Source organism: Brassica rapa, chromosome A01 (genome assembly GCF_000309985.2).
Source record: "Brassica rapa cultivar Chiifu-401-42 chromosome A01, CAAS_Brap_v3.01, whole genome shotgun sequence".
NCBI lineage: Eukaryota > Viridiplantae > Streptophyta > Magnoliopsida > Brassicales > Brassicaceae > Brassica > Brassica rapa.
The window spans coordinates 14,489,727-14,560,877 of record NC_024795.2 but is presented as its reverse complement, the minus strand read 5'-3'; the positions used below and the strand labels follow the sequence as shown (position 1 = coordinate 14,560,877).

Genomic DNA, 71,151 nt, shown 5'->3' with positions numbered 1-71,151 from the left:
CTGGTCATGCACCTGGAACATTAGCTGAAACAAAAAGGATAAGGAAAGTTAGAGGTCTTAGACTAAATAAATAACCGAAAAATAAAGGTAAAAAGATGGTCCCCGGCAACGGCGCCAATTTGATATTACGTGTATACACACACCAAATAACCTAATGTGCACACTACCACAATCGAATGGTATGTCGATGTAGCACTTTAGGATCGAATCCACAGAGACCAACTATTACACTTTATCTTTATGAGATCAATATCAAGCTAAAACAATATGGGGGTTTTAAAGTTGAGGAATCGTAACAAGAAAGTAATAGATTGAATTAAAGTTTTCAGATGATTAAAAATGCTAGCCTAGGGTGGTTTGATCGGGTGTTAAACAAGTGTGAGCCAAACAATTATTCAAGTTTGATTAAAGACCAGTCTAGAACTCGGATCACTCAAGTAGAACAGCCCACTGTCGTGGAACTGCCCACTATGCTGATCGATCTTGATACCTAAACTCTCGTTTGGATCAAGATGAGACAGCAAGCAATAGAGATCAAGTCCGATATGTTCACAAAACACCCTAATATCTACTTTCGCTGATTAGGGATGCAATGCTCATTCAAGTTATGTCTAGCAACCTATAACACTTTTGATGAATAGATTAAACCTAAAATCAGGCACTAAGTGGTTAACTTGATGCAAGCCTTAAGAACAACAGTGAATGAAGACAATCGATTTATAACTTATTTATGTCAAGCTCACAGATCTAACACCCTAACACCCTAGACTAAGTAAGCTGACTACTCAGCCATGGAGCAAGAAAACACAGAGATAATAGATGAAGAAAACATGCTGAATCACTAAAATAAAAGAGATAGGGTTCAGGATTCTTCTCAAGAGTGTAGAGATCCTTCTCCCTTTACAATAAGCAAATCCAACAATGGAGTTTTTGGGTCTGGTTCCTCTCTGTAAACTAGCGTAGCATGATAAAGAGAAACAGAAAATATGATATATCAAAGCCACAGGCGGCTGGGAGAGAAAATAGGGATAATTAGGGCAAATCCTGTAATGATTGTAGTTTCCTTAAAAATCTCTGCCGCTGGAACACTCACTCGGAACAATCACTCGGGTTGCTCCGCTATCCGGAACAGTCATCAATACTGTTCTACGTGAAAACCACCAAATTGCACTGTTTGCTGCCTCTTTTGTTCCAGCTGGTCCATCTCCCATCCAATGCAACTCCAGACCTGTAATGACTCGAAAAGGACTAGAAAGACACGATAAAGACTTGAAAACCAATTTAAAAGCATATATACAAGATGTATAAAACATCATATATCAAGAAGGTATCTCTAAATTGTCGTTCGAAGCTAGGATGATGAATATTAAAACTAATCACAATCTACCTGAAAATTGCATGGATGTATAGGCAGACTTGTTTAAAGAGTATTTGCCGGAAGGCAACATGTCAGCTGATTCTTGTTATGAGATTCAAAAATTGGTTTATAGTCTTGAGTTTTCTTCGGAGATGATATATGTTTTCATCGACAGTTGCATGATCTACTGGGGAGATGATGAGAAGTTAGAAGAATGTCGATTCTGCAAGAATCTACGATTCAAGATGGAAGGACGAGGGCATAATAAGATACCGTATCAAAAGATGTGGTACCTACAAATTACAGACAGGTTGAAAAGATTGTACCAATATGAGAAGACTGTTGGAGGGATGAGATTGCATGCCGAACATACTCAGACGGATGGTGAAATCACTCATCCACCATATGCAAGAGCTTAGAAATTTTTTAATACGGTACATCCATATTTCGCTAGAAATATTCAGAATATGTATCTTGGATTATGCATATATGAATTTAGTCCATTTGGAATGTCAGGGAGACAAAATTCATCGCGGCCAGTCATTCTTACGCCATTTAATCTGCCACCGGATTTGTGCATGCAACGGGAGTTTCTATTCTCGACCATATTAATCCCTGGTCCAAAGCATCAAAAAATTCTCTAGATGTTTTTCTACAACCACTGATAAAAGAGTTGAAAGATTTGTAGTCAACAGGGGTGAGGACGTATGATTGTTCGACAAAAACAAATTTTACGATGCGAGTAATGCTGTTGTGGACCATAAGTGACTTTAATGCTTATGGGATATTGTCTAGATGGACTACATATGAGAGATTATCTTGTCCACATTGTAATGGAATGATATATGCATTTCAATTGAAGAATGGTAGGAAGACATGTTGGGTATTCAAACTAGTGAGATAGACAAAAGGAAATATCAACATTTTATTAAGTGCTTGAGGAGTCAGGTAGTCACCCAAATTTTTATGGCATATATACATCTATTCTAGATTAATATGAATAATTTTAACGTTGTTTTATTTTTGTAGGTTGAATATGATGATTCATCTTACCCTCCTCCCCATGGTTTCACGAATTAGTTCAACATCCAGTTGCAAAGGTCACCACATCACCAATGTATTTTACACGAAGCTTTACTTTTCATGCATATGAATATGGTAGACGGTGGGCGAAAATTAATTATGGAATATGTAAGAAAGGCTCAACAGATTTATACAGGATCTTGTAGGAGATTATTGAAGTGGAATTCTCAGGGCTATTGTAGCTGAAATGCTTCATCTTCAACTGTGAATGGTTCGACCCGTCGTCAACAGAGGTGTTCGGTTTAACAAATTTGGTGTTGTTGATGTCAAATCTGGAATAAGGTACAACATATTCGAGTTTTTCATATTAGCTTTGTAAGAAGACTAAGTTAGCTTAATTCCATACCCTCGGCTGAAAGACTCTGGAATCAAATGGTTAGCAGTTATCAAAGTTACACCTCACGGACGAATAATCAGTGGAAAAGAACCACTTTTGCAAGAAGAACACATCAATGAACTCGAGGTGTAAAATCGAGATACAGCGAAAACACAATGCACAAAGTAATTCCAAGAACTCTTATATCTTTTATTAGAAATCCTTTACACAATCTCTTACAGATTTGTTTGATCCGAATTACACAACTCGACACAGATCGATTTCTAACACACCCAACTTGCTTGACTCAACACCTATTGATCAAGTCTACCAATTCACTCAGCTATGAAACCCCAAAACCCTTTGTGTTTCTCTCTGAGAATTACAACGTGAAAGCTATATCCCTAATCTTAGGTAAAGCCACAATATATATTAAATAATCTTTTCCTATTATCTAATATAATATTTCCTATATTTTAGCATCACCAAATCCTCCAATTTGTGATCTAATAACATTCATTTAATGATTAATTCGTCAACCAAACATATTGAAATATCACACACCTCATCTTGACGTTTCCTTTTAATTCCCCGGAGCATGTGTCACACATTACTCTCCATGTGTAACAAATGTACACGAACCAAAACTCCACCACTGCAGCAAGCTATCAAGCTCCAAGTTCTTGAGCTTACATTCTCCCTCTTTTTCATTGATTTTGACAACTCAAGCTCAATAACCTCTAAGCACAATATGCATCATACATCCAATCAAAGTATTAACTAAAACTCCCCCTGAATCAAGTACCATCTCCCCCTGCTTGAGTGAAAAACTCTATGAAAAACTTCATGATATTTGTTAGACCATCAAAACTCTCAATACCTCCTAGGCCATCGAACTGGTTCTTCAAGTTCAGTATATTGATCAACCATTTGAGTGTATGACACATTGGTATGGTCGTGTGACACACCATTCGTAACTTGGGATACAAATCATTCTTAGCTTTCCATACATGTCCATACCTTCTAGGTTCCACATAACAAAGGTCCATCCTCCAAGCTCTCTCAATCTGGCTTCTCCGAGAATAGCAGAAAGCAACACTATGTCTAATCTTACCACAAAAGTGACATCCATTCCTTCGCTTAACAACAACTTTATATCTTGTATCTTTGGAATCACAATCTCTGCATGAGTTTCATCTTTTCGTACAGCTGAAACAGCTGGGACTGAGCGTCTTACAAACTTGATTTCTTCATTCTCGTCATTTGTGTGAGAACTAATTCCATGATGACCTCGCTTTCTACAGAACAAGCCTCCATTCCCACAAGCTGTATTTTGATTATCTTTAGTCTTTGTCATTGATCCTGATTTTTCTTCCGCTTTTGGTTTGTCATCTGATTTTACTTCATCTTTTATGAACCTTATTCCTCCAGCCTCGTCGTAATCTTTTGAAGTCAATCCTTGATAACCCAAACCCCAATTAATTTTTGGAGACTGCCCCATTGACAAGATATGATCCAGTGTTCAACATTCTTACTTTCTTGTAGTTCTCAGTAAGTTGTCTTTCTAGAAGTTGACTCTTCTCAAGTTCTTGATTCAGCAGTTGTTTCCTCTGATGAAACTTTATTTCAGACTCTTGTTGAACTCGATTCTGCTCTGTGATAACTCTCTTAAGAGATTTAAGCTCATCTTCCTCATCATTTTCTGTCATCCTACACTTTGATTCACCCTTCGTGTCAGTCTGTTACATCTCTAGGATGTTGACTTGAGATTTTAACATAGATTTATCCTTGATGAGCTGCAAGTTTTCGTGACTGAGTTCTGCAAACTTACCAAAGAGAACCTGGTATTCAGCGACAAGATCCGCATGTAGATCACTTTCTGTATCACTGTGTGACGCATCAGAATTGGTGTGTGACACACATGACACACGAAATTCACCTTTAGTGATGTCTTTTTTAGACCCCATAACTCCATGAAGAGCCACAAAATTGAGGCATCTTCTTTTCTCTCTGGCTTCTTATCACTGCAACTTCTCTTCATCTTCATCTTCTTTGTGTTCACATACACTGATTTTATGTGCCCATAACCATTACATCCATTACACTTGATTTCATTTCTCTTGAATGATGGACAATCTGTTTTGACATGTCCAATACCATGACAATTAAAACACACCCCTCCCTGCATTTTATGTCTTTCTTCTTCTCTAGGCAGTATGTCGTTGGACATCTTATACAAGAGATTCATGGTTTCTTCAAGTTTCTGAATCATCAGGTGAATAGATTCTTCAAGTTTTTGAGCTTTTTGGATGTCTTCATCAACTGTAACTCTAGAGTCTTGAGCAGGCTTTGAAACTTAGATTCCAATTCCATCTCCTCAGCCTTTAATATCCCTACTACCTCAGCAAACTTGAGTTCATCAGTGTTCATCGTCAAGTTTATTGCCACTTTATGTGCAGCAAACTTATTAGGTAAACCTCGCAAAAGTTTCTTCACCAATTTTGCATCTTCGTATTTTTTACCTAAAACTTGTGTTTCATTGGCTATGGAGCTAAGCTTTGCACTGAATTCTCCTATCTTCTCATCATCACTCATCCTTATGTCTTCAAACTGTGATGCAAGCAAGTCCAATCTTATCCTCCTAACATTCGCAGTACCCTCAAACGCATATTGTAGTATATCCCAAGCCTCGTTAGCTGATTTACAGCCCTGTATAAGCTCAAATTGCTTTCTGTCTACCGAACTGAAGATTGTATCCAGTGCTTTCGCATTAAACTTTGAAAGTTTTTTCTCTGTTGCAGTCTACTTTGTCTTTGATTTAAGTGTCTTCAAGCCATCTTCTTGCATCACCCACTGTGACACCCCCGATCTGGTCTAAGTATAAGTTGACTCGACCAGCCGTGCAACAATCAAACAAGAACATGCACAGCCGATCACTCGTAACTGAAACCAAACCGAGAAGCCACAATGTGTACATAAACGACTAACCCGAAGTTCCCGAAATAAATCCAGGTACCTTAGGCCAACCGCCTAAGTACACATATCCTATTAGGTACAACCCGAGGCTTTACAACCTTAAGAGTAATACCCAATAGTTGGTTCGTCCGGACAAGGACTAATATCATTTGAAACCCGTACTTTAAAAACATTCTTTATACACTATATAGTTATTCATTTAAAAGAATCTTACAAAATCTTATAGATTAACATTGAGGGTTTCGGTCAACAAACCTTATACATAAAGTATATCAAAACGACTGCAAGGATAATAAAACTACCGCTGGCTAATGCCATTCTTTCCCGTCCTAGAGCAAAGGTCTCCCACCTACTGGTTACCTGCATATCAAATGAGTCATGAGTAACTAGTTTACTCAGTGAGTCTAATCCCACACCCAAACACATATCAATAGTATCCCGAGCAAGCGACACCATTTGAATGCAGTGGAATTATATTCCATAATTAATATAATTATAAGGCCTCTCAATCCATCCATGTGAATCTATCTTAAACATCACCTCCACGATACCCGCCAATCACTCACTCTTAATATATATATATGCAAAACCCGGAAAACCACCAAGGCTAACCGAGCTTAACGGGGAATAAATATAACCATCATCTCCATCAGATATTCCAAGATAGAACATCCAACGCTGCATGCAGTTACACTGCCTCCAGGGTGCGACCCCATCATCGTGTCTTCATGACCTTGATCCATATCGCAGGACCAATTCACGGTAATGCGGGACTTTCGGGAGAGTGAGTATACTATAAGACTTCACATGATTCACACTTATTAATAGAATACTTATAGATTAGTACTTGAGAACAAGTACTAAGGCTCGGGATAACCTCAAAGAATTATTCTTATTAATTCTTAAGTATTTAAACTAGATAAATACTTCATATATAAATATAGATCAAGGGATAATACTTAATCAATCAACCATAATTACTCCTTAATTAATACATGATTAATCCTTAATTAATCAATGATTATCCCTTAATTAATTCATGATTAATTCTTAATTAATCAACCATATTCAATATGCAATCATGCATACTCATTCATAATTCATTCATCATCTATCTAGACTCACCTTTAAATCCATGAGATTGGCTAAGGAAGACTAGACTCGAGCTCAAGCTAATCACACTTCACTTTTGGATCACTCTCGGTTCAGAACCATCACAAGGATCCGGCTGATCCGAATACTCTCCTTGGCCATCTGAATTCAAAACATAACAGTTGGAACATAAGGTTCACTAGTCTGGTTCAAGAAGAAACTCAACTCAGTTTATAACATTTCAGTTCAGTTCTCTCATATCAGTTCGGTTCAAGACAGATTGATACCATGTTCAGCTCGGTTCAAGCTTTAATAATTTAACTCGGTTCATATCATCTTAGTTCATGCTCAGCTAACTCCGGTTCTAATCAATTCCCAACAGCTTAACTCGGTTATACTCAGACGACATCAGTTCAAGACAATTTTAGACCATAGACAGCTCAGCTCAGATCAGATCAGAACATTCTCAGCTCAATTCAGTTCTAAACAAGATCAAATTAGTTCGGTTTAATTCCCATAATTCTTATCAGTTCGTCTACTGGTTCTATGAGACTGATTAAATCATAAACCAATCAAGACTGAAGAGAAAAAGACCTTAGACAACTGATCCTGAGAGGTTAACCAACATACAGCAATTGGTTCTCATCAAAACATTGCTGAATCAAGAAGCTGAAGCTTACCGGTTTTACTCAACTAATTAAACTTGACTAGTTGTCTCTCTTCAAGCTAACTACGAATTAACCTGATCAACACCACAAGAATCCATGGTTGGATTTATTCAGAATTTATCTCCAGTGTAGGCAAACCAACAAAACTTCTCACAGAAACTGATCCACAACCATCTTACCGATCCAAATCAAAGGCTGAAGAACATGGGTGATTCTAAACTCTTGGACACCAAACCTTCAGCTCTTAACCACACCAGAACACACTGGATAAAGTCACAGGATGGTGAGAAAGGTTTGTCCATGCTCAATTATCTTCTCTGAATTTTTTTCTGAATTTTTCAACTAGTTTTTCTCACAAATTTTTCTCTCTTCTTTCTCTCTTTCTCTCTGAATTTTTCTCTGGTTTTTCTTGCAGGTTATGAACGTCCAGAGGAGAGAAGATGGTGTTTTATAACATAAGAAATTGCTTCAGGTGAGGGTTTCACTCAGCACAAAGCAAGGCTGAGAAAGGACATGTGGAGAGCAGCTTCAGCACTTCCAACAGCAAGCTGCTGTCCTTTCCCTCCCAAGAAGAAAGCTGCAAGCAGCTGGTGACAATCATGTGACTGAATTAATGAGCAAGCAGGCAAGCAAGTAGGTGCAGGTCATGTGACCTAATTACTGAGGAAGCAAGTAGGCTAGAAGGTGCAAAGCATGTGACTATTCAGAAATAATTTTCAGAGTTTTGTCGATAGTTTTTCGGACTGTTTCGACTAAATATTTTTCATCATTCGAATCTCGTACTGCTCTGAATAAACTCGCCCAACATGAATAAAAATCGACAATAATAATTAACACTCGACCAGAACCATCAAGAGTGGTTTTTCGACCAAAAGACAGCCCCGTCGAGATTAATTCACCGTGTCGATTTTTATTTAAATTCTGATCGATTAATCTTCAAACTGATCTTAAAAAATTTTCTCGACCAAAATTCTATCTGCTCGTGAGGGTTATTACATTCTTCCCCCCCTCAAAAGAATTCGTCCCCGAATTCTAAAAACGTAGCTCTACACTCTTCACTGAACAGTCTCTGAAAGGAGTTCTGGATATTAGATCTGATCTTATCTTAATCTGCCCATATCAAAACAACTCATGGTCGATTCTTTGATTTCCCCCAACCGATCCTTTCTTTTCTGAGCAGCCACTTTCAAGATAACCAAATTCTTTACTCTGCACAACTCTTGTGATCTGCGGTCTGCATACTTTTTCTAACAATCTTGTCTCTGTAGACTATCACATCTCAACATTTTCTATCTGGCTTTCTCCCATAACAGCAACATGAAATTTGGGACGTTAGGTGATGTGCCATACGTGAAAGTAACATCTCTAGTCTGGTCAATGTTAACTTGATTAACCGTGCAACAATCAAACAAGAACATGCACGATCAATCACACCAACATGATTCAGACCAGGGGTGCTACTCTCAAATACGCACACTCACCCGTTCCAAGATGATTTCACTTACTATATTCTTTACACTTCTGATCTATCTGAGACGCTCTTCATAATCTTCTGACTACTACTAGAACTCGGCAAGAACCACTTGGTGAGATCCCTAGGCTATGGCAGTGAATCCAGGTTCAACAAGAATATTGAACAGCTTACTTCTAGATAGCAACAACTTTCCAATTCCTTAAGCATAACTTCAAATTCTCTAGCTATCTGATTGTTCACTATATTTTGATCCTTGTCATCTTCTCTTTTCCTAATGATCAAGATAATGGAATACACATCTTCACCTTTTCCCAAAGGGTCTTCAACTCCCAAGACTGATACGAACGATGCTCCAACACTTGGTAGAATACCATTGTAGGCCAACAATAACTGGTCCTCTTCAAAAGACTTCTTTCCTTAATATCCTACTTGATCTCGATAACTAGATAGCCAATCTCACTCTAGATAAAAACATACCGCTCTAACGGAAGTACTGAGGAATGGGGAAATGCATACCATAAATTTTAACTAGTAGCCAGTACTTCCAAGAATAAGAACGGGTACTTGAATTCACTAAAGTGAATCCTACTTACAACTATGACAATACTCGGGAACTACAACTACGTGTGGTTTCCAAATCAAACACAATATGGACGGAAAATTCCATTCATATGCAAGGTCTCTTACGACATCTTGATCCCAATTCACATTTTTTTTAATCATTCATAATTTTTTTTAAAAAAAATTCACACAACACACAATGGGATAAGAAGCAAACCTGTGATTGGACCTTTCAGGAGTTTTGACGGTCCAGTCAACTATAAAGTGTAGGCTCTACCCAAATAGCCTAACACTTGGATGTGGACTAACTGTAAGAAAAATCGAACAAGTTCAACAAGTGTTATCTTAGGTATAGGTAATGTAGATCGGGTAACTTCATGAGGAAGGGTAACCTAATATCCTAACTCTTCACAAGAACCACCAAAGCGCGAATGATGCAAACGTTCCAGGATTTCCCAAACTTTGACAATCACAACCATTCTGTCTTTGCTAGTCACAACCATAATGGCTCAAGGTCCTCAATCTTGATCTGATGAAATGTACAACCAAAATCATCCCCAATGACTTACTTAACTCACTGCTTGAAACTGACCTTTGATCTGCACCGGTTGAAAAATAAACGGTCTGCATGACTTGGTTTCAGCAATAATAACTTCTTTAATATTCACGTCATACTCTAACATCTCCTCGAAGCTTTGAAACTCCATGGTCTTTTATCTACTCCAAAATTCTTCGCTAAGTTTCCAAAGATTTTTCGTATGATCTTTTGCTTATTCTCCAAACCATAATCGATGAATGAAATTCACTCGACCACATATCTCGATGCTGAAATTGTTGTATATGATTAACTCGACATGAACCTTCTGGCGGAAACATCCCACTGTAATAACTCCATAAACTGAATCTTCAATCGGTCCCATATCTTGTTTAGAAAAGTTTACTTCTTAAACTCTTGAGATCTGTGCAACTCGATCTCACCTCTCTGAAGTAATTCTTGACTCTCGACTAACAACTCATTGCGTTCATCTCAAATAGCTTGCTACCAAATCCTTCATGTAATTCTCTGAACATTGGCCACATCAATGTTTTGCTCCGGGTGTTTCATCCCAAATCTGCCTCAAGCCAAAGTATACCTCAAACGGTTTAGTGTTTCTTCAGTATCTTATGGTCCAACTTCTTCTACTTTGAATCATAAGCTTCATGATATGTCGTTGCAAACAGAATGCTTCTGGTACTTCCATCATCTGGTAATACAGTCAAACCATCTCTTCCTCCAACGCTAAGCTTGAAACAAATGCCGAAGAAATCATGCTTGTATGGCACTGGTGCTTCTCTGTCTCAACATAAGCTTAACTTCGATAACACACGAGTCTGGAGATGTGTTCGATGTGTCAACTATGTCCCATATATCTCTCTAAACAATTGGTATCCCCACTAGAACTCAAAAGAATGCCAAGAAGGCATGACGTTACTGACTCCTAATAGGACGGTAGTGAACCCGACCATGAGAGTAGCAAAGTCGAGCCTGATGATAGTAACAACGGAAAGTACGGTCCACCCGTTCAAGCTTGTCTCGGGGGTTCTGCTATGAAAGATCACAGTTAGGTAACTACCCATGACTATCTATCCTAAGATGAAGGAACCAGCCAGCACATCCAAATTATCCTTGCGACTCATTTTGACTCGAAAAACGTTTGAAACAAGTCCTATTCAAGCATCGTATAACCATGCTCTAATACCACCTTTGTGACACACCCGATCTGGTCTAAGTATAAGTTGACTCGACCAGCCGTGCAACAATCAAACAAGAACATGCACAGCCGATCACTGGTAACTGAAACCAAACCGAGAAGCCACAATGTGCACATAAACGACTAACCCGAAGTTCCCGAAATAAATCCAGGTACCTTAGGCCAACCGCCTAAGTACACATATCCTATTAGGTACAACCCGAGGCTTTACAACCTTAAGAGTAATACCCAATAGTTGGTTCGTCCGGACAAGGACTAATATCATTTGAAACCCGTACTTTAAAAACATTCTTTATACACTATATACTTATTCATTTAAAAGAATCTTACAAAATCTTATAGATTAACCTCGAGGGTTTCGGTCAACAAACCTTATACATAAAGTATATCAAAACGACTGCAAGGATAATAAAACTACCGCTGGCTAATGCCGTTCCTTCCCGTCCTAGAGTAAAGGTCTCCCACCTACTGGTTACCTGCATATCAAATGAGTCATGAGCAAGCGACACCATTTGAATGCAGTGGAATTATATTCCATAATTAATATAATTATAAGGCCTCTCAATCCATCCATGTGAATCTATCTTAAACATCACCTCCACGATACCCGCCAATCACTCACTCTTAATATATATATATGCTAAACCCGGAAAACCACCAAGGCTAACCGAGCTTAACGGGGAATAAATATAACCATCATCTCTATCAGATATTCCAAGATAGAACATCCAACGCTGCATGCAGTTACACGGCCTCCAGGGTGCGACCCCATCATCGTGTCTTCATGACCTTGATCCATATCGCAGGACCAATTCACGGTAATGCGGGAATTTCGGGAGAGTGAGTATACAATAAGACTTCACATGATTCACACTTATTAATAGAATACTTATAGATTAGTACTTGAGAATAAGTACTAAGGCTCGGGATAACCTCAAAGAATTATTCTTATTAATTCTTAAGTATTTAAACTAGATAAATACTTCATATATAAATATAGATCAAGGGATAATACTTAATCAATCAACCATAATTACTCATTAATTAATACATGATTAATCCTTAATTAATCAATAATTATCCCTTAATTAATTCATGATTAATTCTTAATTAATCAACCATATTCAATATGCAATCATGCATACTCATTCATAATTCATTCATCATCTATCTAGACTCACCTTTAAATCCATGAGATTGGCTAAGGAAGACTAGACTCGAGCTCAAGCTAATCACACTTTACTTTTGGATCACTCTCGGTTCAGAACCATCACAAGGATCCGGCTGATCCGAATACTCTCCTTGGCCATCTGAATTCAAAACATAACAGTTGGAACATAAGGTTCACTAGTCTGGTTCAAGAAGAAACTCAACTCAGTTTATAACATTTCAGTTCAGTTCTCTCATATCAGTTCGGTTCAAGACAGATTGATACCATGTTCAGCTCGGTTCAAGCTTTAACAATTTAACTCGGTTCATATCAGCTTAATCATGCTCAGCTAACTCCGGTTCTAGTCAATTCCCAACAGCTTAACTCGGTTATACTCAGACGACATCAGTTCAAGACAATTTCAGACCATAGACAGCTCGGCTCAGATCAGAGCAGAACATACTCAGCTCAATTCAGTTCTAAACAAGATCAAATCAGTTCGGTTTAATTCCCATAATTCTTATCAGTTCGTCTACTGGTTCTATGAGACTGATTAAATCATAAACCAATCAAGACTGAAGAGAACAAGACCTTAGACAACTGATCCTGAGAGGTTAACCAACATACAGCAATTGGTTCTCATCAAAACATTGCTGAATCAAGAAGCTGAAGCTTACCAGTTTTACTCAACTAATTAAACTTGACTAGTTGTCTATCTTCAAGCTAACCACGAATTAACCTGATCAACACCACAAGAATCCATGGTTGGATTTATTCAGAATTTATCTCCAGTGTAGGCAAACCAACAAAACTTCTCACAGAAACTGATCCACAACCATCTTTCCAATCAAAATCAAAGGCTGAAGAACATGAGTGATTCTAAACTCTTGGACACCAAACCTTCAGCTCTTAACCACACCAGAACACACTGGATAAAGTCACAGGATGGTGAGAAAGGTTTGTCCATGCTCAATTATCTTCTCTGAATTTTTCAACTAGTTTTTCTCACAAATTTTTCTCTCTTCTTTCTCTCTTTCTCTCTGAATTTTTCTCTGGTTTTTCTTGCAGGTTATGAACGTCCAGAGGACAGAAGATGGTGTTTTATAACATAAGAAGTTGCTTCAGGTGAGAGTTTCACTCAGCACAAAGCAAGGCTGAGAAAGGACATGTGGAGAGCAGCTTCAGCACTTCCAACAGCAAGCTGCTGTCCTTTCCCTCCCAAGAAGAAAGTTGGAAGCAGCTGGTGACAATCATGTGACTGAATTAATGAGCAAGCAGGCAAGCAAGTAGGTGCAGGTCATGTGACCTAATTACTTAGGAAGCAAGTAGGCTAGAAGGTGCAAAGCATAAGACTGTTCAGAAATAATTTTCAGAGTTTTGTCGATAGTTTTTCGGACTGTTTCGACTAAATATTTTTCATCATTCGAATCTCGTCCTGCTCTGAATAAACTCGCCCAGCATGAATAAAAATCGACAATAATAATTAACACTCGACCAGAACCATCAAAAGATGGTTTTTCGACCAAAAGACAGCCCCGTCGAGATTAATTCACCGTGTCAATTTTTATTTAAATTCTGATCGATCAATCTTCAAACTGATCTTAAAAAAATTTCTCGACTAAAATTCTATCTGCTCGTAAGTGTTATTACACCCACGGTTCTTCCCATCCATATTGAACAACTGTCCCTATATCTTCATCAGCTCCACGTAAGTTTGCCCTAATTCTCACTTTCCAATATCCATAATTCACATCATTCAGCAGCAAAATATTGTGTGCTAAAATCGCCATATTCTCTTCTCAGGGTCTCACCTTGGTTCGAAGAACCCTCCTTCGTTTAGGTGTCCTGCTCTGATACCAATTGTAAAATTGAGATACAACGAAAGCACAAGGCACAAAGTAATTCCAAGAACTCTTCTATCTTTTATCAGAAATCCTTTACACAATCTCTTACAGATTTGTTTGATTCGAATTACACAACTCGACACGGATCGATTTCTAACACACCCAACTTGCTTGACTCAACACCTGTTGATCAAGTCTACCAATTCACTCAGCTATGAAACCCAAAAATCCTTTGTGTTTCTCTCTGAGAATTACAACGTGGAAGCTCTAACCCTAATCTTAGGTAAAACCACAATATATATTAAATAATCTTTTCCTATTATCTAATATAGCATCACCAAATCTTCCAATTTGTGATCTAATAACATTCCTTTAATGATTATTTCGTCAACTAAGTATATGGAAATATCACACACCTCCTCTTGATGTTTCGTTTTTATTCTCCGAAGCATGTGTCACGCATTACTCTCCATGTGTAACACATGTACACGAACCAAAACTCCACCACTGTAGCAACCTATCAAGCTCCAAGTTGACATCCTTCTCATTGGTCCACATCAATGAAGCTACTACCGTCTCTTAAGGAGCTTTATGAGAGGACCCACAAGAAAAAGATTAGGAAATTTGTAGATCCCATGTCTGAGTAAATCTACAACGACATGTTTGCTCGGATTGAAAAGTGCGAGACCCAACTGATCCAGAAGTTCCCCGATGAAATACCCGTCAGAATATCCACACCTGAAGTGGATAAGATTTATGAAGAGATACTAATTTACTATTATTATTATTATTATTATTATTATTATTATTATTATTATTATTATTATTATTATTATTATTATTATTATTCATTTAATCTAATATTTTATCACTAAATTAATCTTTTTTAAGGTGGTCCCTAAAAAAAGGAATGTACGTTGGGAATCGGTTCCATTAACGATGTCCCGAGGGTGACATCGTCTTATGGTCAGAGACAGGATAAATGAAACTTCTCAGCTGCGTTCTAAGTTAAGTGCGACGCCTTCTGATTTGAGCGCGACACAAGCTCAAATTGGATTCATTCGAAAGTTTTCTGAACGTTCAAGTGGATGGCAATCTGCAATTGGAGAGCATGTTGCAGGCGAGACGGGCGGGACTTGGGATTCCACAGCCACGACGCTCCGCAGAGGAGAACGGGGAGCTGGAGAGAAGGAGTCAAGAACGCAGCTGAACGCTCCGCCGAACCCCTAGCTAGTTTTTTTCCTTCTTCTTTTTATTGTATTATAAATTTGAAACTTAAATATTTATAAAATATTTTTGGATTTTTTTAATAGTTTTAGTAAAATACATTAATTTTAATATTTTATTAGTGAAAAGCCAAGAATCAAAGTAAATTCATAGCTAAGTTTACAACTATTTAACGAGAAAATACTCTTTATATCAACGTAAATTAAATGAGTAATTTACGTGGGAGTAGACCCAAGTTCCTCATAAAATATTACTTCGAAGTTACTACGACTGACACGCAAATTCGTCGTAAATTTTATGTGTCCTTTACGACAATTTCTTCCGTTTTTTTACGAGTAAATAGACGTCCTTAAATTACGTGTATATTACAACGAATATATTAATAGCCATTTTACGACGAAATGGATTCCACATAGCTTTACGACGATTTAGTGAGGAAAAATGGTTTATGGTGGACGATTAACGACGAAATGATTTTCGAGGTTATTTCGTCGTAAAGAGCCTTTTACGACGAATTAACTACGGTTTTGGTCGTCGTTAAGTATATGTTTTCTTGTAGTGTAAGTGTCTCTCTATAATTATGTGTTTTTCATCTTAAAAATAGCATTGCTTTAAAAGTTTCATTATAATACATATGTATGTATCTTTTTATCTTAATAATGTGTTTTTTCATTTTAAGAATTTTCATTGGTTTAAAAGTTGTTAAAATGTATAAGGATGAGTCTTTCCTCATAAAATTTGTAATTTTAAAAAATAAGTTGTCAAAATACCTAAAGATGTGTATTTTATCCATAGAAATTTCAAAGGTCATAACTTTTCATGATAACAAATGTCCTTTTATCTTAAAAATGACATTGTTTTAAAAATGTTGCAAAATATATAAGTATGTATATTTTCAGCTTAACAATATGTTTTTTCATTGCAATAGTTGTATTGGTTTAAAAGAAGTTAAAATATATTAGGATGTGTCTTTTTTTTTTGTCATTAACTTATACATATTGATACTGACTCTGTGAACCAAACCGGTAGATCTTGATCCATGTGAACGGTGAAAGACGGTTGCTTCCTGACACTGTGGGCTATGCTATCCGTTTTTGTATTTTACGTCCTTGGTATATAGATAATTTCTGATTAGAATGTATATTTTCATCATAAAATTAGACTGCATGCAGTCTAATAGTATAATAATAATAAACAAAGCAGATCAAATTTTTATTTACAAAAACTGTTGAATGGAGAAGCTAAGGGTGGGCCGTACGCTTGAGTGTCTCATCCGCTTTTTGTCCGCCTCCCAATCAAGCTCTAAATATGAAAGTTAGCTTGCTTATTTTAATACCTTGGTTTACGACCTTGCAAGGCACTACATAAATTCTATTTTCTCTTTCTGTTTACTGCGGCTAGACTTTTCTTTTTGCGAGTGAACTTGAATCTAGATAACTGAGAGTTTGTTATTGAACAGTATTTTTTTTTTTGCGAGTGAACTCAGTATTTAGATAACTGAGAGTTTTTTTTTTTGGTCAAATTGAGAGCTTATTATTGAACAGTATTTTGATTGATATGGGTTTGAAGGTACAAACCCAAAGACTTGGCCTTCTCTGCTTTGGGATCCACCTCTCTGCTTTACCCAAATTAGTGCCAATCCTATAATATTCATAATTAATTCTTCTTTCGGTCTACGGCAGTGAATTACTTTGTAAACTATATACGACAAAAGCAAAAAAAAAAGTTATGATGCGTGAAGAACAATTAATTGACCTTTTGAACCAGCAATCGAAGATTCGTTCCTCACTGAGGGAGGACAACAAATTTTAGGTTTATGCCAAAAATATGTCTATATTATCTGATAATATATTTTATTTTAATTGGTGTTCACGATTTGAAACATGGGACATGTGTATGCATGTGAAGGCGACAACTTACAAAATATAACGGAGACAAAAGTACAAATCTCTGGTTATTACATATTAAACGAACTCAAAATAACGAGGCGTAAGAAAGGGTTCTCTCTCCTTCTTCTCTGTTCTCTCTCACGTATCTTTTACAGAGAGAAGTGATGAGATGAAACCAGTAAAACTCTGCCCTTGATTGGGCTCTTCCGGCGAAGCACTTTCCTCAGTGGTTGGTCGGCTTTTGGCTCCGACGCTGCACCTATTCGTTGAAGGTGAACGGTCGGTATATGGCTCTGCGTTGCACTGTTCCTTCGTGCTGACGGCGACTTCTCTCCCGGAGTTATTTCCGAGAGCGTTAGTGTGGTTTAACATGGTTGGTGGGTCCGATGGTTTACGGTTCAAATCTGAAGCGATAGAAAATTCTGCCTTGTGTTTGGTGGTTCGGCTCCTGGAAAAGATCTCGATTTAGATCGATTGAAGCTCTTTGAAAAACGAGCACAAGGGTTTTGTGGTTTTGTGGATGAGATCTTGGGGTAGATTGATGATCTCCTCTGCATAGTGAGTCTGATATGGGTAAAGTTCTCCTCGTGTTTATGGCTTAGGATGATGGATGAGATCTCGAATAGGTCGATTGATTCTCTCCATGGAATAGAAATCAAGCGAGGAAAGAATTTGCGTTGAAGTTGGTTGGTGTGTTGTTAGTGAGCCTGTTTCCCGGTGTTTTCCGGAGATTGCCGTTTAGTTTCGGCGACGTCTTGGTCGGTGAAGACAGTGAAGTGCTTTCAATACGTGTCGCTCCGTTCTTGTGCGGTGAACACGTTGATGTGACCTGTTACCTTTTCTTCCTCTGTTCTTTTTTGGGTTTTAAGTGGGCCATTGTTTTGGTCTCTGATCTTTTATGTTTGCCGTATGGGCTTGTATGGTTTTTAAATGACCTTGTTTTTGGACTTGTATGTTCTTATATTTTCTACTTAATAAAATAATAGTGAAAAAAAAAAAACGAGGCGTAAGACTAATTTATGTATTATAGAAGGCACTATTGTTATCCAATGACCTTTCGACTGATGAAAGAGGCTCACATTTGAACCCCGTCCACCTCTTATATGGCCACTGCTTTTTTGGCATATTCACTTGCATCTATCATTTTAAAATTATAGAAAGCCATTCCTCCATTAATTACTACTATAATACATGTAGGTCCTTTTTCTTATTCAATTATATAATCAGTATAAATAATATCAACTGAACAAGTAGTTTGGTCGAAAAGGAAATAAAAATCCCGTCAGCATTTTAGTGGTTTTTGACGTGAGCGGCGAGATTTGCAGCGTCATTTACATGTGGAAAGAGGTTAAAGAATATAAACACAATTAGTTGGTATTGAAAAATCTAAATAAAAAGAAATGTACCAATATGTTTTTTGTACTGATTTTTTAGAACTCAGATAGATCTCAGCTAGTATTTCTTAAAACATTTTTATTCTCATTAATAGAACACTGTAGTAAATAAATAGTTTAGAGTAGTTCCAATGACAAGTGTTATATAGGGGATTCTTAATAATTAAAAAATTAAAATTAGAGAGAAAAAAAATTAATGAAATTTTTTAAAAAACCGGTCCTAAACTCTAAACGACATATGTCACTTAACTAAGCTTTTAATTGGTTTTGAAAAATTAAACATTATCAAATATTCTTATAATAATATTATTTTGTTTTATTTTAGAAACTGGTAGAGGTTGTAACTGATAATGTTGCTCTTATACAAACTTTCTTTTTCTCTTTTTTTACGTCAAAAGGCCATTCTATTACTCAAACTTGAAGTGGTTTAAGTAACCAAACCGGAATAAAACAACCAACAAAATGTAACCAAACCGGAATACAAACTTCATTTAACCAGAAAACATCGTTGATAAAAATGTAAAACTGCAATATATTAATATATATAAACTTAATTGTTCTAGTTCCATTCAATATTCGGTTGCCGTAATTTATTAATGTAAACAGTCCGTTTTATTATTTTGTGACCTCTGCATTATACAATAAATCCAACTTGTAAACTCATATATTCACATCACTAACACATATACATATATGCATAGACATGTATTTATATATTTTTTTTTTATCAAAACATATATATAGTTAAATACACAAATCTGAGTGTTTGTAAAAGTCATTGTACACTAGTGTCTCCTCTCTCTCATCCTTTTGGTATAATTAGAAAGAGGGGACATGTTTTGAGTCTTTCTTGATATATTAATTTATATCAAAAGCCTCCCAACAACCATGGCTTTGCTTCCGGTGAAGCCTCTATCTTTCCACCGCTTTCAGGTTTTCCCCCGGCATCTTATTACTCCGGCTGTTTCAACTGTTCCGGGAATGGTTTCTGCCGGTTTCAAAAGCCATCATTTCGTAGGGCTCCCTTCTTATGATCTATGTATCCATGAATCTGTAAGGCATATGAGAAGCCTAAGGTCGTGGAGTAATCGTCGCCGAGTAAGCAGAACCGTCGGCGTGTCTATGCCGGTGGCTTCGGCTGAGGATTTACCGGCGGCTTCTTGGGATTCTTGGAAGCCCGATAAGACCACGGTGGCTCCGTCACTTAGTGACGTCATTTGGCCTGCAGCAGGTTAGTTTTTCTTATAAATATAAAAAGATTGTCACAAAAAAATGAAAATAATTGTTACACAGCAATTTTCTTTTGTCCGAAGACAAGGGAGGAGAGAGACAAACAGTGAGATCGTGTCTCTTCGAGCGACCAAGTAGCTATTGAAAATAACTGTTTGAGGTTGACCAGTTCTTGAATTTAGTAAGAAATAAGAATCGTAACTATTAATAGTTATTAATTAATTCGTTTTTTGTAGGGCAATTGTCAATAATAGCACCTTTTGAAGTTTATGTCTCAAAAATAGCACTAGAAGGAGAAAGTCACAAAAATGACATTCATTAAAGAGTAAAATATCTATAATACCCTTGATTTAAAATTAAATAAACAAACTAAAATAAATAAAAATAAAAAAAAATAAAAATAAAAAAAAATAATTTTTTTTTATAGTTTCAGATTATATGTTTTCAGATTCGAAATTTTTATAATTTTTTTTAAAAAAAAAATTTCAAATTTTTTTTATTTTTTTCAGATTTTATTTTTATAATTTAAAAATACTTTTTGAAACTATTTTTAAAATTTTTATTTTTTATTTTATTATTTATTATTTATAAAATTTTAAACCCTAATTCCAAAACCCAACCCCTTAACTCTAAACCCTAAGGTTTGAATTAATTAACCCTAGGGGTATAAGTGTACATTACCTCTTTAATGAAACCTATTTTTGTGACTTTGAGCCTTGAGTGCTACTTTGGGAACAAAAACTTGGTTTGGTGCTATTCTAGTCTTTTTCTCTTTTTTGTAGTTGTCAAAAAAATCTCATTTTCTTGGTAATTCGTATAATCTGTACACATAGAAACAAGATTGTTTGTGAATTATTAAAGATTATACGTATTATAAATAGTTATCGTCTATGCAAATCTTGAGAGGAGGCATATATTATTTAGTTGGTTTATATATATATTCGAACACGCATGCAAACGAAATTACTTGATAAATTATAGGTCACATAGCCGTCATGTATGTCTAACCTTGGATCTATGATCGCGTTGATGAATCAAATATATGTATGGATGTATTGAAAAAAATTAAAATGTTTTCTATTAATATTTTCTGGTACGAGAAAAGGAGCGTTTGCGGCTATGGCAATAATGGGAAGTATAGATCAAATGTTAAACCCTAAAGGGATCTCAATGTCGGTTGCACCACTTGGTGCCGTCTCTGCCATTCTCTTCACCACTCCTTCTGTACCTGCTGCTAGGGTAATTTTCGCATTTCTTTTCTTGCGATTGAAACGCTAGTTACGATAAACGTAACATAATATGCTAGCTACTATACTATTGATCAAAACGGTGATGGGTGGTGCATGTGTATTCATTTCAGAAATACAATATATTCGTGGCTCAAATAGGTTGTGCAGCCATTGGAGTATTGACTTTCTCCATCTTTGGGCCGGGTTGGCTCTCCCGCAGCATCGCACTAGCTGCTTCCATTGCATTTATGGTCATTGCTCGTGCTAGTCATCCTCCTGGTAATTGAATTATACCTTCTTCTTTTTAAATAATTTGGTATTTTTGAAAGTATATAAAATTTCCATTACTAAAATTTTGAATTTATTTAAACATCATAGCATTAAAACTTTTGAATTAATCATCATAGCATAAAAAGCATAAAAACTTTTACTTTGTTAATTTATGTTGAAAAGGTTAGAAATATGAGAAACAGATAGCGAACGGGAAAAATGTGAAATCTGGAATATCAAATCCCTTCCATTTCCAAACGATTTTTTTTATCCCAACTAAATCAAAATCAATAAAAAGAGTGGCAGTACATAGGAGATTTTGAATAGCGAAAATTTGTTTAATAGTTCCATCTACAAATTCTTAGTATTAGCCCGTTTTCAACCTTATGCTAGAAACATTTTATTCTAGAAACTGAAATATAATTGATTATCTTCTTTTGACAAAGTATAATTGATTAATCTTTTCATATAATTTATATATCTGGAAACAGCGGCAAGTTTACCACTACTGTTCATAGACGGGGCAAAGTTACAAAAGTTAAACTTTTGGTACGTATTATTCCCCAGTGCAGCGGCTTGCATCCTCCTCTGCTTCCTCGTAAGGCTTGCCTAATTAATACATCTTCTCGTTTTCGTCTCCAATATATATATTTTAAAATTACTTTCTCATCTGTTTTCATAAACGAGTTAAGGATATTACTGTTTTCATGCTGTCAAAATATGTTACTGGATGTTTTAAACTTTGCAGCAAGAGATCGTGTGCTACTTGAAGAAAAACTTGAAATTTTGATGAATGGAAAAGGACGAAGTCAAGAGTGTTATATGCATGTATAGACACATTGGTGGAGGAGTTCATGTGCAGATTTTTTTATATATATTAGACGTTTATCGAAGATGGTCGACGTACACATACATTAAAAAAAAATATACGTACAAATTATACATACTTTCACAAAACTTGTTTTTTCTGGGGGTTTTTACGTTGAGCTCAGATATTTTAGTGAAACAATATTGCATATCAGTACTATATATCATCATACATCTTAGACACATGGCACGGTATAATTAAGATTGTTTTCTCGATCTTTACAAAGGTGTTTTATGGTTCGATGGAAAATATTGTTCTTATGACGGTGAGTACACACTCCAGATGTTCAAAGTAGAAATTCACAGTGGGGTGATTATTAGGTTTTTGTGTTTCTTTCAATACCTAGTCCACTAGTTAGTTATACAACTATATATTCGCAAAACTTTTGACGATTATATATCATTTCACTATTGGTTACAATCATAAGAATTTTTTACACTTAGAGACACTTTTCCTCATTCTAATTACACATTGTTGACATGGATGTTTTTAATTGATTAGTTCACATGTTTGGAAATTTTGAGGTATTACAGGAAAATTCCCGGTTATCATAAGAATATGAGGAGGTATTATTATATCTTCCACATTGCATTATTTTATGTGGTTACAGGGGAATATTTATATACATGGTGTTTTGATTGGTACTATCAACATTTCTTATATTTTCTACAAAGAATATACCTGAACAAGAAAGTTTTGTTTGTTGGTCGTCTTCAGTCAATAACAATTTCATATCAATCAAATAATCTTTCTCATTCGAAACTAGCCATTACCCAATCTCACCTTACAAGAATGTAAATCATTTAGTCCTAAATTAGCTTTTTGTATGACTACTGGAAGCTATTTATTTATGCATTACATGTGCCTGATTTCATATATTTGTAGCTTATTCCTCTTTTTCCGAACAAGTAGAAGAAGCAATCGAAAATATATAGTATTTAGGATTAAGTGCAAAATGATCATGATGATAAGATAGGAGTTAATACGTAAAATGACATTAGTTTTAGTAAACAATCAGATCGTCGTAAAAAAAAACCCCCATTCAGATGGATTAGGTGAGTACACAAAATACTTGAGATTGTAATAAAAGGACGGACTTTATTCTTAATTATTTGCCCTACTACCTCTATAGTTTATTCTTATTTGTCCCACCTAATAAATTATTTAATTTTCTTTTTCTTTTAATTACAGAAATATCAGTAAATACTAAACTACCCTTAATAAATTTATAAAACTACAACTAAACCTAAGCTAACCCTCTAACCTAACCAGAGTCTTTTCTTCTCTCCTCTTCCCCTTAGAACACGCGTCCCGACCACCCCGACTGCACTCATTTTCCTCTTTTCTTTTTGGCGGAAACTCTAATCGACGAAATCATCTTTTCTTCTTGTTCGAAATCAATCCGAAATCAAGTGCGACGAATCACCTCTCTCTTACAGAAAGCCTTCGATTTTGTGTGTCTCCTTCAACAGAAGCCTTCGGTTCCATCTTCCTCATTCTCGAAAATCCGGGTAAGTTTTTTCTTTCATCCTCTTTCTTTTGAGTTCTATGTTCATTTGTAATGTGGGTTCAAAAATAATTGGTAAAAATTTGTGTGTGAATGGTTAAATGATTATTGGAATGGGAAAATAGAAGCGATTTGAAAGGGAAGCAATGTGGATATTTCTAGAAATAGGGTTTGAAAGGAAAAAGATTTATATATGTTGATTGAAAGTGATTTGGTCATAGTTCTTATTATTACTAGTGTTTATGTAATTGTTTGAGTGAAACTTTGGAATGTAAGATATGAAATTGAATGTTGGATAAGTGAAACAGAAATATCCAAATTGCTTGTCTATGGTGATTGAGTGGTTGAGGGTTAATGAGATTGAATGAGTGAGTGTTTGAATTTGAACATATAGAAATGTGAAAGTGAGTTAGAGATTATATTGAGCTAGTGCTGAATGTTTGAGCATATCTACAATGAAAAAGTGATGTTTGCATTTCAACATATGCAGATTGAAAGCCGGTTTCAATTATGATTGAATGTTTTTTGTTACAGGATATCCAGAAGATCGAGATAATGACATGATGAAAGCGTGGAGGAAAGAAAAATACTAAGCAGAAGAAAGGAAAGTCTACAAAAAGAAACATTGCTCATGTAGAAGAATAACATGTAGAAGAGCTTTCAACTGGAAATGATAGTGATGATCTGTCAGCACATGGAAACGAGACTGATCATCCTGCACAGGAGAATGAGACTGATCATCTGTCAGCGACATCTCAGGTATTCATTCCCAAAATTATTTCTCTCGTTTTAGTTTTAAAAAAAAGTTATTGTTGGTGTATTACTGGTGCGACTAGTATTACTAGGAAAAAAAATTATATGACCCTTATTCCTACTGGAAAGATTAATAATTCATGCTAATATAATTTTATATGGTTTTCAGGAATGCCAACCATTACCACCTGATGTGCTATACTTCAAGAATACCGAGTTCACCAAGACATGCAAGATACAAAGCAAGTGCTATGGAAGTAACACGGTGGCTATCATCAAGAAGCTTCAGCCTGAGTTGGAGTGGTTCGAGAACCACCCTCAATTTTGTCATATTTTTCACATGCCCGATGAACCATACTTGAAGTTGCTGGTTGTGTGGATGCTTCTATTGCGAACCATTCCCTTAAAAGAGGGAGATGGCACAGCTTGGTTTGCGGTTAATGGCGTGTCCATCCGGTATTCCACCAGAGAGCATGCACTCATCAGCTTTGGACTGCGATGGATACCCGGATAAGTATGAGAATTTGGGGAGCTATGAGTCTTTAGATAGGCATTTTATGTCACACAAAGTGATAACCATGAAATCTGTCGAAGAGAAGTTGTTGAGAATGAGCGCTTGTGGGGATCGACTTAAGATGGCGGTGCTTTACTTCTTGGGCACTGCTATTAGAGGGAGGGGAAGGTATAATGCCCCCTTTGCCTCTTTCATTCTAAGAGTTGTCAACAATGTGGAGGATTGTAAAACCATTCCTTGGGGTTGCTTGACGTTTGATGATAATATCTAGTCCATTAATCACTTGATGAAGCGTCTCAGGGGGAAAGCTAAGAAGAATATCAACTTTATCTGGTTCATACTTCTTTATATGAGTTTTGTTTTGGCAAATTTATGTTTGTATGGTTGTTTTTTTATATAAAAAAAATTATATTTGTAGATGCTGGCATTTGAGTGTATTCTAGCTCTGAATGCTCAATTCAGAGAACATGTAGACGGTTGTATGAGTAACTGTCCTAGGATGTGCAAGTGACGGTTCCAAAGTAACAACATGAAGGGTTATCCACTTGAGGATTTGTACAATGCATTTGGAGAAACGAAGGTATGTGTTTGATATTGTTTCGGGTTTTTAGTTTTATTAAGTGAGTGGGATAAAATAAGCATTTTTTTGTTTTATTTTCAGGTAATTAAAAGTGTTATAGCTTCTACTATTGATGAAGAAACTCCCATGGCGCGCATAATGGAGGACGAAGCAGACTATGAAAATGAAGAAGGACCAAGTAATTTGTGGAGCTTATGGCTTACTGTTAAGGAGAAGTCTATCTGGTGGAAAGATCTCTATGAGTTAAATGTGGCTGCAAGGGATTTTTCTACGAAGAAAGACAAAAGGAAAGTGAATGAAAAAGCATCCTCCTCTAATGCAAGTTTGGAGGACGTTTTGAAAGGGATTGAAAAGAGGTTGATGACATGTTTGAGCGAAGTGAATGTGAAGGTGGAGACAATGAACAAGAGGCTTTGTGTCATGGAAAAGAGCCAAGTCGTTTAAAAAAGGAGGAGTAAGAGGATGAAGGCGATGGAGAAGAGGCTTGAGGACATTGATAATTGCCAATATTATTTAAAAAATAATGGCAGGAAGTAGAAGGTGATGGAAGAGAGGATTGATGCCATTGAGAAAGAGATGAAGAGGAAGGAGACCGAGAACACTGAGGGTTTTGACTTCCAAAACATGGATTTTGACTGGGATAGATGACGTTCTGTAGATGCAGAAATTGTTGAAAATATTGAAGTGGTAGAAGAACCACCAGGTCAGAAAACTGAAGAGACTGATAAAGAGGAGGAAAACGAGTAGGCTGAGATCGAGAAAAATGAGAAAGATAATGCAGAAGAGACTCTGAAAGAAAATACAAGTTCTGAGGAAGAGAAAGAACCTGAAGCTTAAGTTGAAGAAGATAAAGAAGATGTGGAAAAAAAATAACAAGAAGTTAAGGCTGAAACAAAGAAAGTGAAGCTGCTCAGACTTAAGCTGATGATGATGAAGAAGAGGTTGAAAAAGAGGGTAAAAACAATGCTAAAACTGAACCTCGAGCTGAAATTGAAGAAGAGGTTCAAAAAGCGAGTGAAGAAGAGGTTCAAAAAGAGGAAGAGCTTAATGAAGGGAAAGAGATTGAAGAAGAACCTGAGCATGCTGACAAAGTTGAGAAAGAAGCTAGGATATACATGGAGGAAGAGAAAAAAAGGTAGATTCTTACCGTGTGCAAGACTGATGATGTTACTGCCGTGGAGAAGACTGATGGAACCAAGGAAACATCTAGGACTCCTGCTCATGGGGTGGTGAAGCATAGACCTAAGGTAATGGCGGTGAGAAAACATGCTCCTAAGAAGAGGGGTAGACCGAGAAAAGCTGATAAACCACATAAATTCACAACGCCACCACCGATAAAAAGGACTCGTACACCATCACAGTACGTAACCAGTCCTTTCATTGAAGCTAATACCGACGAGGTTGAAGGGCGCAAGAAGAAGCCTAGAACAAAGGCTTAAAAGACTACCATCATAAAATATTTTGGGTGTTTAATATTTATGTCGGCTTTGTTGTGAACTTACGTAGGATGCTATGTTTGTTGGTTGTTAGTCTGTAAAATTAGAGTGCTATTTGTTATGTAAGATGATTTGTGTTGTATGATTGTCTTGCAGCAGGTTTGGCCAATAGAGTACAAGGCAGGCTAAGTCCTAAGAAAACATATTTGTAATCCTAGGTGTATTAAGTATTACTAAGCCAAAAATATTGTTGACACTTTGTAAAAAAAAAAAAACTATGGCACATGTCTAGAACGTGTTATTAAACAAACATGTTTGAATATTAAAATAATATTAATTTTACACTTAATAGCACACAAATAGTAGTAATATTTCATTCTTCATAGTAATAATTTTGCAAAATACAACATTATTTAGTAATACAACCTCAAGAAATTTAATTATTAGTAATAACAATGTATTTAGACAGTTTTAAATTGTATATAACTCATTGACATAAATATTTTTCAGAAATTATGTATTTTCTGAAATTCATCCCATTATGGATTTCTCATCACAACATTAGTATGGAAGTAGAATGATGTTTTCTATGGAAATGAAAAGTTTTCTACCAATTTGAGAATTTAATAGTATTTTATATCTAATTTGGCAAATAAACACATATATGAACATATTATCATGTAATATATGAGATACGTATTCTAAAAATAAATAATAAGACGAAAACAAAGGTTCTTAGAAACATGGATAATACATACTAATTTAAGGTATTTTAAGGTAGTACAAAGTAGTACCTAGTAGTACAGTACATATTACACATAGTAGTCCACAGAAGTACCTAGTAGTTCATATTACGCATAGTAATCCAGAGAAGTACCTAGTAGTGCATATTACACATAGTAGCCCACAGAAGTACATAGTAGTTCACATTATACATAGTATTCCATAGTAGTACCTAGTAATTCAGCGTTACCTACTAGTTCAAAGCACAAGAGTCGCATGTTACTCGGTGGTGGCAGAAGTACTTTCACATTCAGAATACTCATACAAACATCTGCCTCTCCTTCCCCTGCCCTTGCCTCTTCCCCATCATCCTCCAGTTCTTCGTCCACGAGATTCTCCAGCAGATGGAAACATTTTCTTTTGAGTGGGTCATTTCTTTGTTTCATATACCGGGGGAAGAAATTTAAGTGCTCAAATCTCATATGGTATAACTCATTCAGACATATGAGGAACATGATAAACCGTCCTATAGTATGTCAATGCCCACAGCTCCACCAAATAGTATTTTGAACAAAACTCTTGTAGATGGAGGTCCATTCCTACGCTCAAGAACTTGGCAGCAGCTGCTGCATGAACACACATAATTTTTCTATACCAAAACACATGCAACTGCACATTTTTCTTGCTAAATAAATCGTATAAACCTTTTTGTCACTACCATTGACATTGTACTCAAGGTGGAAGCTGTTTATCTCAACAACATCGAAACACCTCGCTTCCAAACATCTTTTTGACAACTCCTTTTCCACTGTAGGCACAAGCTTCTTTATGACTTGTATTTGAGCTGCCTTATTCCTATGTTTGTTAAACCATTCAGCCATTTTCTTTATAATAACATCAATCATCGGTAGCAAGAGTATTTCCTCGCTTCCCGAAGAACACCATTAATAGATTATGCTGCATTGGTTGTGTCAACATTGTATATGTCTCCTTCAAAGTAACATCTTGCCATTTTCCCACCTCAACACTTTTCTCCAGATAAGCTGTAGCAGAAGGATACTTCCTAGAAAAAGCAGCATAAAGATCATCGAACTCAGCCACTGTATAAGCATGTGCACACTCTCTAAACTTGTATGCGCTAGCGTCTATGTTGTTTGCAACATGTCCTTTGACATTTTGAGGTAAATGCTAGATACAATACCCATGTGCGGCCGTTGGAAACACCTCATGTATTGACTTGATCAATGTTACATTTATATCCGAAAGATACACCAATACTCCTTCATCTGATATCACAGACCTCAACTTATTCATAAACCACGTCTAGCTTTCATCTTTCTCACCATCAACTACACCAAATGCTATTAGTGGTGACGATCAGGATCTTGAGCCATTGCAACAAGCATAACTCCACCATAAACCTGCTTAAGATGTGTTTCATCCACAATGATAACTTTCCTCATCGCTGTGAATCCTTCTATGGAAGCTCCAAATGCGAAAAATAAATACTAAAATATTTTCGCCCCATTCACTTCAACATAACTTAGTGAGTCCAGATTCTTCAACTTAAGCATCCTTTTTTCTCTCCATGTTGTGGTATATGATACATCAACACCAACCTTGTGGGGTAACCATACTGATCAGATCATTTGGTCTTGTAGTTACTACTGAGCATGTATGAGACTTGATGTAAGTTCTAACCGTCCAAAGATCTGAATTCTTAAGCTTTGCTACACGCAAATACCACTTGCAACCTTTTTTGGCTCCTTGACAATTTACCACAAATCTCACAGTATCAGACTTAGTTGTTTCATACTCAAAACCATTCTTATGTGCACCCCTCTGAACTAGAACTTGCATGGCTGTTTTAGTTCTGAATTCTTGACCCTTAACCAAATCGAGACCATCATCTCATTCTTCTTCTACTACTGTTGTGGCTTCAACTCCCGCTCTTGCAGCTTTAACTCCCGCTCTTGCAGCTTCAAATTCCACTCTTACTTTTGTTCCTTCATACCCATGCTCTAAATTCTCATGCATCTCAAAGTCTTCATGTTGTTCGGCTGTGTAAATCGTGACCACGCCATCCATGTCATGATCCTGACCAGCTCCATCTTGCTCGGTTCCCTCTTGCTCAATCCCATCTTCCTCGGTCCCATCTTCTTCTGTATCAATATTCTCTCCATCAGAAAGACCAAAATAGCTATCATCAGTTCTATCATCATCTCTTGAAAGTGGTATACCACCATATGTATCATCCAGGTCACTGCTGATCTCCACATGTAAAACACTTCTACATTTATCATGATTTACTTGCATGAGATAACCCAAAACGTCTTCATCACCCCAAATTTATGATGGCTTGTTCGAATACAATACCATTGGAAAGTAACTAATCTTTAGCATCCCATCTCCATATGCCTTAATCTTTATGCATATACTCTCAACCAATTCAGAATATGTAACATCTTCCACAGATGTTTTCATCACTAGAGTGTGAATTTCATCTTCTCCCAAGATCCACCTTATCTCAGCCCCATCCTTGATGTAACTTCCTCCATATTCAAAACATATGATTGTAATAGGAGAAGCCATAAATTTTCCTGAAAAAATAAAATTATGATTAGTTAACCATTTAAAGAATCTAAGTTGTCCAAGATCTTTGGTACGTAGTCGATCCAGTAATACTAGTAATTCCAGTAGTTCCTTTAAATTTTCGCTTTTGTCGATTTAACCTTTTTCACTGACCAAGAGAGTGTTCTAAGATCCACAATATCATCTACCACTATTGTAATGTAATATTTTCCTTAAAACAGTAAAAAATAAGCAGAATATTCAAAATAGTCCTTAAACATCATTTTCATACCAATATACCTAAAACTTTAGTTCTTATCGGTTTTAGTCTTTTTAATCAACTAATAACGTGTTACAAAATCCACATTATCGTCTAACACCATTTTCATGTTTTTTTCTTGCAAAACCGTGTTAAAAAAGGAGAAATATATAGAATTTTCTTCAAACATTATTATTATATTTCTTTGAAAACTCTCATGATTTTTAAAACTAAGCTTTCATATTTTTCATTACTCATAACATATAGAAGATAAGTATTATATTATTATAAAAAATTCATGAAAAAAATGTACCAATTTACGTCAAAAAGCTTGAAAATCGCCAATAGAACTAAGATGGGGAGAAGTGGTTCGAAGATGGTTGGGGAAAAAAGAACAAGATGGACAGCTGTGGGAAGGAGAGAGATAGATTGGGTGTGTGGTCGCCTGTCAGGTTGTCCAATAAATTATGGAATTTATGTGGGAAATGGATCCGCTTTTTAAATTAAAAAATAGAGATAACACGTGAGATCCACAAGAAAAGAGATAATAATAAAATAGTAAAGGGTAATAATAAGGAGAGAGAAAATATGGTATGGTAGTTATAAAATAAGTGGGATAATGAGAATAGAAAATTTTTAACTGGGTCAAATTAGATTACTTTCTTAAAAGGGTCGCATCTAGGTTTTGCGACTGTAACAGATGGTATTTATAAGGTTAAAGGAAAAACATATGTTGTGTGTTAATTTTTTATTGAAAAAAAAAACATATGCTATATGTTCATAAGCTATATTTATCTATCTAGAAGTGTTCCAAAAATAGTATATGCTTATTCCTACTGTACATGTATACTGTTTGGAACATCTCTATTGTATTATAATATTTTCAAAAAAAAAATGAAGCACTTTTATAATCCAGTTGAGTTTCATTTCAACTCAACTTAATTTTGGAGTGAAAATGAATTAAAAGAATTAAAAACCATTATTCTATTTTATTAAAATTTCATTTTCATTATAGACTCAAAAATAAAATATGATTAGAGAAGATTTAAGTTAACTCATTTTTGAAGTAAAAATGAAATATTTGAAAACGTTTTTATACAGAAGTTATATAGTTCAGGAAAAGTTGCTCTTTTATGAAAAGGATTTGAGAAAATATATAGATTTTAAATGGGTAATGAATTATGAATGTAAACATAAACTATACAATTTTGAGGTGTAAATGTGTAATGTATGCTATGAAATTAGTCAACTGCTCACATGATTTGGGTAAACAAAAATAGAATTTGGTGTCAACCTGAGGAAACCATAACTAAGCAAAAGTAGTAAGAACATCCTCTACCGTTAAAGAGTATGGACATGTACAGTTCTTCATTCCCAATGTAAAACCCCAAATATTGTTTTTTTTTTCCTTTTCTTTCAACCCCCCCAATTTATTTACATTGTAAGAGTGTCAAAGGTGAAAACTTACAAGGGGTAGGAAGACTCAAAATGTGCTAATTATTATTATTTTTCCTTCGATCAGTCGAGAGTTAGTAATGAGTAGAAAAACCATAGACTCGACTCACACTTATGTCTCTCATCTCCCAGATGGAGATCGACCAGCCAAGACAGGAGGAACTCCACCGTTCTCTGCAGTCTCCAGAGCGGTGTCAGTATGGACCGGGTGAATTAGAGACTGAAGTCTCAGGAAGTAGCTCTCGCTTTGTGGTTGGCTTCTTATGTACCGAGCTTCTGTTGTTTCCGTGTTCCCCTGTGGGGGCTGTTGTGTTGATGAGCTCTGGAGATTGGATAATGCGCTGAGATCGAGGTCTGGAAAGACTGAGCACCGGCACCGAGGACATTTCACGTTCAAACGCAGCCACTGGTCTATGCACTCCACATGGAAATTATGGGCGCAAGGTAAACCTCTAACCTGTAAAATTCAGACAATTTCCACTCATCTAAGGAATAAAAGCAGGCAAACACAGTATCGTAGCAAAACTTATGCATAAGAAGTTGGTTAATCCCCTCACAAATGTTAGGAAAAGAGATGTTTAGTACCTCATGTCCAATATGGAACTCCTCTAAGCAGATTAAGCATTCACCGCAATCATCTGGGACGGCTTTTAACCTGAACTTTGGAAGTTCTTGTATGAGTGCCTCCACGGCTTCAGTCTGGATAGAGTAGCTTCGAGTCACATTCACGTTAAGGATAGTTACTTAAATGCTTAACATACTGAGAACAAAACGACGAGACTTGCCTGAGCAGGAGTCAAGTAAAGTCCAGGATGGTATGCAGCAGCAGCATCTTGACTTATGCCTCTCATCTCTTGGCCCGCGGCTTCAAATGCCCAGTCAGGAACCCTAATCATGTCAACTAAAATCTGTCCACAAGTAAACAGAACAAGCGTCAGAAGATAACTGCATTTCCGCAAATGATCTTCTTTGTATAAAAAGAAGTGAAGTTGAACAACTAGATCCTGAAACTCACCCCGAACTCTGAGCTCGGGATTCCCTGCTGAGCACGTAACACGTGCACCTGTCTTCGCGCCAACCACTATCAAGTTAAATTAAAATAAGTACAGTACACTCATATAGCTGGCGTGTCCTCCTCTTCAGAGTAACAAAAGGCTTTGATGAGAGTCTTACCTTTCCGACACAGATGCAAGCAATGCAGAGGAGGCCAGAGTAGCTGAATATCAGCCAAATGAGGAAACCCCATTTTTGGCCTTCTTCAGGTAACTATCACAAGAAGAGAAATAGATAATAAGGCTCAGCAGCAGGATTTGAAACAAGAATAGCCATATGGGCATGATCATGAAAAACTGCTTACACAGCTTTTTGCCCTTGTAAACCATATTGTACCGATTACAGTCCAAGCCCACAGAGATGGATAGAGCAAAAGAGATAGGATAGAGAGCACCACCACTCTCCCACAAAACCCAATGTTCCGTTGTTGACTTCCAAAATCCCTAATACATGCGAAACAAAATTAACATCAGACTTATTTAATATATCCTTACTACCTAACAAGACAGAGAAGCGTTGGCAGTAGCTCTCACTCAGAGATCAAGCTTGCAATTCTAAAGATAACCCAAAACTCAACTGTTAAGAAACATTAAGAAAGTGTAGGAGGAGCTTACAAGCCAAGGGCAGCAGCAAGACCATTGTCAACAAACATTAAGACGCGGAAGATAAAGACGGTGGTGTAATCAACCTGAGGAAGTTAGAATCAAATGAAAAAGCTCACACATAATAAACAAAAGGTCAAGGGAGGGAGGGAGATACCACAATCCATATATGCAAGGGGTAATGGCAAGTATGGTATTTCTTCCAATTGATAGCTACAATGATTCTATCAACCATTAAGGAAACAAGTTCACCTTAAACCCTATCCAAAAATCAATATGAGCTCCTCAATTCCATGAGAAGACCAAAACTACAATTGGATCTTCAAGAGTAACAAAGGAAGAAACTTTATAAAGGGAAGGATACACACTAGTTGCAAGCATCGACAAGAAGAACCCATCGTACCTGCACAAATTTACCCACACAAAGTTAACAAGCGAAACGAATACGAGATGGAAAGTCATCTCCTTTAGATCGATGGGAGTGAAGTGAGAGAGCTCTCACCACTTGAAATCGACACCTCTCATCGCCATTACAGAGGGTAGAAGAGGCGAGTTGTTATCGGGAACCCCTACGAAAGTTTTGAAGATTTCAGAAATGCTTAGCTGCTGATGGAGAGGATTTAGGATCGGCGAGTGGTGCGATGAAGCAATGAAAGCGAAAACGGAAACCTCTGGCTAAGAAAGAAGGGTTCACGATTGATGCGTTTGTTTTCCGTCATGTCATGTTTATCACTAATGTGGATCAAGTTCAACGTAGCTTTTCACAGGTTAGGTTTGTTCAACTTCGAAACGAATAAAAACAAAAGATTGGTACTTTACTAGGTTCAATATTGTAAATAACCATATATCTACATGAAAATATAGTTATTAGTTATACCAAATATTGTCTTACCTAATTTCTAGAAAATGATGTTAAAGTACATTATCTACTAACTTTAAAAAAATTTATACAAAGGTCTGCCTTAGCTTAGTGGCTATATGTGGTAATCGACCCTTTAATAACTGTTTATATTATCAATATACTAAAAATATTTCTTATAATATTATTTGAAAAGTTAGATTCCTACATATCGCACTCAAGTTAATTTTTATGATAGTCAATTAGGTTAATAACCCTAAAACTATTATGTAATTGGCATTAGCTCTGGGACGGATCGGATATCCGAGGTATTTTGAGAATTGCTATCCGGATCTGGATTCGGGTTCTCCGGATATCCGGACTAAAATCCGAATACCCGCGGATATCCGGATCCAGATCCTTTTTAAAAACTAAATTAAAAACTAGCTAATTAAAATGATTTATCTTATTTATTTAGCCTATTATTATTTTTTAAATGAAATATTATTGAAATTGAATAAAATTTTAAAAATTCATTATTTTATATAAAAATTATATATAGTATACATATATAAATATAATTAAATTTTAAATATTTTAAATAAATAGTAAATTCGGATCTGGATAAAAACCAACAATCTGACACTTTGGATGAACCGTTGACATTATGCACATATTGCTTCTTGTTGTTAGATAATGCTTGGGTTTTGTGGACAAAGCCTTGATGTAGGAGGAAGTCCTTGATCTGAGAGTGTGAAACTTAGGGGTTGAGTTCAAGACCACACCTTGAGATCTTGTAGACTGTGGAAGTGATTTGGTTGTGGTTGAATAAGAAACTTAGAAAGAAGACAAATGGCATTTTTTTCTCCGATTTTATAAGAGACATGAAATTTTTTTAAAAAATATATGTTAAATTTCTCAAAATAAACTATCTTTTCAAAAACTTGTGCAGCCTAACTTTGAGAAACAAATAATCTTTTATCAAACCAGAAACATGATTATCTTGTGGCAAGCCACAAAAACAGTCCTTCTGCAAGTTAAAAATTTCCTTGTTGCAAGGATGATAAGCATCGATTTCTAACTTGTCGATCCACCTGTTTTGCAAGAGATACTGCTGTAATGGGAGTACCACCGTGTCTCATGTCGTTTTTCTCTCTTTCTATATAGCATGAATGGAGGCATGTTGGGCATATGCCTCCATTCATGTCCATTATTAACTCCATTAATTCTAGCTACTTTGTGGTGAAACTAGATTGCAGCATCATTTGCATCACTAGCGTCCAGACTTATATGAACATTCAAAGAAAAGATGATCCCGAGTTTCCAAAGGGTCTTGACAAAGAACATATGCCGAATATTATCGTTGGCAGTCCAATTGAACATTCTATCTCCATTCGCCAACCTATTTAGATATGCAAGCCAATGAAAGAAGAAAACTTTGGAGTACTATGCTGAGACCATACTCCTTTTGGTCATTGTAGTGGATGTGCTTATTTATGGTCAATTCCCAAGTGAGCTTTGTCTTGAAGACATGCTTGAACTTGTGGTTACTCTATTTCCATAGTGATTGAGCCTTCACTGTTGTCGACTTTACTTTTTGGGCTTCGATGATTGTTTCTAAATCATTTAAAAGATCATATGTATGACGATGTGTCTTCTACGAGTTACCATAACTTCAGAGATATTGCAGTTGATTTTAGGTCACGTCTGGTAACTTGCAACAATGAAAAATTTAAATAATAAAAGAGACAATAAATGTAGTTAAGAAAACTAAATATTTAATTGGGGTAGTTTAATATTTCAACACCAAAAAAATACTATGTGTGTGAGTGCTTGACTCTATATAACGTTAATAAAGTAGAGTAAACAAGTTTTCAGCTGACTTACTCTATTATTAACCAATCAGGTGGAACATATATTCAGCCACTTACGCCAAAAAGAAACAAAGCTGAGGTAATATGTTTCTCTAGAACCGGGGCTTCTAGCTCTAGTGGTAAAGAGCTTACAGTTGTGAATACTGCCACCTGAGTTCGAATCCCGGCCACTAGGAAATTAACATTTCGGTATTGCCAAGGACAGAGGACCGACACGTGGCAACACGTGACTAATCTGGATCACTTCTGTGGGGCCAGGATACCTCTGTATAATTCAAAAAAAAAAATCTGTTTCTCTAGATTAGTAGAAAGAAAAATGTTGCTATGAGTTTCACTATTACTTTTCTTCTTCTCTTTACCTTTTTTATTTCACCTTTTTCCTCCATTTGTTACAAGTCACAACTTATATGTGAAGGAAAAGTGGTGCAAAGTTTCATATTATGTAAATGAATCTTTGGTTAACTATTTTAGTAACGGAACTGAACAAATTCTTACTCATCATCATAAAGAACAGGGTGAATTCATGCCTGCACCATCAGTTTCTGGGTGATAAATATATATAATTTAACACTGCACATAAATATTTCCAAACTATAATTTAATAGAGTAGATGCATAACCAAATTAACTAGCCGTCGACAGACTGTTTTTTCAGTTTTGCCTCTCCGGCGTCCGGCTTTTGCCGGCGCTGTGAGAGGTTTCTCTCCCCCGTCTTTGTTAACAGTCTTTCATCTGCGGAATTAAGAGCAATCTTGATTGGTGTGAGTTGAGGCGGTACTCTTATTAAACGAGTTACTTCGTCAATGCATTAAAGTGAAGGTGGTAGTTGTAGTAGCTCTGAAGAATCTCACTGGTGGAGACTGGTGATATCTATTTTTACTCTATTTCCCTTGTCCTTTGCGATGGAGTTATTGTGTGCTGAAGTCGTGGGGGTGGCAGAGTGGAGTGTGGGATGGAGGTTTGCCTTTTGACGGTTGTCTCCTGACCTGTTCCGCTAAGGAACAGTGTTGCTGTGAGTGGGGGTTTTTATTGGTGGTTTATCAATGGTTACCTGCTGTATTGAAAAGGATCGTGTTAGTACTAGTGGTGCTTCGTTTGGCATGTCCGTAGTGTGGAGTTGCATCGGAGCGCATGGATATCCCATTCACATCGGAGGCGGTGGCAGCTGGAGAAATGGTGCTTTATTAGGCATGTTCGTGGTGTGGAGTCACATGGAAGGCATTTGTAGAGCCCATTCACAGTCCAATGGTGTCTTGGTTGGATATGGAGACAACTCTATAGCCACGGTTATTTATTGCAACAGGGCCAGCGGACTATGAATCCAAATTTTGGATCATAATTATTTTTGAATTGAATAAAAGTTCTAAGTTCTCATAGTTTCAATAGATTGGAAGCTTTTTAATGAGAAAATATTTAAAGGTCATCGTGGGAAGACTCTCTGGTCGCTGGACCCTTCATCTCCGATGAGGAATCAAGCTGTTATGGTAATCGTGGATGATATTATACGTGATCTCATACTGCAGTTTTACAAATTTGAGAATGCATGCATCTCATGGTTATGTCACTTTTGGATTTAGAAGCCAGGGTTGCTAAAAAGATGATGGAAGTTGGTCTGAAATAACCATTTTGTTGGTTAGACCTACCTTCTTTTTGGCTTTGTTTTATATTATCGTTAGCTTATTTATACCACCTACTGGTGGATGTATGTGTTGATCACAGAACTCTGTTTCTGTTACAATTTCAATAAATCATTGTTAAAAAAAAATTAAGAAGTCAATGAAAATTCAAGCTTTGAGTCATCATATTTTTGAATGAGTTATTCTTGGGTTCATCCTCTAATGTGAATATGTAGGTTCAACAACCAATAGAAATTAGTTATTTCATATTTAATATCTTTTAAAGAAAGAAACAAAATATAGTCAATTTATATCATAATTTTAAAATAACAACGTAAAAATAATAAAAAAATAGTACTAGTTGCAAAAAAAAAAAGATTTTTTAAAAAGAATTTTTAACGTCGTCAACAAAACACTAAATCGTAAACTCTAAACCTTAAATCGTAAACTCTAAACCCTTGGATAAACTCTAAACCTTGGGTAAACCATAAATTATTGGATAAATTCTAAACCCTAAATCAAAAATACTGAAAACTAAATCTTAAAAATACTAAATCCAAGGGTTGGGATTAAGGGTTTAGTGTTTTTAAAATTTATTGTTTATTGTTTTTGATTTAGGATTTAGGATTTATCCAAGGTTTATGGTTTACTTAAGGGTATAGGCTTTAGGATTTTGCCGACGACATTAAAAATATTTTTTAAATTTTTTTTACAACTAGTACTATATTTTATTTTATTTTTTTTTAATTTAAAATCATGATATAAATTGATAATATTTTGTTTTATTTTCTAAAATATACTGAATACTCCCTCTGTTCCATAAAATTACATATTCTAGAGAAAAATTTTGTTTCAAAAAGATCCATCTTTTATATTTTCAATGCATATTTTATTAACTAATTGCAAACTTCAAAAAACGTAATTGCACTAGTTTAATTTTTATTGGCTTAAATTTATGGAAAAAAAAGATAAATACAAAAAACTATGCAAATTTAAGGTGTTTTATTAAGATGTGTAAAAAATCTAGAATATATAACTTTAAAGAACAAAGATAGTATAAAATACTAATTCTTATTAGTTGGTGAAACTAAAGGGGCTAACGTAAAAATAACTCTTTTAGAATCACTAGATTTTTTAACCGCGCTACGCGCGGATAAGATATTATATGTATTTCTCAATTCTAAAAAAATATGTATAATATTGTATTACATTGTTTAAATAATATAAAATAAGACTACATAACATAAATATATTTTTAAAATTTTCTTTGTGGAAATCATTATGTTGTTTGATTGTTGTACTTGGTTCACATATTTGCATAGATATTTGTGATAGATGAATAACTATATTTTTATTATCAGTAAATAATATATATTTATTATATAATATAAGAAAAATGAAATTACTTACTAAATGAATGTGCATATGTATTATCTAATTCAACTTTATAAAGTACTACTCATAGTTCATATATCATTTATGTTCATCTTATTTTTTTGTCCATCATTTCTTTAAACATCTTGAAATAATTGATTCTAATTAATAATAAATTTTTGGCTGGAAAAAAAAAATTAAATTTGTCTAATTTTCGTTTAAATATTTTATTAATATTGTCTAAGAAGCTTTCAAGTGATATCATAGTTTAATTTTTATTAGCTTTTTTTGTTAATTTTTAGAGTTTTTTGTATTTAAGATTTTTTTCCATATTAAGCTTCTATTTCTTTTACAGAATATATATATATATATATATATATGTCATAAAAATTACCATCAAATCAGTTTTACTTATTTATTATTTTGTTTTTAATGAAAATATATTTTTTAAATAATTTAATTTAAAATAAAGTTATATATTAATTTGTTGTATTCTAACAATTTGATTGATTTAGTTAATTTGCTTTGGTGGATAATTTAAAAAGTTTTCATATGAATAAGGAAAAGCAAGCTTATATATGTCATAAAAATTACCATCAAATCAGTTTTACTTATTTATTATTTTGTTTTTAATGAAAATACTTTTTTAAATAATTTAATTTAAAATAAAATTATATATTAATTTGTTGTATTCTAACAATTTGATTGATTTAGTTAATTGCTTTGGTGGATAACTTAAAAAGATTTCATATGAATCGGGAAAAGCAAGCTTATATTGTTATATTATATTTATTTGTGTATATATAATATAATATATATATATATATAATGCTAGTGTAATAAAGAAAAAACATTTTTTTTGTGTAACTTCAAAAAGATACATTATTACAATTTGAAATTAACTAATAAGACAAAAACAGTTTTAAAATCACTTCTGCAGCCCCAGCAACAATTGGCATAGCCTGTCTGTAACCACCACAAACACAAGCAACAACGTCAGTTACCAAAAAAAAAAACGAACCAACTTGGCATAGGAATGAAAGAGAACAAAGCATAGAAGAATCATTCTCAAATTCTTCCGCAGAACCACAGTTAGTTAGATCAATCTCCAAACAGTTTAGGATTAACTGTGGTCACCAACATCACAGAGTGAATTTTATCCCCTGATTTCAAGAGGCCCCTAAAGGTTGATGCAGTCTCATACCACAAAATAAGTACACAGTGACGTCCATGTCGTGGAAACAATAAGTAGACAGTTTCAACAAAACATAAAAACAAATCCCAACAATGAACTGATCAACTATCAAGTAGTAGGTTGGAGTCATGTTCCAGGCAAAAACTAACCTAAACAACACAATATAAATCTAAACCAAGATGCTAGACTACTTGAGATCATAAATAGCAAGGACAACCTGAATCCGTGCTCTCGACTTTGTCTGCATGTTCTTGATAGTCTCCCCGGCCAATGATCACACCAACCTGCCGAAGATGGATTAGATATCACTTAAAAATGGCCAGGCAGAACAATTACCAGGGAATACCATCATTTGGAACTTTGATCTATATTTGTTCTGGGGCCCCTCTTACAAAAAGAGCAGGTATACCTTCTCCTTCAGTCTAAGATTGCAGCAGGAGAAAAAAAATGTTACGTCCGACAGTAAAAACAAAAGTTGTCGATTAAATAGAAACCAAGATAATTTATAACCTGAGCTATAACTTCATTGATAAGCTTCTCTGCTTTTTCAATAAAAGCAAGATTCCCAACTATCTCCACCGGTCTTAGTGCTGAATTTAGATCAGCCTGTGCATCCCTCCAAATTTAGATTTTGACACCAGAACTGAGCTGAAGATTCCTTACTATCTCCCCACCTTTACCAATAAGCATGCCAACCTGTGAAGTATGTGGAGAAAATAAATAAGTGGATATATAACCCTGTAAGATTCATTCACACAAGAGTCAAAAGAGAAAACTAAACTGAACAACCTTTAAACTCGGGACTTCTATCTTGCGAGTTGTGGAATGGGTATCACCAACCTCCTTATGAGAACCCCCATTAACGTCTTTACTTCTGTCGCCACCCTCTTCAAGAGAACCACCGCCGTCGGCTTCCTTAGATTACATAACAAACAGATGGAGACACGATCCAAGACGTTGATGATGAGGATGGGAATGCTGCGGCATCTCCTTGAAACATCTCATTAAACAGATCTTGTACCTGTTCAAAACTGTCCCCTGAATTATTCTCATGCCAAAATCAACATCTCAAATATCAAACAATCAGTCATGTCTAATAATAAATCAAAGGGAAAAACTAATGCAGAGTCTTACACTATGCAGAGATTCATCATGGCCGCCATCTCGTTCAAGAAATCTCCCATTCCATGTAAACCCAAAATGATTCATCACCACATAGTTCATAAAGAAGACATGTCAATAAACATTGCACTATCTTTTAGCAAAAAAAAAAAAAAAAAAGAATTTACGTTTTCGTCAGCTTTATCATCATCACTATTATAAGCTCCAACATCATACACGAACCTCTTGTTGGAGTCAGACGAAACTATGTTCCCACAACAAATAGAAAAAGAAAACCTTAATCAGACACATAAACAATACTTTTATAATAAAAAAAAGTACACAGATCAAGGAAATAACAGAAGATCCTCTGTATCCAATAATAAATCAAATTTGTTTCCGTGATAAAATAATTTAGAAGACAAAGATGAAGAAAAAGAGAGTATAAACCTCTTGGATAACCTGGAAATTTCTTCTTTACTTCATCTACACAGTTTCTTCTACAAATTTAGACATAAGAGACATATGAGGCAGAGCTAGACAATCGATTAAGATGGGGGGAGATGTAGAGTTAGCAGTAGATTCACGATTTACTGCTCCATGGAAACCAAAAGGGCTATTTATGTTTCTCAGAGGAGACTGAACCGATTGAGAGATGAAGATATCCAAAAAAAACAGGCTTGGCATCGAAGAGGATGATAATGTTTGATCGGTACGGTGGAAGAGACACCGGATTGGCCGGTACGTTTGATCGGCTCAGCGGAGGAGGCTCCGTCTGTTCCGTTTGATTGCTTCGAGATAAAACCGCCGGAAACAGTTGAATTGCGGTTGGAATTCATTGCAAATTTCGATTGTGATAGTGTAGACTATCTTGAGCAAGATAGAGATATAAATAAAATCAGAGGGAGAGATGCGAAAAGAACCCATAAATGATGGATTCATTGCACATAGATGGAGTGGAGTCGATTGATCGACTTTCCGTTGAGAAGATGAACGTCCAAGAACGAAGAGAAGAAACAGAGAAGGCATCGTGGAAGAGAAAGCTTGTTACGGTTTCTAGAGGGTGGGCTAACTGGGCCTGAAAACTGAACAAAAAAATTAAAAAAATTGAAGCCCAAAATACCCAATCCCATTGGTGTCATGGAAAAAACCAGCGATCCTATTGGTCGATTTTTTAGTATGACGTGGAGGGCCTCTCTGATGAGGATATTCTCCTTTTAGTATAGTTTAGATATGATAGTCAGAATTGAAAACAATGTCGTTTTGCTTCTTCCTCATTATTTATTTATTTATTTAAAAAAGATTTTATTATTTACAGACTCACGGTGAGAAGTCTTAGCGACAGCGGAGCAGCGTCATCAGAGAACCCATTTGTCCGTAGCCAGCCACCAAGGGAAACCGCCATCCTCCGACGGGACAACGTCATCAACCAAAATCGCTCCTTACCATTCTGATGCAACAGAACACGCCTCGTTAAGACAGCTGACGCGATCTGTCGCAGAGAAGAAAGGAGGCCCTTTCCAACACACCACCGTTGCTAATTTGTTCCGTCGTTGAAGGTTTTAATTTTTATCCCAAACATCTTTCCTCTTCTTCACTTTTTGTCTGAGATTATATTTCCTTGTAAAAAAAAAAAAATCAAGGCTATGGCGGCTGTTTCGGGTGCATTTGTTGTTAGCCAGACCTCGTTATCATCATCGAAACACCATTCTCCATCTTCTTCTCCCACGATGTTATTAGGCGTTCGTGCTTTTCCGACGAACAGCAAGACAACTCGAGGTCTGATCCGTTGTCAGCTTTCTTCATCAAGTGTCTCGGCTCTTCAGCAGCTTAAGAAGTCCGCCTTTGACAGTAACCAATCTCTCTGCCTTTCCACTTTTTGTGTCATGATTGCGTTTGAGATTCTGATAGGTATATACTCTCTCTCTCTCTAGGATACACAAAGGAGAGAAGCAGCATTGTGGTGATTGGTCTTAGCATCCACACTGCTCCTGTAGAGATGCGCGAGAAGCTTGCCATTCCTGTTGCTGAATGGCCTCAGGCTATCTCTGAGTTGTCCGCTTTGAATCATATTGAAGAAGCCGCTGTTCTCAGCACCTGTAACCGGATGGAGATCTATGTCTTGGCTCTCTCTCAGCACCGTGGTGTCAGAGAAGTCACTCAATGGATGTCCAAGGTTTTTTTTTTTTTTTTGTCTCTTTCTCTTACTACACTTGAGTGTCTTGTTTGTATGTGTTTTGAGCATTAAGGGACCAGCTTTGATAATTATTCAACATTCTCAATATTTGATAGTTATATTGTTGAATCTGTTAGTGTTACAATCATGCTATTTGGTGTTTTGGCAGAGAAGTGGAATCCCAGTTTCTGACATTTGTCAGCACTGGTTTCTCTTGCACAACAAGGACGCCACGCAACATCTGTTTGAAGTCTCAGCTGGTCTGGACTCTCTTGTCCTAGGGGAAGGTCAGATACTCGCACAGGTTAAACAAGTTAAAGAGAAACTGCGCAACGGGTTTGGTATGGTTATCCCTGGGCTGTTTGAAAAGGCTATCACGGCTGGGAAGCGTGCCAGAGCAGAGACAGGTATTGCCTCCGGGGCTGTTTCCGTTAGCTCTGCTGCCGTCGAGCTTGCTCTCACCAAGCTTCCACCAGGATCTGCATCGTCTGCTGTGATGTTGGTTGTTGGCGCAGGAAAGATGGGGAAGCTTGTAATCAAGCACCTGGTTGCCAAAGGTTGCACTAGGATGGTTGCTGTGAACCGAAACCAAGAGAGAGTTGCAGCTATCCAAGAGGAGATGCCGCCTGGCGTTGAGATCGTTTATAAACCCCTTGATGAGATGCTAGCTTGTGCTGGAGAAGCCAACGTGATTTTCACTAGCACAGCATCTGAGACACCATTGTTCTTGAAGGAGCACGTTGAGACTCTCCCTCTTCCGGGTGCTGCGAGGCTCTTTGTTGATATCTCTGTTCCTAGAAACGTTGGATCTTGTGTCGCTGAATTAGAGGGTACACAGCTTTACAACGTGGATGATCTCAAGGAAGTTGTTGCTGCCAACAAAGAAGACAGGGCGAGGAAGGCAATGGAAGCTCAGGATATAATAACAGAGGAAACTAAAAAGTTTGAAGCGTGGAGGGACTCGCTGCAGACGGTTCCGACAATCAAGAAACTAAGAAGAAAAACAGATAGAATCAGAGCTGATTCGGTTGAAAAGTTCATGTCGAAATATGGAAAAGACATGGACAAGAAGACGAAGGAAGCAGTAGAGGATCTAACCCGAGCTATGGTGAACAAGATCCTCCACGGTCCAATGAAACATTTGAGATGCGATGACACGGAGAACAGACCGCTGCCTGAGACGCTAGAGAACATGGAGGCTCTCAACAGAATGTTTGAACTCGAACTAGAGTTACTCGAGGAGAAGATCAGAGCAAAGATGGAACAAAAATAGAGAGAGAGAGAGAAGTCAGAAGACACGCCTTTTGTTATAAAACGAACTTGAGTAGAACGTGAACATGTCCTCATTGATGTCTTTGATGATAAGTAAGCCACAATTATTCTTTTACGTTTTTGTTTAATAAATATTTATTTACCAAATTTTGAATTTTTGCTTAATGATAGTTGGTACAACACAACACAAACTAGTATGGTGAATATTTTTTACGCCTTTTAGATCATACCTCGGTTTGTCATTGATGTTGGTTGGGTTGGGTTGGGTTGGGTTGGTGTTGAAACTAAGATGATTACAAAAGCTCGGAGATGGATCTTTCTGGTTCAAAAAAATATATTGTTGATGCGGATGAAGATTTACGTGAAGGAGCTTCTGTTACATGGATTTCAGACAAAACATCTTACACAATTATTTAGTGTTTGAAAATGAGAAACAGTTTTGAGTTTAGCTTATTGATTGGTCTCTGTAAAATATAAAGTCAATGATATTACAAGATAACTGTTAAGTGCAAACCAAATTCGACATTAAAATAGAGAACAATTACATATATCTTCATGATCTTAGAGCATGTTTCTTATTTAAGATCATCCTGAAGTAGAAATCAAATTGAAAAACTGAGAGCTATTGATTGCATCTCTTTATTGCACAAAGGAAGTTGCAATAGCTTAAACAATCAACCTTTTTTTTTTCTGGTTCAAGTGTCTCTTGGTTTAACCCATACGCCCTCGTAGGAGAGAACAGAGTTTGTGAAGCTCAGGAAGTGAGTGCCACCACTTTCTGAATGTTGAGCCCTCCAAAAATATATGCTCATCATCTACTTCCTTGTCTATGATCCATCCTTGAAGCAACTCTTCTAGTTTACTAACCTTTACCTTATCATATTCTTTTCCCCTTAGTTCTTCGACCTCGGCCCAAAAGCACGATCCTAAGCTGGATGTCTTTATCTCTTCTGCAGGCCGTCCTGCCTTGAGTAGTTTATGCTCGTACAATCTCTGAGCGTGTTTGTAGCGGTTTGGTCTTCCTTTTCCCATGTAAGGCCCTGTGTCTTCGTTCTTCAAGTGCCTGTGGTAGTTTGCAATATCAAGTGGTTCGACTAGTTTGACGTAGCGAATTTGTAGCTCGATCCACTCACTGCGCCCCTCGAATCCATCTGGAAGTTGACCTTTTTTCAGTAAACCGAACACCTTGTCAAATGAACCAGCTAACTCAGCTCTAGTGACGTTTGCTGTGAAGTCGTCATCTTCAGGAGATTCCTTGAAGGAATCATAGTACCCTTTTGCAAGAGCTAGACACCTTGGCTTGTATACGTTCTCTATCCAGTCCAGCTTCTCTTCTGTTTTAGTCTCTCTTTCCTTGTCCATCTTACTCTGATTATCAACTCTTTTCTTCTCTGCTTCATATGCAGCAAGGAGGCATTTCCTGTCGCTTGTGCTCTGCAAAAAAAAAAAAAAGAAAAAAAACAACAAATGATCTTTCTTTTTTCTTATTCAGCAAGAAATATACAGGGATCAAAGCTTTTTTTTTTTTTTTTTTTTACCAGTCCGAGGTCACTGAGCGCAGATTCTCCTCCATCGAAAGCCAAGTGATCCATGTCAAGATCATTAACCTCCTTCGTTCCCATCGAATCTACCATTTCCTGATAGCTACGGTGATCTTGTATGCTTTCATATAGTCTTAGAGACAACTCTTGCTCATTGCTTGACTGAGAAGCGTAAAACAGAAGCTGGAAAATGGCATCTGAGTTGCTCACTTGGACCAATCTCGTCCCCGTAGAGAAGACAAAAGTCCCTGCGGGTCTATAAGGACTCAGCTCAAGGAAACTTGAAAAAGTTTCCAAAAACGCATTCCCTCCTCCGTCTCCAATCAGTTCACAACCGGCTTGGCGCGAAGCAATTTCTACGTCTTTCATCACCGCTGCGAAGAAACCTGCGATTCCCTGGTCGTTTTCTTGGATCCGAGAAGCTGTATCATCCAGCTTGTAAAGAGCATAAGGCAGAGTTTGCTTTGTTGATGCCTTTGGAGCAAGCATTATCCGAGGGACAATATCGAATCTTGTGACCAAGTTCAGGAAGAACCTGCTCCAGTTCTCTCTCCCAAGCGCGTGCTTGAAGACATTGTCACCCACCAAAGGAGCTCCAAACGTCACACAAAGAGGCTCTGGGAAAGGGAAACCACCAATCTGTTTCTTCGTCAAGTACGTCTCCAAATACCAAACTGTTGCCAAAATTGCAGTTGCCCCTCCTGATGAATGTCCTGTGAACACTATCCTTTTACATTTTTGGCTGCTGACAACCTGATAAAGCAAGTTTTAGACATTAAATGGTCAGAAGTTTTTGACCCAAGTCAAAATATTTACTTACATCATCACGGAATGAGGTTCTTTGAGAAATGAGGATATCAAGATTCTTGAGGAAAGCTTCGTTAACCGTAGCGTCAACGTCGTTGCTGAAGCTTCTCATACAAGGGAACTGTTCACGATTCATCTTAGTTTCTCCAAAGGAAGACCCATTCTCCGGAGCAAACCAATCTTTCTCCGAGAAAGATGGTTTGAAAGAGAAATACACCAACTCCCCTTCTTCTTCCTTGCAAAAATGCTCGGTGTTGTAAGCTATCTTCGATGCCATCCATGATCTGGTTACTAGATCATTACTGATTCCAGCAACAGCAAGAGCTTCTTGCGCCATTGATCTAATCTCTTTCTTGGGGACTTGCTCTTTTTTCTCTCTTTGTTCTATGGGTCTTCTTGCTTATGGTCTTCCTGCGGGTTACTACAGATATAAAGGCAGAAATGCACGGGAAAAGTAATTACCAAAAGTACCCATCGGAAACGTGAGGAGAGAGTTCACTGCAACATGGGGTTTTTGGGGGATATTTTAAGCACTGTTGTCTTTACTTTATGATTGATTAAAATTGACTCTGCTTTAACTATTGGTCATAAGTAAACCAACCCATTCACGTGGGCAGTTCTCATTTCGGTAATAGTTTGTACGTCCGACATGAGTGGAATTTCCAAGCAAATCTCATAAGTTTTTCAAATGAATCTTGCCTTAGAAAATATGTGAGCTTGACTTTTGAAGTCTTCGTCTCCAATAGAGATCCTCTTTTGCTTTCAGACGTTAATAGTTGCGATGACTGTCAGTGGCGGAGGCAGCAATTTATTTTAGAGGGGTCAACTTGGTATCAGATATAATTTGCAGGGGTCAATAAACTAAGACCATGCGCATCAGGGGATCATGAGGGGGTCGTGGACTCGAGTTTTTAAGCCCGAATGATTTAAAGAAAATGAAAAATGGGTTTTAATCGACGAACCGGGCCTTACGCTTGAACCCGTAAGAGGCGAGTTCAAGCCACGCGTCGGGCGCTGAGTGGCTTCTCCTTTCCGCGTTGACGACGAGGTCGAAAGGGTTTCCGCGTAACGCGATTCATTTGTCTCCTCTCTGAAAAACCTAGGGTTTCAAGACGCGGAGGCGACACACCGTGCGACGGCGAATTCCGGAGGTTTTCTCCATCAAATCGACTCTGTAATCTCTTCTCGACGCTCTTAGGTCAGTATTACTTAAATTCACGGTGAGTTAGCGTCGATTGAATGTTCGAAAGGGATTTGCGATTTGTATGATTTAAAATCGATTTGGGAATTTTTTTTTTAGGGTTCTTAATCGATATGGTAGTTCGATTGAGGGTTGAATTGGTTCGATTTTGTGGTGGAAACTCGAAACCGTTTCTCTGAATGTTGAATTGGTTCGATTTTTTTAAAATCGTTTCTCTGAATGTTCGAAAGGGATTTGCGATTTGTGTGATTTAAAATCGATTTGGGGTTTTTTTTTTAGGGTTCTTAATCGATATGGGAGTTCAATTGTGGTAATGTGTGCTAATAATCTGTCGTTAATGTGTGCTAAAAATTGCGATTGAGGGTTCACGGTTTGTTTAAAACTCGATTGTTGCAGATGGAAACTCCCCGAGAACCTCATTTCTTCAAGCCTCTTCTTCCTGGTTTTCAAAGTGGCGTCGCAATACCACTTGACTTCTACTCAAAACACATACAAGGGGCTGAGATCAATAAACCATGGAAGCTAAGATCGGACGCTTCGGATCAAATTTGGGAGGTGATCCGAGAAGGCAGGACACTCACCAAAGGTTGGAAAGAGTTCACCGAAGCACATGATCTTCGAATCGGTGACATTGTCATCTTCAAACACGAAGAAGACATGGTCTTTCATGTGACTCCTTTTGGTCCTAGCTGTTGTGAGATTCTGTATACACATCCTCACATCGTTAAGGAAGAAGCCGACGCGGATGATGCTCCTACTTTCTCATACGACTACTGCTTCTTGGCTGAGGTTACTCCTACAAATCAAAAGGACGACAAAATGGTGAGTAAAATTTAGTTATTTATTTGTTTCTAGTACTGCTTCTTGGCTGATGTTATGTATGTGTTTGTAGTTTCTTCCTGTGGAAGCTATGAGGTGTGGTGCTTTGAACCAACAATGCAAAGAGGTCAAACTTGTCAACAAGGAGGGAAAGTCATGGACTGCGCGCTTCGGATTTAGCGAATCAGACGGCGCATATTACATCACCAGAGGGTGGAGAAAGTTCTGTCGTGATAACAGATGCACCAACGGAGATTTGTTTGTGTTCAACGTGGTTGGAGACGGGACGACAACTCCATTACTGTGTGTATGTCCGGAAAGGAAGGAGTGTACTGAACTACTGATCAAGCACTTTAGCAGAATCGATGGTAAGTCTTCTCATTTGACTTGTTTGTGTTGTCTATATCTTCAATGTTACTACTTTGCTTATGCTTTAACTTGTGTTCTCTTATTCTACAGGTAGCATTGTTTCTACCTCACGAAATTAGATGGCTCTTTTGCGGTCTTTCCTCTCTATCATCTTAACTTGTTTCTTTTTGTTTCATTAGCAACTTATCAACTTATGTATTTCGGTTTGTAAAACTTGAATGGTTTTTCTATGTGAACTTTTATGCTAAGTTAAACATTCTCGAACTTAATTCCTTTGTTGAATGCGTAGACTGATCATCGAACAAAATGTTTCTATGAATTGAATTTAAGTTAAGAAACTTGGCTAAAATTTTAAAACATAGCTTTTCTACATTTGAAAACACAAACCAAAATATTAAAACATTTTTCGAAAGCCAAAACTTAAACTCCAAAACTCTAAAATAGCTTTTCTACATCTAAAAACACAAACCAAAATATTAAAACATATCTCAAAACCAAAACTTAAACTCCAAAACTAAAACATAGGTTGAATAAAATGTTTTCATAAATTTTATAATATATTTTAATATTTTTTTCATGTATTCTGAATAATTTTAAATTTAAAAAAAAATTAAAAAAATATTATTATTTTATTCCTATGAACTCCTTCTTCGGATTCACTAATGCAGAAAACAACAAATTCGGGTTCATAACTGTTTATGGGCCCACAAAAAAATATTAAAAAAATTTGGTGAACCCCAGAGTGGGGTTCACCAATGCTCATGCTCTAAGTACATCAGTTTTTTTTTCTGAAAATACATGTATAATTTTCTTTTTACAAAAGTTTATATGGGTCATCTGACCCCCCTGGTGTAGCACTGGCTCCGCCACTGATGACTGTACAATCGACATCGGTGGTGTTTCGTAGTAACTCATAGATTTATTCACTTTTTATCGGAGATTTCTTCGTCTCTACGCTTTTTTGGTTGAGCAAAGTTTGTATCCACTTACTAAAAAATAATTTGTTTAGCTTGACTTCGATTTCAGAATTAAATACACGCTTTCGTCAACTTGGCTTTCGAAGACTTGTTAAATCTGAAGCCCAAGTTACAAAAAAGAATATTATTAGAAGTCTTCGTCAACTTTTTGTTTTACCCAAATACATATTCGCCAAATTGTATCCGGTCCGAAATTACTCGAATGAATTCGTCAATTCGAACCCAAAGTGTTATTAACCGAATTCGAATGGGTAATCCGAAAAACCCAGAAAAACCCAAAAATATCGATTCGAATGTCCAAATTAATGTACGATATTAATATTTGAAACATATATATACTTCAAATATTCAATTATGGATAAAATATTTAACAATAAGTATTAAAAAATAAATAAATACCTTAAATACTCTATTATATTTGAAAAATTATATATTTTATGTTTTACTTTTAAATTTTACCTTGGATATATCTGAACAGATTCGATAGAACCAGAATCCGAATGATATATGATTACTTTAGATATATCTGAACCGATCCGAACCCGAAGTATTATATCCGAATTCGATTTGTACTTGTAAATTTATTAGAATGACACCTAGGCGGTGTTACAAAACAGAACCGAAATCCGAAAAACCCGATCCGAACCCAAATGGGTATCCGAACGCCCAAGCCTACCTATATTTTTTTTATCAATCCTTATATTTGTCCATATAATATTTTGGCAAAAAAAAAATTATAATAAATAGCTTGACTTGGGTTTCAAGATGTAAACTAATAATCCACTAATATTTACTCTATAATTAGAAATTATTATTTAGGAGGAATATATTGAAATAAGAGTTATTCTTGGGTTTACCCCTAGGGTGAACCTATAGGTTCACCAACCAATAAGATTTAGTTATTTCAAATCTGATATCTTTTAAAAAAGGAAACAAAATATTATCAAATTATATTACGTTTTAAAAATTAAAAAAGTATAAATAAATAAAAATAATAGTAGTTGCAAAAAAAAAGTTTTCAAAAAAAAATTAATACCATAAACAAAACACTAAACTCTTAATCTAAACCCTAAACCCTTTGATAAATTTTAAATTCTTGAATTAAAAAAAAAATATTTTTAACACAATCAACAAAACACTAAACCCTAAATCTTAATCCTAAACCCTAAACCCTTGGGTAAACCCTAAACCCTTAGGTAAACCCTAAACCCTTGAATAAATCCGAAACTCTTGGATCAAATCTTAAACTTTAAGATTTATGATTTATTCAAGAGTTTAGGGTTTACCTATAGGTTTAGGGTTTAGGGTTTAATATTTGTTGGCAGCGTTAAAAATACTGTTGAAAAATATTTTTTTTTTTTTGCGATTAAAAAAACTTCTTTTTGTGATTAATACAATTTTTATTTTAAAAATATAATATAATTCGATAATATTTTGTTTCTTTTTTTAAAAGATACTAAATCTAAAATGACACAATCCTATTGGTTGGTGAACCTAAGAATAAGTTTTTAAATAATCCACCAGCATTTATTTCCGAATGCTGACAAAAAAAAAGCATTTATTTCCGGATAATTCTCTACATATCAAACCGGTTCAAATTTATTTGAACTGACACCAAAGCACACTTTATTTGAGTCATAGTTGCCTCATATCAAGTCGTTTTTATGAAGAGCTATCTATGCTTGGCGGTTCTGTTTACACAATGAGAAAATCTCATGTAAGCTTTTACCTAAGGCTGTTCAATATGGTAAAACCGAACTGTACCGAACCGAACCGAACCGAAATAGACAATATGGTTTGGTTTTGGTATATATCATATAAACCGAATGGATATAATTTTATAACCGTAGGATTTGGATATGGTTTGGTATATAACCGATTAAACCAAATAAATCGAACAAAACCGATTAAAAGTAGAAACATGTAAATATGTATCTATTTTAAAACAATACATGAAAATCTATTTGTTACATAAGTTAAATTTGTGTTAATAACTATTACCATAATTTTCTAGTAATAAAAAACCTTAATTTGTAAAACACTTGAACTATAACTAAATAACAATACATCGCAATTCATATATCTTATTTTCTAAGTATTTTTTTGATCTTTTTGATTTATTTTAGTCTTCACTTAATTAATATGAAGATTATAAATTTGATGGACAATAGTTAATGGAAAATTTTCAATTGAAAAAACATGACTTTAATGAACACTAAATATGGAAGAGTGGAAAAACTTTTTTTTTATGTTTTTGTTTTGTTTCATATTTTTATTTTCAAAATTTCAAACTTTGATTTTAGTTATAGAATTGATTATTTTATTTGATGGTAGAAGTATTTTTACTTTTTTGTTCATCTATTTGAACATGTAATATATTTTTAATAAATGAATGTGTTGACAATATGACTCTAAAATTCATATAATATGATCTCAAACAAAATAATTATGTTTTTTGGTATAAAACCGAATAAACCGAAAACCGACGGTATATAAACCGAACCGAAGTAAATATGGATTTAGAATGGTAGTTATATTTTACTAACCGAAATACCGAAAACCGAAAAAAACCGAACCGAAACCGAACCGATATCCGGATTGAACACCCCTACTTTTACCAGTATTCAGCATAATTGGTTATAGATCACATTTCTTGAGATTCAAAACTCAAACCTTCTGATGTAGAAGTATTAATTTTTTTTTATCAAATCATTAGAGTAAAAGTGCTTCCTAAAAAAAAAAGTCTGAAATTCTATTTAGTTCTTTATAATTTTTGGTTTTATTTTATATTAAGAAAATACAGAAATTCTATTTAGTTCTTTATAATTTTTGGTTTTATTTTATATTAAGAAAATACAGTGCTGAATAATATTTTTTGTCAGGGAACTGAACAGGATAAATTAAAAAAATTCATCAAGAAAATTACGAACTTCATATGATAACCAGTTTTTCATATAAGTAAACTAGCAATGCAGAAGAAGCTCAATGGCAAGTTTTGAATTTTGCATAGGGTTGTAAACATTTTCTTCCTTGGTTATTGTAGTAGCTACAACTTGGAGCGTTCTCACAGCCAAATGTTTTGAGGATTAGAAGTTAGTATTGTTTAACGACATTTTTAGTACATTCAGGCTTCTTTGTAATGATATTATCTCTTTCACTGAATATTTCCTTCTGTTAACGCCAAGGAAGGTTGTTTGTTTCTTTTCCATGCTATAATATGGCTTTAGGCTTAAGAGTGGAAAGCAAATTCGACATTAGAACATAGAGCTATTACATCACTAAACAATGATCCTTAGATCATGTTTCTTATTTTAAGATCAACCGAAAGTGGAAACCAAATTTAAAAACATTAGAATATAGAGCTATAACATCTCTTTATTAGACAAATGTGCACAAGGCACTTCCAATAGCTAAAACTTCTTCAGGTTCAGGTGGCTCTTGTTTAACCCATACGCACTTGCAAGCTAGAGCCGCGTCTGTGAACCTCAGGAAGTGAGTGCCACCACTTTCTAAATGATGAGCCCTCCAGAAATATATGCTCATCATCTACTTCCTTGTCTCTGATCCATCCTTCAAGCAACTCTTCTAGTTTCGTAACCCTTGCCTCATCATATTCTTTTCTCCTGAGTTCTTCAACCTCAGCCCAAAAGCAAGATCCACAGTCAGATCTCTTTATCTCTTCTGCACTCCTGCCTGCCTTCAGTAGTTCATGCTCATACCCTCTCTGAGCGTGTTTGTAACGGTTTGGTCTTCCATGTATCATATAAGGCCCCGTGTCTTCGTTCTTCAAGTGCCTGTGGTAGTTTGAAATATCAAGTGGTTCGATCAATCTACGGTAGCGATTTGCTAACTCTATCCACTCAATGCGCCCCTCAAATCCATCTGGAAGTTGTCCTTCTTTCACTAGACCCAGCACCTCATCATATATACCAGCTAACTCAGCTCTTTTGACGTTTGCTCTGAAGTCTTTCTCTTCATTCGATTCCTTGAAGGAATCATAGTACCCGATTTTATGAGTTAGACACTTTGGCTTGTATTCATCCTCTATCCATACCAGCTTCTCTAATATTGTAGGCTGTTTAGCGTCTATCTTGCTTTGGTTATTGACTTGTTTCTTCTCTGCCTCAAATGCAGCACGGACGCATTGTCTGGCTCTTGTGCTCTGCAAAAGAAAAAGAAACATCAATGAGCACAGCCGGATAAAACATTTGCATTGGCTCCCAAATTTTAAATACTTATTATACATAGGCCGTATGACTCTTATTTATCCAAACTTTTCTTTTATCAAGATTAACCACCCCTAAATCTTAGATCCTTGTAGCTAAAGAATCAAACTATGGAGAAAAGAGAGAAAGGTTATACCAGTCCAAGGTCACTGAGGGCAGATTCTCCTCCATCCAAAGGCAAGTGCTGCAAATCCAATTGATTAACAACTTTCATTGCCATTGAATGCACCATTTCCTCATAGCTATGGTGATCTCTTATGCTTTGATGTGGTCTTAGAGACAATTCTTGCTCGTTGCTGGACTGAGAAGAGTACAACAGAATCTGAAGAATGGCGTCTGAGTTGCTCACTGAGACCAATCTCGTCCCCGTAGAGAAGACAAAAGTGCCTGCGGGTCTATAAGGACTCAGCTCAAGGAAACTTGAAAGTGTTTTTAAAAACGGCTCTCCGTTTCCAATCAGTTTACAGACAGCTTGGTGAGCAACAGTTGCTGTGTCTTTCATCACCGTTGCGAAAAACCCTGTGATGCTCTGGTCATTTCCTTGGTTCCCAGATTTACGACCCAGTTGGGAGAGAGCATAAGGCAGAGCTTGCTTTGTTGATGCCTTTCTAGCAAGCATTATCCGAGGGACGATATCGAATCTTGTGACGAAGTTCACGAAGAACCGGCTCCAGTTCTCTCTCCCAAGAGCGTGCTTGAAGACACTGTCACCCACCAATGGAGCACCAAAGGTCAGACAAAGAGGCTCTGGGAAGAAACCACTCTGCTTTGTGAAGTATGTCTCCAAATACCAAACTGTTGCTAAGATTGCAGTTGCACCACCTGAAGAATGTCCTGTGAACACTATCCGTTGACTTCTCATGCTGTCGACAACCGTTTTCACCTGCAAGTTTCAGGCATAAATGAGTCATATGTTTTCAACTGATGTCCGAAAAAAAGGTCAAAAGAGTTTTTAACTTACAGAATGAGGAAATGAGGTTGAGGCCAGAAGTTTAAGATTCTTGAGGAAAGCTTCGTTAACGGTAGCGTTAACGTCGTTGCCAATGCTTCTCATACAAGGGAACTGTTCACGGTTCATCTTAGTTTCTCCAAATGGAGACGCATTCTCTGGATCAAACCAATCTTTCACCAAGAAAGATGGTTTGAAAGCGAAAAAGACGGTATCGCCTTCTACTTCTATGTGGAAGTGGTCGGTGCTGTAAGCAGTGGTCGATGCCCTCCATGAGGTAGCGATTAGAGCATTACTGACTCCGGCAAGAGCTTCTAACACCATTGATCTAGTATCTTTCGGGAGTGTGGACCTTTTTCCTCTTTGTTCTCTGGGTCTTCTTGGTGGTTATGGTCTTTCTTCTGTTCTGCGGATTAAGTGTAGATATAAAGGCAGAGATGTACGGGAAAAATAAGACCTGTTGTCTTTATGATTGTTTTTTTAGTTGACTCTGCTTTAACTATTGGTCACAGTAAACGAACCTTAGCCATCCATGTGGACAGCTTTCGTTGGGTAATAGTTTTGTACGTCCGACATCGACATGAGTGGAATTTCCAAGCAAATCTCATTCGGCTTTTGTCCTAAAGTTTTTCTCCATGTTAATATTCCCTCTGGTTATATTTTAAGTTATTTTTATTGTTTTATGATATATGATGTTTTCACGTATCTAAATAATTTTTTAATAAAAAACTGTGTAACCAATTACATTTTTAATATTTTCATTTATAGTTAAATAATTATATTTTTAATATTACTTTTAAGAAAATATGTTTTTTTTTATATTGAAATATTTTTCTATTATTCAAACTTGAGGTGGTCTAAGCAATCAAACAATAATAACACAACGAATAAAACTGAGATCTTTATAGATCTGTAATTCTAGATAAACAATCAAAAGTTTTATTTTGTGCATGCAGGATATATGAAATCTTGAAAGTCATGAAGCATAATTGAAGATTCATTATCTAATTCAATTATGTTGCGAAATTTGGCCATGCAAGAGGCTCATTTATCATTGAGATCAGATCATGTAGTCATCTCAAAGTTCAGACATGTCGAATGTTGAATCATACTTTACATCACCTACTATAAGGGAAGTGGATAAATATAGCGTACGAAGACAGTGTTTTGTATCTGAATGCTATCTTTGACATAACTCTTACTTTACAGTAGCGTTTTTTACGAATATATAATAGCATTGGTAATTTAAAACGCTATCTTTACTGAAGCATAAAATAATTAATTTTTCCTCTAACTCTTATTTCACTTTCCCTCTCACTCCACAAAACAATAAAACCTAAACTTTAAACACAACCCCTAAAACTCAAATATTTACCTATTTTAATTTCAAATTTCAACTTTACATTCAAATTTTAATATTTTGAAAATTTTATTTCAAATATTTAATCTAAACTCTAACTAAAAATCTTAAAATTCTAATCTTTTTATTATTTATTTTCAAATCTTAAATCTTATATATCAAACAACAAATCATATGTCATATATACCCAAACCCTATATTATACATTAAATCTTAAACCTTTAATATAAATTCAACTTTATATATTCCAAACTCAAAAACATTTATACTTTCAAATATAAGCTTAATTAACATTTATAAATCAAATTCTATTTTCAAACTCCAAACCTTAAATTCAAAATACTTAGTAAAAAGCAAATTTAACTAATCACTTTATTTAAGTAACATATCATTAAGTTTATAAATATAAATGATAATTTAATTTTTAAACATAACTTTCGATAAAAAAAAAACATAAGTTGTATAAATATTATTCTTTTTTTAATCTTCTTCCTTCTTTCTCATTAGTCAAAACTCTAAACCCTATATCCCTAAATTACAAACCGTAAAATCATATACATAGCCTTTATTTTTTAAGTATTTACATATAAAAGGAAATAAATTTCCTATTGGTTTAAAATAACACACAAGATTGCAATATGTACCCTTAAAATTTTTTATCCAAGGATGGAGATTGTGTTTTGTCCACTCCATTTGTCTTCTCAAACATGACAGAGAGAGATGAGACGTAGAGAGCTAGGAGATTGCAGGAGAAAAAAGAAAAGTCCGGTTTGATTCGTCCCCATCGTCATTAGTCTGAATTCGTTGACGTCGTCACCGGTCTGAATTGGGTGCCCATCGCAGTGCTTCCAATTATTTATGCAAAGTATTCTTTCGTCATCTTAAGTTTTGCGCCTCTATTATCCTAAAATGGAATAACTCTAAAATAGAATTAAATTCTGCTCTAGTGTACTATTCCATTTTTACTCCAAAAGAAATATTTTAAATATATTATATTTTATATTTAGTAAATAATTAGTAATATCTCATTTCTTTTATACAATTTGAAATAGTCCATTTTCTATTTGTAACACTTTTATGAAATACAGTATTAACTAAAATTAAATCTTTGTTATATAAAGAAAGTTACATAACATTGCTTAAAAAGGAATGTATTTATTACATTAAAAATTACATTATATTCCTTAAAACAATAACACACCAACTTAAGTTATTCATTAGCATTATTATATTTTCTCCACAAATGATCAATTAATGCATTTCGAAGTAAAATATGAGCTTATTTAGTTTGATTTCTCTGAAACGGGAAAAAAATTCTTGGAATTTTACATTATCGTTTTCTACACTTTCGATCTATATAGACGGAACTTCTCTTTTAAATTCATCACAATTACGTCCATCCTCGACTATCATTTCAGAAACAAAATAGTGTTTTCACAATACTGAAGCGATATTAAAGAACTCCAAATGTGTGTTCTACATCTTTCCTACATCCTTATTGTTGCATAACAAAATATTTTTTTGTTTCGATCCATTGGCTCATTAGTAGTTTGCGCTATAGTGGACTACTTTGGATATATACCGTCAGCTAAAGAATTAGCTCATATTATATTTGTTTCCTTGTATGTTACAATGAACAAGAGGAACAATACATTGAACAAGATTAGAGAAAAGACGAGAAGACTCCAACACATTGATATCGCTGTTGGTGCCTTGCATTCCGATTATGCATGTCAAATCCAAAGATCATAATCGAAAACAGTTTCAAGAACTTTGTAGGTGATCCACTGCGACCTGCATATTGTCCCGCCCAAAATTAAAAAATTCTTCCATTGCCAATGCATGCAGTCCAAGCTACCAAGCATTCCACAAAAACTCCGCTTTTCACCAATGTGAAGAAGTCTAGAAACATCATTAGATGTTGGTGACTGTATATACTGCAATGGATTTATAACCACGATTGCTTGACAAAATATCTTCATTCTTTTGATTGTCGTTGATTCGTCTATTTTTATGTACTCGTCCATGGCATCCGCCGAAACACCATGTGCTAGATCCCAAAACACTAAGGTTATTTTTGAAGGGATGTTAATTCAAATCTACTCATTATATCCGTTTGTTGTGTGAAGTAAATTCCATGAGTTTCGACTGCATTCATAATACGCAGAAATGGAGGATGAGACATATGGTATCCTCTGGGAAATACAACATCGTTATAGTTAATATTTTCTGCGAAGTAATTAATGAAAAATCTACAGTTTGCACTTTCTCGATCACAATGGATGAAAGAACGCCCTAGAACTAAGCCACCATGAATCGCATGGTTGCTTTGTTGATGAAGAAAATACTTGAATCATTTAATTGTTATTAGAAATAGCAAGATATGTTGCTTCTTTTTGATGATTAGCACTATTGATGATTTCCATATTTTCATCATCTTCTCAAGATGATGATGATGATGATGATGATGAACCAAGCAAACCTGATATATTTCTGAAATCAAAATTCATTTTAGAAAAGAAAATTTAGAAAGAACAAAAAGATACATGTTTTTGAAATTAAAATGATCACTATTAAAATCTAGTAGTATTTATAGATACATGAAGATATTTTTTATTTAAAATTTATTTCTTGATTTGAATTCTGTAAACGGTTCCAATATTCGAGCATATATTCAAGCTCAACAAGCACGGATTTTACAAAATCAGTCTTCAACAAGAAGCTCTTCCACCATCTACATCGTTTGGACAATATTTTAATGATTTTTGTGGATCTTGAAGTAGTTTTCAGATTATTAAGCAATTATCTTTGTTGTAACATTTATTTTATGTTATTGTTATTTTATGGTATCTATTTGTATTTTTATGTATGATTTTATTTTGTAGCTTGACTTCTGTTTTAGATTTAAAATGGAGCTTGATCTGCGCGGATGTTTATTTTTATTTTTATTTTTTTAAATACATATTTATTTGTATAAGCGATAATCTAAATTATATAAATCGTTCTTTTTATGTGACTTTTATTTTAGTTATTACTTGTATATAATAAAAATATAATTATATAGCTTTTAAAACAATAATGTTCATCAACTATTTAAAGCTAGGTAGATAATTAAAAAGAAAAAAATCTAAAAGGTAAGTTAATTAATATGTATTTAATTATGATATATATAATATATAATTAATTATTTACAAACACGTAAATATATATATATATATATAATAAAATAGGAAAAGACAAATAATACTAAAAGCTAGATTTATTAATTATTGTTTCCATGATTTTTTAGTTAGAATTTGATTTTCAAATGCATTAATTAAAGATGAAAAGACAAAGAATCCTAAAAAGTAGGTTAATTAATAATTTCAGTGGCATGCCATTGTAAATAACTTGCAAAACTAAGGGGTAGTTTAAATTTGTACTCCTCTTTTAATAGATTAGATACAGTCCTTCACCAACTCGGCTTTCGAAGACTTATTAAAAGTGAATTCCAGGTCAAGTCAAGTTACAAAAATTATTACCCTATTGTTTTAGATCAAATCGTTTAATTTTTTTTGGTAAAAATTAAAAATAGTTAAAATGTTCAAATTCATTGTTAGTTAGTTAATAAAATTTATAGAACTTATTGTTTTTCTTATTTTAATTAGGAGTAAAATAAATAAATTAATGAAAATTGTATTGAAATTATAAAATAGTTAAAAAATATATTCCATAGAAACACATGTAATAATAATATAATACTAAAGATTCGAGCCATAGAATTTCTTAATTTTAATTTAAATGGAACGAGCTTTATTTTCAAGCTATCACAAAATTTCTTCTGCCAAAAAAGTCTAAGAGTCTTCGTCAACTTTACTTTATCTAAAGGAATTCTTTTTTCCCCATTTTCTTTTTATATTTCTCTTAAAATTTATCAGAAAATAACCAAATAGTTTTATAGCAAAAGATACATTCAGAGATGATGTTTTTTTTTTCAACTTGATTTCATTTTAGTCAATTAACTGAAACCAATTTAACAGACCCAAATCAATGAATATATTTGATTAAATTGGATTCGATTAGTTAAATTGATTTCAGTTATTTTTCCAGTCATTTATAATCAGTCTAAGCTTGGTTCAATTTCGCGAAATTGTTAGGATTTTGATACATGCATTTTCTTCGTTTTTGTAAGCAACTAGACAAGTATTTGCTTTCAGATGGAAAAGTCTAGGAGACTAGGAATAGGATTATCGTGGTCTTAATAAAAATCTCAATCAACTTGGAAATTTCTAGGAAATAGATTTTACTGTGGTCCAATTTCGAAATGATGAGCTTCCATGTTGACAGCTTATAGTTTATTTTAGACAAGAGATTGGTTGCCTTAACATATTGAATGGTACGTACATATACAAGTAAACAACACATCTTCCACGTAAATTGAAGCCCAAGAAGGCACACAAAGTGATGGCTATGCGAAAGGAGAATCTATTTTATTAAAACAGAAATATAACTAACATTTTTTTTAATTTTTAAATTAAATACACCCTTCTATTATAAAGTTAAATTCACTATTCTAATTATAGAAAATAATATTATACTAATAAATGTGTTTTCAAACAACACAATAACTAATCTTGTATCCAAAAAATATAAAAAAATAGGTCCTATTTTTTAATTCTTATTATTTATCTTCTTTTATATTATTTGATTTAAAACCACTCAATAATTTATAAAAATTTAAAATACGTATATCAATTTTTTGCAGATTTAGATACTACAAAAACTTTATTTGATATAAAATTAATTAAATTAATAGATTATTTTCCTTGTATGTTCATAAATTAAAACTTGCATTCATTTAAACTTAATAAACATTAGATTATTATTCTTAATTGTTTTTATTCTTAAGAACATATATATGCGATATTATGCTTGATTTAAGTTGATATCAAGTAGTTTTATACAAATAAAATGTTGGAGTCAATAGAATAACATTAAATAAGTTTTATAATTCAAAATTTTATCAAATAAGTATATATCACAAATTTAATCAAACAAGTTAAACATATTTTATTAAACTTCGTAATGAAACAGGTTGAAATAATTAAAAACAAAATTAAGTAAGATTTTAGATAATTTTTTTACTATAAATGTAAAATAATATAATTATATAGTTTTAAAATACACTAAAATAATTTTTTTTAACATTACTTATAAAAAAATGTCATAATAGTTTTTAACATTACTTATTAGAATTTGTTAAAAAATATTTTCGTGCTTTTAAGCGCATGTCATAATCGAGATATTATTATAAGTGATGGCTCTGTTTGTATACAATGGTTCAATTAATATACAGAGGAATCAAATATACAGAGATGGAAAGCTAATGTGAGAGCATTATTACAAGGAAATAATCATTGGCAATCTATATCTTATCACGTCCCCTCAAGACGGGCAGTTCGGAGGAGAGACCAATCTTGAATCTCAGTGTGTCGAAACGAGCTCGTGATAGTGGCTCAGTGAAAGCATCGACAAGTTGATCTGCTGAGTGAACATGGAACACTCTCATCTGTCCATGAATGTATCCTCTAACAAAGTGGTAATCGAGTGCGATGTGTTTCTTGCATGAGTGAAACACCGGGTTTGCAGCTAAGTAGTTGGCGCATGTGGGAACTTTGATGCATAACTCTGTGAGCAATATGAAAGTGTACAACAGACTTCTGCAGCTGTGTTTGCGAGGGCCTTATATTCAGGCAACACCGGTATACTCCTTTGGTGACTATTCCACGGGGTGTTGGCCAAGATAAACTATGTATGCCCCTATGGATGTATAATCATCTTTGTTTCCTGGCCAATCCACATTGGTAAAGGCATGTAAAGTGGTAGTGTTGTTTCTGCAAAGATATACTCCATGGTCCTGTGTTCCAGAGAGGTATTGTATGACGCATTTGTCTGCTTTCCAATGATCAGTTATGGGTCTGTGCATGAATTGCTACAACTTGTTGACAGAAAAAGAGATATAAGGAATGGTTAAAGAGATATATTGGAGACTACTCACTACAGCCATGTATTTTTTTTTGCATCATCTAAAACAGTTACAGTGTCAAGGTCTAGAGGTGTTGTTGGGAACACTGGAGTCGATACTGATTTTCCATTCGTCATCTTTGTGAGATGGAGAAAATCTGCAATATATTGACGTTGAGTAAGATGTAAGCCAGCAGAGTTACGTGACTTCAATATCCATAACATATGTTAGATCACCCAAATATTTAAGTGAAAAATTATGAGAAAGAGAAGTGATAAACCGGGTTATGTGAGTTTTTCTATAGCCCATGATGATAATGTCTTCTACGTCATGTAAAGAATAATGTTGTCTTTGTTGTAGATGAATAGTGGAGAATCAGCTATTAGGTTTCTGAATCCAGACTGAAGCAAAAACATGTGTAGCTCGTTGTACCAAGCACGCGTTGCTTATTTGAGGCCGTAAATTGCTTTCAGAATCTTACACACTGCAGTAGGATTGTCTTTGTCCTGAAAACCAACCGGCTGTGTCATGTACACCTTGTCATGTAGTTGTCCTTGAAGAAACACAGTGGTGACGTCGAGTTGTTTTAAGGACAAGTTGCATGATACTGCAGTGCTAAGAACTATATGAATTGTGGCAGATTTGACTACCAGACTGAATGTATCATTGTAGTCAATGTCGGACAGTTTGTTATAGCCATTAGAAACTAGTTTAGCTTTGTAGTTGTCTATTGATACATGAGCATTGCACTTAATTGTGAAGACCCACCTACAACCAACAACATATGAAATGTTAGAACAATTAACAAATCCCACATATAGTAGCGTAGCTGAGAATTTTTTTCATCAATTATGGCTTTACGCCTAGGGTTTTTAAGAGCTTCAGCCACAGATGTAGGAATTATTTCAGGTGGTGTAGGTAGTAAAGCCGTATGGAGGTTAAGTATTTGAACTGATTTTGGTGGTCTAGTTGTCCGACGCGGTGCTGGTTGTGCTGTTGGTTGTGCCGTTGAATTAGGTGTAGCAGCAACCATTGGATGTTGTATGTCTGGTGATATAGCCCGAGGGTCTGTCCCTGGTTGAGTAGACGGAGTTGGGGACTGAGTTGATAGAGTTGTGGAGGCAGATGGTGGCATGTTTGTTGATGCAGATTGAGGTATCGTCACTAGTGTTGTAACCATTGGTTATGCAGTTGTAGTGCGACTTGCAGTTGGCACAAGAGAAACAATAGGAAAGGTAAAAACTCGGTTATCAGACTCCTTGGAGTTATTGTTAGTAAATGATGTGGTTGGTGTCGCAAAATGGAACACTCATTCATGAAAAACCAAGTGTCGAGAAGTGTATATTATTGAGGTTTCACGATCATATAGGCATAAATATGCACTTTGGGTAATAGAATAGCCTAGAAAGATACAAGATGATGATTTTTGTGTCTAGTTTATGTGGTGCATATTGTCTGAGCCACGAAAAGCATATGCATCCAAAGATCCTTTGTTTCTCATAGTTAGGGGCTCGACATGTAAAGTTTGAAAATAAGTTTCGAAATGCAATGGTTACGACGGCATGCGATTGATGAGATACACTGCCGCCGCCAAAGCAAATGGCTAGTACTCTCGCGGCATTGAAGCATGAGATAGTAGAGTCATGCCCGTTTTGAGTATATGTCGATGTTTGCGTTCGGCAATCCATTATGCTCAGGCGTATGAGGCGGACTGGTCATATGTGAAATTCCATTTGTGGACAAGAAGTTAACAAGTAGTAAAGTACAATGTACTCGCCTCCATTGTCCGTATAGAGAGTTCCATTTTTTTTTGCCAAAACTGATTTTCTACTAACCTTTTGAACTTCGTAAACACAGCAAGAACATCAGATTTTCTTTTTAAGGGACACATCTAAGTTTCTTTAGTGAAATGATCAAGAAAATGACATAGTATTGAAACCATTAATAAAAAGAAATGAAGATGTGTCCACATGTGCAAAAACTATATCAAGCGCATGTTTTGATTGTAAATTAGAAGTAGAGAAAGACAACTTATGTATCTTATTAATAGAACAAGCCATGAATACATGACTGAGAAAGTAACACATTTGAAGAAATCGGTAAACAAATTGTAAAATAAAATTTTGAAGAATAGAAAAAGCAGGATGATCCAAACGTGAGTGCCAATCCGCCATAGTACTTTTAACAGCAGAATCTAAGGAAAGGGATGGTGGTTTCAAATATTATAGTTTTGACCACTCGTAAGTGTCATCATTAGGTTTTCCTTCTAGATGAAGACTCACCGTTTGTAAATCTATCACCTCGAATTAAGTAGGTGTAAAAGTAAAAACCACGCCATTAGTTTTACACAATTGAAAAACTGATATAAAATGCTTATCGAGTGATGGAACACATAAAATATGATTAAGAAAAAAAGGTTTAGTGTAAGAGGGTAGAGAAGAAGAACCAGCATGAGATATATGTAGGCATGATCCATCACCTATTGATATGCTATGGAATTTACGAGTTTTTACCGATAGTATAACTCCTTTTTTAAGTTTTTATGTTATGTTTAGAGATGTAGTTTAGATTAGTAAAGCTGTGAAGAGACAAGAAGCGCTGATTAAAGGAAAAGGTGAGGCTGGACAGAAGCGCCACGTGAATGCCTCTTCCTTGGTGTCGATCGACACCCACACGATTAGACGGGCCCGACTTGTTTCAAGCCGACTAAAGCTCAGAAGTTCAACATTTTACCAGAATGCCCTTGGCCGAGTTTATACATAGTATTTATAGCTTTTGTCATTGTTTAGGAAAAGTACCACCTTACACATCTTTACCACACCATATTATGTAAGGCTTTTATTTAGTAGCTTTTAGAGAGAAGATCAAAGCTTCCTTCGATATTTTGTATTGGAACTCCAGAATTTCTTTCTCCATCTATTTATGCAATACATTCAGTTCATTTTTATGTTTTGTTTAACTATGTATGAGTAATCATCCTGTTATATTTAGGGTTTTGATGCATTATTGATAACATAGAATTGCTTGGGTGATTTAATTAGGATCATTCACATCATTAATCTAAATGATTGTGTTCTAGAGTAGCTAGCTAGAATCATGAACTTAGGATTATAGACAACTACGTAAGTGCATTCTTTACCTGATAATAATTCTGCTAAGCTAGGTTGTTAGGCGCATGCGAGAGCTGATCTGAACATCTAGTGAACATATCGATTAGGGTGTTAATGTTTGCCTAAGAAAGTATCGATCGACACTCAATAGTATTGATTGACACTCATCCTTGTTCGCATGTGAAAACTGGAACATAAGATTTAGTCATCTGATTAGACTCGCAATGAAAGCTGGATATCTTTTATTCTATTTGAATTTTAGGACGGTTTGTCCGTAGCATCTATATTTGATAATTATGATTGCTTAAAACACTAGGTCTAGCTTTCATCTCATATATACAACCGATTTTATATTTGTTTTATGGTATTTACTGGTTTTATAATTATTTGCCTAGCTTAATCTTGATTTGTATATTTTATTTTGTGCCCACGCTCCCGATGGATTCGATCCCTGAGTACTACAATCCAATCCCTTTCACGCACTCGTCGTCGCTCTCAAACACTATCTTACTCATGAAACCGTACAGTTTAAACACTTTCCGCCTCTTCTCACCGCTACACACCACCCACCAGCTTGATGTCTCCCATCTTCATTGACGAGAAACCGATCAAAACCTCCGACGTTCGCAGACAGGAAGCAAGAAACCACGCCCCTAGAGGAAGCACATAAGGACCTATCCTCAACGGTAACCAGACATGCAAGAACACACATCCACCGCCACATCCTGGACAAAGCAGCAATGACAAGCTACTCTAGATCCGCCACATCAAAAGCTTTGGGCCAGCCTCAGAACCGCAAGTGGAGCACTTAGAGAAAAAAAGAAAACGAAAAGAGATTGTCCCCTCACAGCTCCGCCGGAAACGCCAGGAACCGGAGGAGCGGAGGTGAGAGGACAGTTTGCTTTTTTTTCTAAAAAGAGGCTGGAAAGGTTAAGGGTTAGAGAGAGGTTTCAAACTTCCTCAATTTACAAACCATTTTAGTTTTTTTTCTAACAAAACATATCTTATTGTAAACTAAAAAAAACTACATATATATATCCTCTCTAATGAATCCTAGTTCTCTTCAGTTTAAAATTTACAATTCTATATTTTTTATGCAGAACACGTTCCTCGATCCTTAGTTCTATCTGCAAAATAGACTGTCGAAATCCCGAAAATCGGAAGCTGGAAGAATCAGGACATGTCGTAATGTGATGATATATAGTTGGTGTAATGCAAGGCCAGATATTGGTCAAGCTCACTGAAACAATGGCATCGAGTCCCCAATTTTATAGGTTTCGACATTAAATAAACACTTATATATTTTATACAATTAATTTGTTATTTAATCTAATTAATAATAACAAATACATGTAATGAAGCCCAATCATTTTAAAATGTATATAAATAACAAAATATTATATATACATAAGTAGTAAAACATTTATATATTTCTAAAGCAATTTTTTATTAATTAAAATAAAGGCCACAGTTTCTATTTTGTTTCAAACCTCCCAGAGCCATGGTGTACTGGTCAATTTCTTTTAAACAATGCGTAATTGATATGAACAGATTTGGTCAAAGAACTAATATTTTAAAATTTCAAAAAGAAAATTGTAAACTAGTAATATGATACATCAGTTTTTTTTTTGTCGATCATTTATATACAATCGTAGTTTGATTTTGGTTTGCAAAATCATTAGAATTAATCATACAACGATTTGCTTTCAGATGGAAAAAGTCTAGGAAGGAGACTAGGATCGTCTTGGTCATACTGAAAACCTACCTTGGGAAATTTCAAGGAAAAGCCATTTGCTGTGCTACCACATGTCAAATAATTAACTTATCTCGCTGGATCTGAACCATGTAAGCAGCTTAGTTTAATTAAGCAAGAGATTGGCTTGACTCTATGAAATTAATGGTCCTGATCTATTTCTATATCTTCATTTTTAGTTTTCTTGACGGTTATCATATTTTCGGTGTATTATAAATAATGTGCGGGATTGTGCTATAGTCAATGCAGTCTAGTGTTAAATTAATTAATCGAAATTTATATGAGAATTAGTGGAAAAGTCAAAGTTTTTTTTTACAATTTTTCACGGAAATTTTTATTTAGATGTTCTCATATTACTGAACATCTAAAATATTTTTAGTACGTTGACAAAAAAAATATTTTTAGTACACTTTTTTTTGGTACATTGTTTTAATCTCCAAAGCTATCAAAGATGCCAAACAGTGGCAAGAGACTCAAACACCGATAATAGTGATGGCACGACAACTAGACGATCAACAACCACCTTTGCCCACAATGATCACTATCCACACAGACGCTGCGTGGTCGGAAAACTCATTGTTTGCTGGGTTTGAAATTATTATCTTTGATGCAGCCGGTGGTATTGTGGAGAGGAAGCGCATCGGAAGATTTTGTGGCCTCTCCCCTTGTTGAGAAGTCTCTAACAATTCATCCTATCCCACACGGTGACCATGGAACGACATCCAATTACTTTAAAATCAGACGCTCATGATCTAATCCGAGCCATCAACGAAAGAATGCAAGTTAAGAAACTCTTTGTATCTTCCATGATATTTTTGAGCTTTCTGGTTGTTTTACCGCTCTATATATCATGTATCTTCCTCGTTCAAACAATATTAATTAGAGTTTGATCCATTCATACTGCACGTATGTTTATTTAATAGAATAACATATCACTAGGTTAAGATCCGCGCCTTGCGCGAAATGAACATTATATATATAAACTATTTTATATATTATCTGCTTATAACATATTATGAATAATAAATATATATTGAATAATTTAAAAGTCATTATCTACTACTTATATAATTAAATTGGTGCGAACATATAAATAAACTTTATAAATCGAAAAAATATTTTTTCTATTTGATATGATATATAATTAAATTTAAAAGACAGTAACATATATATGATATATTTTAATATTAATATTTATTAGATGATGCTTTTTGCTCATATTTTTTTTTATCATTTGTATCTGTTATAGCAAAAAGTCTAAATTAATGATAACAAAATTTTCACTGTGAGATTACTGGCGTATAGTTTAATTTAAAATGATACATATATTTATCAAAAAATGTTCAAGGGTAAATTTCAAAATTAAGATATTTATGTATTTTTATATGGCGTATAGTTTAATTTAAAATGATACATATATTTATATATCTTTTATTTTTGATACTTATTAAATGAGACTTTCAACTTATATTATTTTTTAATTATTTGTATCATGTCATAACAAAAGTTTTAAATCATAGATCACAAAATTTGAATGTGAAACTTTTAATAGTTTTAGTAATTTATACTCGTTTTTAAAAATTCAAATATAATATATAAATATTTTTTTAATTTTAATTATATGGTTACTATGATTGTTTAATTTATTTTAATAGCTTAAAATTAAACAAATATAATTATAATACACACTTATTTTTATCAAATCTTTATTATTCAAAATCATTAATTGTCGTATATACTTTAGCCACATTAGGCAATTCCGTAATCTTATTTAAGGAAATAATGAAGAACATTAATAATGTATTTATTGTGGTTTAATAAAAACTTATTATATATTTAGATGGACCAACCTATTTCTCTAAGATTTCTAAGAATCATTCTAGTGATGACACGTGGCTACAAAAAAATGTTGCAATGTTGCAATGTTTCTCAAATAATATATAGGGGATTTTTTTCACAACGCAAGAATGTTATGGTTGTACAGACATGCACGGTTTTTATTTTCGATTTGTAGTATTTAATATTTGTGATAAATCAACGGTTTTTAATTATTTATAATTTGTTGGTTATTCATATTGTGGTTGGATACTAAACCAATCAAAATGATATGTTATATAACATATTCATGAATTAGTACTTTTTAATTGCATTAACCTTTTTTGATGTATTTATATATAAATTAAAACACCAGTTAGTATGTTTATGTATATTAATAAATCTATCTTTCCAAAAATAAAAATATTATATCAAAGAAAATTCACTTATGTTTTATAACATAGATAAATATTTCTCTAAGTTTTTTATAAGCCAAATAATTTTTCTTCTATTTTTATTTTGAGAAAAATATTAAACTAAAATTTTATTTTTGCATTCTTATACATATGTGTGAATAATATTAATCCTCAAATTATTTAACATATATTTCAAAAATAACTTATGTGTTAATAAAACATTTATATTTTGTATGTGAAATGATATAATAAAGTACACATATTTAAAGTTTGTATGTCACATTGTAAATAAATCTGTTTAATTTTATTGTAAAAATTGATTTGAGAATATTCATGTTAATTTTGTTTAAAGAATAATGGTAAGTTTAGTTATAGAATAATCTCGCAAAATAAATTATTTATAGATAGTTAATTAATAATTATTAAGTCACTGTTGTAATTGTTTAATAAATGAATGGTTAGTTTCAAAAGGTATTTCAATTTTAGTAACATAGATATTCTAGTTATCCTTTAATTTTTAGTTTAGA

General features: G+C 35.0%; 6 protein-coding genes and 2 long non-coding RNA genes across 9 annotated transcripts; 3 read left to right on the top strand and 5 right to left on the bottom strand.

Moving 5' to 3' along the window:
- Positions 1 to 16,389: 16,389 nt before the first annotated feature.
- On the bottom strand, positions 16,390 to 19,479 carry LOC117125830. Its single transcript, XR_004448263.1, has 2 exons — positions 19,269 to 19,479; positions 16,390 to 19,154 (listed from the first exon to the last, which is right to left on the bottom strand). It is a non-coding gene; the product is annotated as an uncharacterized LOC117125830 (long non-coding RNA).
- On the top strand, positions 19,149 to 27,518 carry LOC103874089 (transmembrane protein DDB_G0273707/DDB_G0273361). 2 transcript variants are annotated; one of them, XR_004448262.1, is made up of 6 exons: positions 19,671 to 20,013; positions 21,118 to 21,251; positions 21,373 to 21,520; positions 22,003 to 22,109; positions 22,260 to 25,733; positions 25,815 to 27,518. XR_004448262.1 is itself a non-coding variant. In XM_009152506.2 (5 exons), exons 1-5 carry the CDS (start codon positions 19,671 to 19,673, stop codon positions 22,299 to 22,301), a joined length of 774 nt encoding a protein of 257 aa, XP_009150754.1. In that variant the 5' UTR covers positions 19,149 to 19,670; the 3' UTR covers positions 22,302 to 24,540. The 2 variants fall into 2 exon arrangements, 1 of the variants encoding a protein (XP_009150754.1); XM_009152506.2 differs by lacking the exon at positions 25,815 to 27,518 and having other exon boundaries at positions 19,149 to 20,013; positions 22,260 to 24,540.
- Positions 27,519 to 32,004: 4,486 nt separating this feature from the next.
- Positions 32,005 to 34,906, bottom strand: LOC103874107 (E3 ubiquitin-protein ligase SIS3). Its single transcript, XM_009152531.3, has 10 exons — positions 34,335 to 34,906; positions 34,197 to 34,235; positions 33,990 to 34,056; positions 33,845 to 33,918; positions 33,535 to 33,673; positions 33,351 to 33,443; positions 33,193 to 33,258; positions 32,963 to 33,085; positions 32,763 to 32,876; positions 32,005 to 32,634 (listed from the first exon to the last, which is right to left on the bottom strand). Exons 1-10 carry the CDS (start codon positions 34,361 to 34,363, stop codon positions 32,299 to 32,301), a joined length of 1,080 nt encoding a protein of 359 aa, XP_009150779.1. The 5' UTR covers positions 34,364 to 34,906; the 3' UTR covers positions 32,005 to 32,298.
- Positions 34,907 to 43,136: 8,230 nt separating this feature from the next.
- On the top strand, positions 43,137 to 45,442 carry LOC103874126 (glutamyl-tRNA reductase 2, chloroplastic). Its single transcript, XM_033290391.1, has 4 exons — positions 43,137 to 43,388; positions 43,473 to 43,680; positions 43,764 to 44,005; positions 44,175 to 45,442. Exons 2-4 carry the CDS (start codon positions 43,476 to 43,478, stop codon positions 45,276 to 45,278), a joined length of 1,551 nt encoding a protein of 516 aa, XP_033146282.1. The 5' UTR covers positions 43,137 to 43,388; positions 43,473 to 43,475; the 3' UTR covers positions 45,279 to 45,442.
- A 307-nt stretch (positions 45,443 to 45,749) lies between these two features.
- Positions 45,750 to 48,021, bottom strand: LOC103874137 (protein EDS1B). The gene is made up of 3 exons (XM_009152557.3): positions 47,639 to 48,021; positions 46,816 to 47,571; positions 45,750 to 46,711 (listed from the first exon to the last, which is right to left on the bottom strand). The coding sequence occupies exons 1-3, from the start codon at positions 47,960 to 47,962 to the stop codon at positions 45,989 to 45,991; spliced, it is 1,803 nt and encodes a 600-aa protein (XP_009150805.1). The 5' UTR covers positions 47,963 to 48,021; the 3' UTR covers positions 45,750 to 45,988.
- A 418-nt stretch (positions 48,022 to 48,439) lies between these two features.
- Positions 48,440 to 50,721, top strand: LOC103874146 (B3 domain-containing protein REM7-like). The gene is made up of 2 exons (XM_033290394.1): positions 48,440 to 49,648; positions 49,719 to 50,721. The coding sequence occupies exons 1-2, from the start codon at positions 49,223 to 49,225 to the stop codon at positions 50,106 to 50,108; spliced, it is 816 nt and encodes a 271-aa protein (XP_033146285.1). The 5' UTR covers positions 48,440 to 49,222; the 3' UTR covers positions 50,109 to 50,721.
- A 1,377-nt stretch (positions 50,722 to 52,098) lies between these two features.
- LOC117134250 lies at positions 52,099 to 53,795 on the bottom strand. The gene is made up of 2 exons (XR_004458475.1): positions 53,610 to 53,795; positions 52,099 to 52,720 (listed from the first exon to the last, which is right to left on the bottom strand). It is a non-coding gene; the product is annotated as an uncharacterized LOC117134250 (long non-coding RNA).
- Positions 53,796 to 54,220: 425 nt separating this feature from the next.
- Positions 54,221 to 56,634, bottom strand: LOC103874154 (protein EDS1B). Its single transcript, XM_009152573.3, has 3 exons — positions 56,179 to 56,634; positions 55,354 to 56,100; positions 54,221 to 55,153 (listed from the first exon to the last, which is right to left on the bottom strand). The coding sequence occupies exons 1-3, from the start codon at positions 56,488 to 56,490 to the stop codon at positions 54,434 to 54,436; spliced, it is 1,779 nt and encodes a 592-aa protein (XP_009150821.1). The 5' UTR covers positions 56,491 to 56,634; the 3' UTR covers positions 54,221 to 54,433.
- Positions 56,635 to 71,151: the final 14,517 nt, after the last annotated feature.

Excerpts from the sequence above, each read along its gene's own strand:
- LOC103874089 (XM_009152506.2), top strand. The coding sequence starts at position 19,671 with ATGGCTTTGCTTCCGGTGAAGCCTCTATCTTTCCACCGCTTTCAGGTT. Across the intron at positions 20,014-21,117 it reads CGTCATTTGGCCTGCAGCAG|GAGCGTTTGCGGCTATGGCA; the intron begins GTTAGTTTTTCT and ends GTACGAGAAAAG. Across the intron at positions 21,521-22,002 it reads TCGTGCTAGTCATCCTCCTG|CGGCAAGTTTACCACTACTG; the intron begins GTAATTGAATTA and ends ATCTGGAAACAG.
- LOC103874107 (XM_009152531.3), bottom strand. The coding sequence starts at position 34,363 with ATGGCGATGAGAGGTGTCGATTTCAAGTG. Across the intron at positions 33,919-33,989 it reads CCTTGCATATATGGATTGTG|GTTGATTACACCACCGTCTT; the intron begins GTATCTCCCTCC and ends TAACTTCCTCAG. Across the intron at positions 32,877-32,962 it reads TTTACTTGACTCCTGCTCAG|ACTGAAGCCGTGGAGGCACT; the intron begins GCAAGTCTCGTC and ends TACTCTATCCAG.
- LOC103874126 (XM_033290391.1), top strand. The coding sequence starts at position 43,476 with ATGGCGGCTGTTTCGGGTGCATTTGTTGTTAGCCAGACCTCGTTATCA. Across the intron at positions 43,681-43,763 it reads TAAGAAGTCCGCCTTTGACA|GATACACAAAGGAGAGAAGC; the intron begins GTAACCAATCTC and ends CTCTCTCTCTAG. Across the intron at positions 44,006-44,174 it reads TCACTCAATGGATGTCCAAG|AGAAGTGGAATCCCAGTTTC; the intron begins GTTTTTTTTTTT and ends GTGTTTTGGCAG.
- LOC103874137 (XM_009152557.3), bottom strand. The coding sequence starts at position 47,962 with ATGGCGCAAGAAGCTCTTGCTGTTGCTGGAATCAGTAATGATCTAGTA. Across the intron at positions 47,572-47,638 it reads GAACCTCATTCCGTGATGAT|GTTGTCAGCAGCCAAAAATG; the intron begins GTAAGTAAATAT and ends TTGCTTTATCAG. Across the intron at positions 46,712-46,815 it reads CGCTCAGTGACCTCGGACTG|AGCACAAGCGACAGGAAATG; the intron begins GTAAAAAAAAAA and ends TTTTTTTTGCAG.
- LOC103874146 (XM_033290394.1), top strand. The coding sequence starts at position 49,223 with ATGGAAACTCCCCGAGAACCTCATTTCTTCAAGCCTCTTCTTCCTGGT. Across the intron at positions 49,649-49,718 it reads ATCAAAAGGACGACAAAATG|TTTCTTCCTGTGGAAGCTAT; the intron begins GTGAGTAAAATT and ends ATGTGTTTGTAG.
- LOC103874154 (XM_009152573.3), bottom strand. The coding sequence starts at position 56,490 with ATGGTGTTAGAAGCTCTTGCCGGAGTCAGTAATGCTCTAATCGCTACC. Across the intron at positions 56,101-56,178 it reads CAACCTCATTTCCTCATTCT|GTGAAAACGGTTGTCGACAG; the intron begins GTAAGTTAAAAA and ends TGAAACTTGCAG. Across the intron at positions 55,154-55,353 it reads CCCTCAGTGACCTTGGACTG|AGCACAAGAGCCAGACAATG; the intron begins GTATAACCTTTC and ends TTTCTTTTGCAG.